This window comes from Miniopterus natalensis, chromosome 7, assembly GCF_054644295.1.
Source record: "Miniopterus natalensis isolate mMinNat1 chromosome 7, mMinNat1.hap1, whole genome shotgun sequence".
In the NCBI taxonomy this organism is placed as follows: Eukaryota; Metazoa; Chordata; class Mammalia; order Chiroptera; family Miniopteridae; genus Miniopterus; species Miniopterus natalensis.
This window is the reverse complement of record NC_142087.1, coordinates 1,559,857-1,631,945: the sequence shown is the minus strand read 5'-3', so window position 1 is coordinate 1,631,945 and position 72,089 is coordinate 1,559,857. Positions and strand designations below refer to the sequence as shown.

The 72,089-nt window shown below is 42.6% G+C and overlaps 2 protein-coding genes across 2 annotated transcripts; one reads left to right on the top strand and one right to left on the bottom strand.

The window, feature by feature from the left end:
- Nucleotides 1-11,141: 11,141 nt before the first annotated feature.
- CHCHD6 (coiled-coil-helix-coiled-coil-helix domain containing 6) lies at nucleotides 11,142-28,481 on the bottom strand. The gene is made up of 4 exons (XM_016197322.2): nucleotides 28,395-28,481; nucleotides 16,953-17,073; nucleotides 13,267-13,339; nucleotides 11,142-11,361 (listed from the first exon to the last, which is right to left on the bottom strand). Exons 1-4 carry the CDS (start codon nucleotides 28,479-28,481, stop codon nucleotides 11,142-11,144), a joined length of 501 nt encoding a protein of 166 aa, XP_016052808.2.
- A 7,972-nt stretch (nucleotides 28,482-36,453) lies between these two features.
- Nucleotides 36,454-69,253, top strand: TXNRD3 (thioredoxin reductase 3). The gene is made up of 16 exons (XM_087818679.1): nucleotides 36,454-36,837; nucleotides 42,835-42,895; nucleotides 43,914-44,023; nucleotides 45,273-45,377; nucleotides 45,614-45,686; nucleotides 47,144-47,263; nucleotides 51,267-51,409; nucleotides 52,809-52,924; nucleotides 53,904-54,129; nucleotides 55,290-55,382; nucleotides 57,936-58,012; nucleotides 58,582-58,738; nucleotides 62,592-62,699; nucleotides 66,261-66,356; nucleotides 68,463-68,597; nucleotides 68,803-69,253. The coding sequence occupies exons 1-16, from the start codon at nucleotides 36,799-36,801 to the stop codon at nucleotides 68,869-68,871; spliced, it is 1,728 nt and encodes a 575-aa protein (XP_087674805.1). The 5' UTR covers nucleotides 36,454-36,798; the 3' UTR covers nucleotides 68,872-69,253.
- Nucleotides 69,254-72,089: the final 2,836 nt, after the last annotated feature.

Below are 72,089 nucleotides of genomic sequence, written 5' to 3'. Positions count from 1 at the left end.
TGTTCTGGACATCTTCAGTTGGAGGTACCTAAAGGCACCAGGAGAGACGTGTCCAAGTAGCACCTAGAGACGCAAAGCCCTGAGCAGAGGTCCGGCCCAAGGCAGATGTAGGGGGCATCTTTGAGAGAACGATGCCACAGACAATAGTGGCTGATTTCCAACTGTCCCCTGACACCCATTCTTCCCTTCTTCCAGTGAACAGTGTTTCGGGGGCACCCAGCTAGACTACATTTCTTAAGCAACCTGTGGCTAGGTGTGGCCATGTGACTGCCTTCTGGAAATAAGCTATGGCCAGAAATAGCATCCAGGTCTCACCCTTAAACAACTGAGTGGGTGTAAGCCCGCTTGGCCTCTTCCCTTTCTCACAGTCTGGGAACCAAAAAAACTGGAGCAACCACCTTAAACCCACTGGTGCTGAGGCTGGCAGAGCCCCCACCTGCCCTGAACTACCCACCTACCTCTAGACTGTCACATGAAAGAGGAATAGATGTATCTAGGGGCCTCTTTGTTACAGCAGCTCAGTCTCTGCCCTAACTGATTCTAGGACCATGTGTGGACAGCACATCCATTTGAGTGGGTAGAGGCCAGAAGAGCAGAGATGGTTCATGCCCCTAGGTAACCCTTGTCAGCAAAAAGCATCCAGCTCCAGCCAGAAGTTCCATTCTTCCTCTAGGTCTTAGCTCACATGTCTGTTCTTCAGAGAAGACATTGCTGATCTCTATCTAAATTAAGTCCCTACCGTTTCTCTCTCTCTAAATACCTTGTTCTTTAACAGCATCCTACTTACCTTAGTTTATAATTCAATGGATGTTTACTTGTTTAATGTCTCTCTCTCCAACTGGGCCAGGACATGTCACTTCTGTGTACCGGCGATCGTGCCCTTTGGTAAACATGTGTTGAATGGATAAAGCACGCAGAATGGAAGGCACAGAGGTTGACAAAAGTGAGAGTTTAAAAACGGGGTAGCTCCTCAGTGTCAAATACCCCGTGGAGGAAACATGAAGAAGGAAAGTTGTCAGACTTATTGGAAAGAAGAAAGTGGTAGTTTCTGAAAACAAAGTATTAATGGAAGTGAAAGCCAAATTATAATAAGTTTGAGAAGTGAGGTTATGATTTTATCACTATAATTTCAAAACACTACAATAAAGGAAAGACCCAGGTTGCAACTAGAGAAGCTGCTGGAAAGTGTGCACTGGTTTCAGACAGGGAGGAGCTCAGTTTGGGGAGCGGGAAGGAAAGAGGGCAAGCTCTAAGGGCATAGGAAGGGCTAGATCCACACTGGCAGCGGATGAGGCACCTTTGAAGACAATGAGAAGAGGGTGGCGAGGCAAGGACAGAGAAAGCTGAGTTGGAGCTAAATAAGACAGTGGATGCGGTGAAAATACCACAGAAGCCAGCTGGAAAGGAGTGACAGGAGGGATGAGCCAGAAGCAGAGAGGAGGTCAGAACCCATGACCCAGGCCTGGTGTGTAACTTCCTCTTGTGGCCCTCAGGAGCCTAGGCCCAGTGCAGAAAAAGCCAATGGTGGGATTTACCCATGACTGAAATCTGGCAAAGTGGAAGTAGAGGAAGGACATCGGAATGAAGGGAAGGAGGGAAGGGAAAGAGGGGGCCGGCTGTAACTAGCTGTCAGTACAGTTCCTGCAAGGCAGGGAGGTGCCTGGGGCCAGGAGACACAAAAAGGGTGAAGATAAGGGTTCAGGGGAGTGAAAGAAAAGAGTTTCAAAGGAAGGTTTCTGATTTAAGATGTACCAACAGAAAACTTAGCTGTACTAGAAGGAAGACTGAGAAATATAATCAGCTTTAGACCTCACTAAGAAAATGTTTAATGACTTTTGTTGAGGACCTACTACAATGCAGACATTTCCCTAGATGCTAAAATACTAAGCCTATGGCCTGCATGCATTGTTGCTTCTCACTTACAGCTGGGGAAACTGAAGATGCACAAAGATATCCACACGGTAATCAGTAGAGAGACACAAGCACAAGTCTCTCTACAACACCTAGAGGACCACTGTTGACCATATCAAGGCCCAGATATTCTAAGTCATTCTTCTCCTGGGTTTTATAGACTCCAATCAGAAAAACTGGAGCCTCACTAGCAGCTTTAGAGGAGGAATAAGGAGATGAGATGAAGGGGAAAAAAAAAATGGCTCCAAAGCTTCAAACGTCTCCAAAGAGAAGCCAGTGGTCCCAGCAGCCCTACGCAGTTATAAAGGGTCTTCCCCGTGGACTGGGACCAGGATGAGAAACTTGGGGCAAGATAACCAAGACTGGGGTAAAGGTTCTCCTGGTCCCCCTGGGCCACCTTGAGACCCCACAGACCCCCCCCCCCAAAAAAGTCCAGCCAGGCCCTCCTGTCAGTGCCAGCAGAGCTCACACAGCAGTGACATAAATAAGAAGCCCTGAGGCGGCAAAGCCCGCTGCTCGCTGCTCGGGAGCAAAGATTAAGGAAGCACTGCAGAGAAGCAAGAAGGGGAAAGGGAAAAAAGGGAAGAAAGGAAACCTGCTGCAAACCCAGCTTCCTACAGTTAACAGTCTTACTCATTTCTCTTCAAAAACCTCTTCAGAAGAGGTTAAGTACACAATAGGCTATCGAAAGCACCAGCCCGCACGGCTGCTTGAAATTCCACACGTGCTCCCTGGCTATGTATTTCTATTAATGTCCAGTGTGTGTCAGCATGAAGATAAGGTGCCGACATCATGTCCGACTAGTCAACTAGAGAATGGGCCCCATGTTCCACATTGTCTGACACTCGGGAACCCCAAGAATAGAGGCTCTTCAGCAGAGCCTGCCCTGCGCTCACTGGCACACCTACTGTGGTGGCCAGCAAGGATGGAGGTGCAGAGGAGAAAGTCGGGGCCATAGCAGGGGAGACGGCGGGGGCTATGGGAAAAATCCACGTAGGGCTGTGTTGGGAAAGGGTACGAGACAGGGCAGAGTCAGCACAGTAACAGGAGAATAGGAATGGGTGACTGACTGCCCTGCAGCTGGGTGAGGCTAATGTGGGGGTGGAGGTGAAGGTGGGGGTGGGGAGGGTGAGCCAGTGAGCTCCTGAGAGCCCCTCCATGGAGACTCCTTCCTGGCGGCTAGTCCCAGTGGCATCAGAGCTCTGTTGGGTGTGAATCACACAAAAGCCTTGCACACAGAGCTGCTCTGCTGGGCTCTCCCCCTTAGCTGCTCCCCACCCCACCCCCCTCAGGCCCAGCAAAGAGCAAAGCACCAGAATCCTGCAGAGAAATCCTGCCGGACTCAGCAAAGCAAGGAGGGAGGAATTGTTGCCAAGAGTTGGGGTGTTCTGACTCCACTAAGAATGAGTGCAAGTGGGCTCTCCCCTCAGCCTCACAAGCCTAGGACTCATAAAAAACACTTCAATCTGGGCCTTGAGGAGAACACAGACCAGGATGCTGGAGACATCAGAGCAGCAGCACCTCCTCTCCCAGCTCAAATGGACCTTGGGAGTCAGGAGATAATCCCAGTAGAATCTGGATGGTCTGCTTCAGGATAAAGGAGCACAAGGTAGAGAGGGATGTGCTACTGGTACTGCTGATAATGACACCAGCTCAGGTGAAGGAAGCCAGGACTCAGTAACAGCCACCATGCCTGCCCTTCGTGTCTTGTCTCTTCTCCGCCATGGTAAAAAAAAAAACAACAGTCCTCTCTTCTATCTTTTGGATACGGATTAGTCACCTGTTCAGCTTCTCTTCCCCTGCATTTGGGGGGAGTTTGCACAATGCAAAGAAAATGAACTGGCTATCTTCCATTAGCCGGCCAGCATGCGCGATATTCTGCTTACATTATGTCACTGAAGCATCCTAACAACTCTAGATGTTTTCCATTTGACACGTGAGGAAACTGAAGCTTGCAGAGGTTAAGTAACATGTCCAGCATCACGGAGATAGTACTTGGGGAATCTGGGTCCAAATCTACAGGGCTCCTTCTGCACGGCCATGCTATAGAAGATGCTGCTCACTCCCTGACCAGTGTCCAGCCCCTTCTTCATTAATTACATAGCCCTAATTGTTGGGGGGGGGAATCAAGTGTCCAGCTAAAATTACTATCCTCTTTCAGCCAAAGGTTACCCTGTGACACAGTTCTGCTAGTGAGAGTCCCTGGGGAAGGTATCCCTCCTACATAAAACAATAAAACTTCACTAGGAAAAGGCTTTTGGCCCTTCTTTCTTCCAGACTAGAAATCTGCCATGATGCCTGGAGGCACAGTAACCATCCTGCAGCCCTGAGAAGAGCCGCACTGAGGATGGCGGGTCAGAAGGAAAGGAAGATGACAGTGGATCCCTCCTGATGCAATGGGCCACCACACCTGCCTCGGCTCTCTGCCCTGGACTTCTTGTTTTCCTATGATGAACAATCCCCACTGTTCCAGCCACAGCCACCTGGGCTGCCATTACAGCCAAAGCTGCTCCTGATTGGTACACATTTTGCTCTATCTGACAGCAATCATCTTGGCACCCAGACACGGGAGATGGGGACCTATCTCAGCCACTGAGTGGACAAAGAAGTAAAGGGAAAAATTTGAGACTTTTCTCCTGTCCCATTTATTGGAGTTTGCCAGCCAAATAATCCCTTTTCAATTCTTTACCATGCTAGTAGCCAGCAATGGCATCTATCCAAGAGGGCAAACACATTCTGCTTAACTGACAAATCTAAAACATTTTTTCACAAAAAGAAAGAGGCAGAATGATAGTTCCCCAAAGACTACATGAATAGAAAACACAAATAGACTTAAAATAAACCATGCCCTGCTAATATTCCCAGCCCTGCTAATATCCTAGGGGCACGCATGGAAGTCGGCAGGCACCAGCCAGATTTCACACAAGCAGGACAGAAAAGGAGAATATTTTGCTGCCAAGATCATTTAGGGCTATAGGGTCAGCCCCCTTGAACCATGGGCATGAAGAGAGTGGCAGGGCTGGCGAGCAACACTATTCCAAAGAAGAGGAATGGAATGGGTACAGAGCAGGCCCAAACAGCAGGCACTGCCTCAAATGGCCTGCACCCTTTCAGAGGCCAGGACGGCCAGCACACACTGTCTGACTCCAGCTATGAGGATGGCTCCAGTTCTGAGGTCAGGTTTCCCTACAATTTTAGGCTTACACACAGCTGCACAAGAGCTACTCAAAATACAAAAGCTCCAAACTCTCAGTAGGTCAGTCAAGTGCCACCTGCTGCTTGGATGCCTCTGGCAGCTGGCTCAGGTCACCCCCCTCTGCTGTTGGGTTTTTGCAAGGAAGTCTGTAGCTCAGATCCCTTGGAGCCCGTCAGGCACACAAAGGCCAAGAAGCCTGGCTGAGGTCAGCAGTTGAGTCCCTCAAGAGGCTTAAGAGAAAAAGCTTCTTTCATAGTTCTCTCCAGATCCCAGCCCTAGCTGTCAGCCTCTTTAGCTCATCCCTGGTGCTAACAGACATTTTGGTAGAAATGCGATCTGCTAATTAGAAACAATGACGCCAGGAATAGAACCGCAATCATCCATTTGCCTAACAAAGTTAACAGATAATGAGGATTTCCAGCTTCTGTCAGCACACAGCAGAGGTCACCTGAGCTAGCATGAGAGCCGGGGAGGGGAAAACGAAAGGCATCTGCAGATCTGTGAGGAGGCGAAGGGAAGGAGGCTGCACAGATCCTAATCAGCCCAGGCTGAGACACCTACTTGGAATTCCAGCTTACCTAGAAGAGTACTCAAGCACATCTTGCACTACCCCAAAGTGTTGGGATCTCCCTTCCCACCTCAGGGCCATTCTGGAACAGTCAGTTTCTGAAATCCCCATGTTTTAATCTGACAAGTCCACAGAGCAATAGTTTTCTTTAAAGAGGAGTCCACAAGTTTTCCACTTTCTACTAGGATTCAAACAGCTGGAGACCACTATTCAGTGGTGCTCCACTGAAAACATCCTGGTGACCCTGTCCAGACGAACCCTGGGCCCCTCTCAACCCCATCTCTCTACCCATCCCCTCACTCTAGTCCTGCTCCTCCTCACTACCAGGGAGACCACCACCTTCTGGGTGGCACATAAAACAGCTGACAGAAAGGCAGACTTATTTACCCCAAGGACATCATCACAGTGCACTTAATGAGGTGCACAAAAAACAAGAACTGAACAGGCTTTTCAGGGATAACCTTCGGGTCTGTTGGGCCGCCTGGGGGCCATGTCCCCATCACCAGAGAAGCAACTAGACTGCAGCCCCCTCCTGTGCTCCGGTGGCTTGTGAGTCCAACAGGCCTTATGAAGGTTTCTTTCGGTTTCTGCCACATGCCTCCAGCATTACAGGGGCTGCTGCTGCAAGGAACCGAGAGCCTGGGCTCTCACACAAGTCAGGTTATTGCTGGGAGTCTGATGGGTGCCATTTGGCATCCCCCATGTCCCATGACAATCACCACCTGGCCTCTGGCAACATTTTCTTATGCCCAGTCCCCTAAAATGCTGAGTCTAGCTCACCCAGACCTCTCCCAGGGCATATGGTACCAGCAGACAGCTGATTCTCTTTCCTAGCTATCCTCACCAAAGAAAAAAGTTCCTGCTTTCCTTTGAGGCTGAGAAGTCTGATAAAGGCATCCAGGTGGTCAGCAAACTGTGTCAGGGACAGGGCCATTAGTTACCTGATGAATGTTTCAAACAGCAGAGTCCCTGCCCAGGGAGCCACAGCATCAATGGGAACACTCCATATCCCTTAGTGGTCCAGATAGCAAAAGGGGCTGTGAGTCCCTCCCTCTGGTGTCCCTGGCTCCCACTGTTAGCCCAGTAGCTAGCTCTGGCCCTGTTGTGCCAGCACCACATAGGAGCTGTTAAAAACACAGATTCCAGGGTCAGGGCAACAAAGAATCTAACCCAGTTGTTTCCAGAGTGAGAACCAAGTGTGTATTTCTACCGAATTTCCAGTTGATTCTGACGCACAGTGGCTGAGACGCTGGGCAGAGATGGACAAAGAGCGAAGTGAAGTAGGTAAGACAGTTGGCAGCAGCAAAGCCACCATAGGGCCCTCATTCTACACCTGTAACACACATCTGGGAAGCCCCAAGGCCTCTACTCATAAAAAATGTGTTTCTGTGAGGCTCTACCTCTCTTTTCAGACAAATGGTCAGAGGCCTACATGGCTGTTCTGTTCTAAGAATCAGTTCACATCAACTCTGTGTCCTGGGTACACAAGTGGAGGTGAAGAAGAGAACAAATTATAACACTGCCAACAATGTGAAACCCTGTCTACCCCCATTCCACAAAGAAGGAAACAATGTAACGGAGTAAAAGGATCCCAGTAGCAGGCATTTGGATGCAGTGCTCTGTCTGCCTCACTGTCCCAGAATATCCTGTCCGCTTCCTCAAGCACCTGGGTGCCAGCAATTAGGTTACCTGCTCTCCTGGTCAATCCTCACAACCACCCACAAGACAGGCACCCCAATTCAGTCTTCACACACGAAGGGCCATCCCTGGACTTAGTGCCAGACTCAGGCTGTGAATGGATGTCATGTCCGGATTTTATGCCCTCCCTCTCCGCCAATTTGTATAAAATATATGAGAAAGAAAATCTAAGTTCTTTTTTTGGTGTGCAATTGGCTAAAAATATAGTTGAACCATTTTTCATGCAAGCCTATCTGTAGTTTCCTTTTCTCCAAGGCCAGATTACTTTAACTTTGACCTTAATAAATAAAAACCCAGGAGGCCTCACAATGCTCCTTCCAACTAATTATTCCACCTCTCTAAAATAATGAAATGTACACACCATTGCTCTTTGAGCAAATGTGGCTGCAGGGGCATAGAGATGGTCTGCTGCGTGGTATGTCCCTTTATACCTGGCTCTGGGAGATTCTACCTGTCCTGTAGATGGACTGACCCTATACGTTAGTTGCCATATGGGCCTAAACATTCAGAAAGGGAATGAGATAAGTCATTTTACTTTGCCCTTTTCATTTTCCCTGGGGGGTGAAGAGTGCTTCAAAGCAATGATAATAACAAGGAAGAGTACAATAAATTCGGTTATCAGAATCTTCTTTTTTAACTATACTGTATAAAAGACTTGGATGTGGGGAAGAACTGAATGAGCACCCTCCACGCACACCCCCGAGGAACAGGTGCACAGGGCCTGCTGGCACCTGAGAGCCAGGCAAGAGATGGAGAGAAGCCCTATGGTACTCTATTCTTTCTTATTTCTCTCTAGAATGTTTTGGACTCCAAAACATTGATTTGGACACCAAATTTCCTCCCCTAATTCAGAGAGAAGCACACCTCACACAGGCTCCATTGACATCCAGGGCCATCGCCCCAGTTATAACTGGGGCTTTACCAGTCGGCAAGTGGAAAGAATCAGGCATAAACATGCTCAAAAACAGTTCATCACTGATGCTCCAGAGGGGAAATCATAACACGTCTCATCAGAAGTAGGTTATAAAAATTATTACCTTTCCTTGTCATTAATTTTATGAACTCTTTCCAATAATGAGCTGAAACATTCCTTCATGCAGAAAGGGATTAAAAAATCAATATTGTAAAAGTCAGAGGCAAAGAGACAGGGCAGAAGCGCACATTAAATGTCAAACTGCACTCAGGCAACACAAAAGGAAACCCTTCAGGCAAGGCTGCAGGTTCACGGGTGCGGGGCTTGAGGACACTAATCAGAGGAGCCACCAAGAACAAGTGGGCAGCCAGCTCATTCAGCCAGCGACCATGCCTGGTCTGCCTCAGCGTGCAGCCTGGCCTCCTGGTGAGGAGGACATGCAGTGATCCCAACACCCTTAAGTGCCCTGCCTAGCAAGCTCCTTCAATCCTTGCATCTGGAAGACGCAGGTGAAGAAAGAAAATTCTCTGTGCTTCTGTTCAGGTTCTTCTCTCCATCTTTCTCCTCCTATTTAAATCCTACAAAGCACAGTTTTGAAATTATCTCCACGAAAAGCACATGCTAATAACTACACCAACCCACTATGGAAGTGATGGCTACAGCTTCACTCAGCATCTAGGTGAGTACCTCGTGCCCCTAATGACTTACAGAACAGGGCCTGGTACTAGCTTCCCTTCTCTGTTTGCACTGAGTTTTGAATGTGGTTGTAAGCCTTTAAAACTGGGCTCTGCATCTGCTATAGCACCAAAACAGAAACCAACACCAGCTAACTGAAACAAGGGAGAGTTGATAGCAGGTTACCAGCAGATGATCCAATCCTCAGGAAGGCCAGAGGACCAGACAGAAACCAAGGGCAGCCTCACAGGATGACAATCCTGGTCAGTCATGCAACAAAAAAACCCACCCTGGCCCCCTACCCTGGTCTCTTCACTCAGTCAAAACTGAAAGTCCCCGGAGAGAGGACCTGACTGGCTGCCCTTGGGCCAGTGCCCAGATCCTGCCTGTACCATGGCAGGGGGAAAGAAGAGACCTAGCTTCCATAGAGGAAGTTGGGCATTAGAGTTGCAATCCCAGCAAGATGATGCAACATCAGGAAACAAGTAAGTTCCCAAAAGAAAACAGGGCAACCAAAGGCATGAAGAAATGGATGCTGAAGTCAAAAAAATGGGAACGCCCACCAAAGTAGTTGCTAAACATCTTCAAAACGAAGGAGGTCGCTTGCTTCGCTATGCCCCAGGAACTCTGGTTCCGAAGCCCATACTCATCCAGAGATCTGGGGGCGGGAGTCAAGTAAGGATGTTATCTCCTTTACTACAAAGTCACCCTTTATTTAAAAAAACCTACTGAAGGTCATTTGTGTTGCTTCCCACTTATACAGGTTCTCTTGCAGGGACATTCTGAGAAAGCAGGGCCCAGCTTTCTCCTTTGCAGGTGGAGAAGGGAAGCTGTAATTAACACATTCACTGTAATTAACACATTCCAGGTGAGAATAGATACCACACCTGGAGGCTGCCATTTTCCATGCTAGATCACCGTCCTAGGTGGCCAACTTCCATTGCTCATGCCATATTGATTAACCCTTCATCTCCAGGACCAGGGTCCTTCTGACTTGGTTTTCAGACTGCCTGCAAAGGGGTGACAACCTGCCTGTCCCTCAGAGACTAACTGCAAGAGCCTCTAAAACTGTGTTCTCACTCCAGTTTCTCTCTACATTAATTGATTCTTCACCAGGATGCCACGGGGTTCTAAAAACATAAGTCAAATCGCATTGTTCCCATCCTTATGAATTGGGAATCCTCTGCAGTTTCAGAGTCACTGTGGGCTATATTGTGGGTTAACCACTCAAGGTATCCGAGGCCTTCCCTAATCTGTCTTCATACCTCACTCACTTCTCAGTGTCCTGTCAACTCCAGGATATCCACCTGTCTCAGCCCAGCTGCTCCCTCAGCCTGGGGGCTCCACATTGTTCAAGGCTGAGGTCAAATGCCATCTCTTCCACCAGCAGTTGGCACCACTGCCTTAGCATTCCTAAGCATATTACCTTTACCTCCATTTCACACTTAATGTAACCAATTTGGCCTTTTCCAAAGTGTTTGGTATAAGTCTATCTTCCCCACTAGACTGAAAATTTCCCAAGGGAAAGGACCCTACATTGTTCGTATTTCCCAGAGGGCCCAGTCCAACCAGAATTTCTTATGTGACTACTGCACACTTTGACATCTGTGCACTTACAGCAGAATGGCTCCTAACTAACAGTCTCCCATCAGTTAAATGTATAAATAACAATAACAGCAGCAATAGCACACATTCATGATGTGCCGGGGAGCACTAAGCTCTGCACAGTCACTGATCACCTCCACTGACCCCTTAGGCAATGCTGTGTATAAACATCCTAATCCTTGGCCAAGGCTCATGGACACCAGAGGATGTGCCCATGCTAACAAGGAGACAACTAGGATTCACACCTGGGCTGCCTATCTCTACAAACTTAACATCTCATTTACTACATGGCCCCAAGACTCAGTCCTCCCCCTTCACACCCTTCTGGCACACATACCACTGTAGCACTTACACCTGTCAAGTTTCAGAGCAGAACCAGGCCATCGAATGATCCAGCCCTTACACTATAGACCTGACATCCCCAGAGATAACACAGACCAGAGGTAGCAAAGTTTATCAGTACCAGAACGAGGATTACAAGAATTCAAGCTCCTGGTCCCTAAAAATACACCCTTTCCACAAAGATGACTAGGAGGACATCGGATGGGCAGCTTGAGCCCCGGGATTCAGAGAGATCAGGCCCCAGCCCGACCTCTGCTTCCCTGTGCTGCGAGAGCATGAAAGGCCAGCTCAGGAAGATATGCACTCACCAGCAGGGCTGACTTCTGCTTCTCCTCGTCAATGCTGCCCTCCCCTCCATGCAGGCATGCGCTCCAGGGTTCCTTGGTTGCCTCTCTTTCCCTCCTCAGCGCCTGAAACAGCTCATCCTGGATTATAGCCTGCTGCTGTTTATACCTGTGCCAGGAGAGACATGGGAGAAGCAGGTGCAGATATAATGACTTGGCAGAAGGTAGCCAAGAAAAAGTTTGTGCATTCACTTCAGCTGCGCAGGGGACTGGGACCTGTGGGCCAGTGGAACTCTGAGGGTGGCCAGAGAGAGTACTGTGAAAGCCCACACTGCCTGACCCTTTGGAGGTTAGGCATCAGTGACAGCCCCCAAGGCAAGGGGATTGTGATACTTTGTGACAGTGACACTTTCTCAGCCAGAACAATATAGATTAGAAACAGAAGGAAAGCTGACCACTGAGTGAGGAATCAGGCAGCCATATGCCAAATGAGAAATTCTTGGGGCAGGGTTTCAATCCCTCGCTAGTTACTCTTTAAAAAGTGGGTAGGAAGGGTAGGAAGCCCACCTTCCCTGCCTCCACTTGAGAGCTTGAAGGTTTTTAGATAGCAGCAGCCCTTTGTTTTGAACATGTAACTCTTCATTCTGAATCTGTTCCTAACCTTTTACTATTGCTGGGCTTTCTGCCCAGTAAAATAACACTAAAGAGAGAGAGAAAGCTACTAGTACTCAGATGTTGTTAGTAGTATTATTTATTATAATATAAAAAATGCACACAACTGAAATACCTTTTAACTTGACCTTGATTGTTAGACATTTGGTATAATCACACAATGGCATATTATATCATCATTAAAAAACACATTATTTGATTTGTCTATAGGTTGGATCTAAAAATTGAGAACTAATAAACTACTTTAAGCAATAAAAATGTTTATAAAGCATGTGTAACAAATGGAAAAAATTATAATACTAAGTGAAAACAGCAAAATAAAAAATTATATATGACTGAAAAAATAATCCCAAACTAGGGAAAAGAACACATTTTAAAGAAACACTCCAAAATACTAACAATGGTTGTCTAGAAATGATGAATCCATGGATGGCTTTTTTCATTTTATGTATTTTCTAAGTCTTTCATTAGCATGTATTACTTGGTCACTTTTTAACTGTCTAAAAGTATCCAAAAAGGGGGTTCAGGTTAGTTATTCTTGGAGAGGCCTCTTAGGATTAGTGAGGTGAGACTCTTAGGATATGGATCTTAATCCATCTATGGGACAGACCCACATGGCTGACCTACTGGAAGGAGAAAACCAACTGTGGCTGACACTGCGCCTCTTGAAACAAATTTACTTGGCCCCTCTGTCACAGAGGCCAGTGTCTTCAAGGGTGTTGAAGAAATTGATTGGTAACAACTAACTAGCATTCACTGAGAACTCTGGGTGCCAGGCACTGTGTGCTTTGAATGCATTAACATATTTAATCATGACAATACTCCAATGAAAGAGGTACAGGAATTACCTCCTCAGAGGCCTCAGAGAGAAACAGTGCTTTTCCACGGTCACATTACCCGTGAGTTGGAAAATCAAAATGCAAACCTGCACTCCAGGAGGGCCTTTGTGCCTTAACCACTGTTCTGCAAGCCTTGGGAGGGGAGCAGGTCCCAGTTCAGAGTACTGGCTCGTGCTGATGGGAAGTCGCCAGCATCCTGAAGCCTCGTCCATCTCACCAACTACAGTTAGAATTGTGAGGGCTCCACTTTCTCCTTCATATCTCTAAAAATATGCCTGCACATGCACACAGGCCCAGAAAGTCCAGACACTCAACTATTTAGTCCTGGCTTTTTCAAGTGAATTTTTGAAAACATTAGCAATCAACTCCCACATGCCCCTTTTGGTGTTTCTTCATCTTTAAACAAGGACCAGTACCACCTATATCATAGGGCAGTCGTGCAATCTAAATAATACAAAATATGTGAGTCAAACCCTAGAGCCTTCAGGCCAGGGAAAGGTCCCCAGTGAGGAAAGATCATTCAGCCAGTACAGAGCCAGGGGTGAGCAGGCACTCACACTTACCTGTTAGGGAGATCCTCTGCAATTCCCGAGGGCTGCTGGCCACCGCCGTACCCCGACCTGGGCAGTTTGGAGTCTGCAAAGGGACGAGAAGAAGAGGCCTGTCAGCAGCACCCCAGGATAAATGGTGGTCATCCAGGAAAGGAGCTCAGGAGTGCACTCCCAGGGATGGACAGTCCCCAGGGATGGACACATCCTTGATCCAACTATTCTGGAGAGTGACGGCCCAAAGGCCTTCCACTCCCTCATTCTGCACCAGGACCTCTTATTGCATGGGACTGGTGGCAAGCAGAACTATTTGAGTGCAGCGTTTCAAATCCATCCCTACTCACTCTACAATTACCTGGCCCCTAGGTCATCTACTAAACAGAGGCCAAGAACAGCTGAGGAACCACTTCACGCTTTATGTTGAAAGGACAGTCTCCAGGGTCTGGGTGTGACATGGGAGACAGGAGGGGAAAGGAGGTTCCTTAAATCTTGTTTCCCTTAGTACCCCATTCTACGAATTTCTAATCCTGAATGTGGCAAACACCCCCTATTAATGGTATTTTATATATCATTTTACCTGGATCACCTCTAGAATTATTGGGTTCTTTAAGTTGTCACAGTAGGTCTACCTTTTGATGGCCATGAACTTGGAGATTTCTGAGTATTTCCAACTCACTCTACTCTCGTCACTGCTTAGTGACTCTGAGGGTTTTGTTCTTCTCCCTCCCTCAGGCTTTATACTTCTCAAACCACCTCTCAGCCAAATTTCAACACTTTTCTGTGGCCTTGGCCAAGTGTCCTACACCTCCATCACAGGCTTTAAAAGCAGCAGTGAGTAGGACTGCACAAAATATTTTAGAAGAAGTAGGCTTTGTGAAAGAATATGTGGGGATTTGGCATTTCACTCCCAAGACCTTTTAAAGCATGCTGAACTCACAGGCTGGAGCACGCAACCCTTCAGAGTCATTTCCAAAAGTAACCATCCTATGATTCACACTTTCAGACTCTACAGAAGGATGGGTGCAGCCGAGCTCCAGCCTGCAAGGAGGGCACACCTAAGTGCTCCAGAGTAACATGACAGTTTCTCGAATGGAAATAAAAAATAGTATACTGCTGACCAGTTCTTATTTTGACATTAATGTTCCCCATTCTTACTTATTTGTTACGACAGCTTTACTGAGGTATAATTTATCCTATTTTTGCTTCTTATACAATTTTCCTTTTTTATCGCTACAAAAATATCAGTCCATTGTAGACAATGTAAACTAATCCACACTCCCACCTTCCATCCATGTACAAGCCTGACCTTTTCCCTGCCCCCATGGTAACTCTCATTACTTAATATGTGTCTTTGATCATTAAGAAAGTTGAGAATCTCATCACATGCATATGACCATTTGTGTACATTTTCTTTTAAGAATCTTTAAAATTTCTTTATATATTAAAACCACCAATACTCTGTCATATTTCCCCAGTTTATTATTCATACTTCATTTATTTTTTCTAAATTGTTTCTAATTTCTTATACTTACATTACTCACTTTTCTTCATAATTTAGGGTTTCTTTACTTGATGTAGTGCTTAGAAAATCTACTGATTGCACTTTTATGTACCATTGTAATTTTATGGCTTCAATTCTTATATTTAAATCTTGTATTGCCTCTGACATTTGTTTTGAGGTATGGTACAACATAAGGGTTTAATTTTAACTTCTTTTTCTAATTTGTTCTATCACTAAAATAAAAGCAAACACTGATTTTAAAAGTAGAAATATTTTAAAATTAGTCAACTTCAAGACAGTCCATTTATGCTGACTTGAAGCATTCAGAAACTCAAAACTCATACTCATCAATCATTTAAACAGCAAAATGCTTTGTTATAACTAAAACCAAATGACAAATGAGCCACAATTCTTGCTTCTTAAACTACTGAAACTTACCAAAACTGAAATGAGTGCTTCTTTTATTATCCAAAGCTAAAATTGATGTGTGCATAATATATTTTAGCAATTTTGTTTTTCTCATCACTTCCTCTCACCAGTTAATGCAGTTTATTAAAATGCCCTGGGTTAAGTTTGACCCACTTCAACTCATCAGTCGGCTAAAGAAATCATGGGAGCTAGCCCTTTTGATAAAGGACAGGGCATCTTGTGTGGATTTTGAGAACATCACTCAGCCCCTTCACTAATAGAATATTCATAAAGATCTTGGGGCAGATCCAAATCCAGGTACTGATTTGCCCTAAAGCTCAGGAAGCCCTGAGGTAGACAATACAGGGGCAGAGGTGTAGAAGGCCTGGCCTGCACCCTGGCCATGAGGATGAAGTCGGAGCTCTCTGGCCACTGTGCGGAGGTCTCCAGGACCTGGCTTCTGAGCACTGCCCTGACACCTCCCCTTTCCTTCTACTTTGTACTCCAGAGATAGCAAACAGTCTCTAGGTCCCCAAAGAGGCCAGGTTGTGTCATCTCTGGGCCTCTGCTGATGCTGTTCACCAAGCCTGAAACGCCTATCTATCACTGCTCTTTCAAAATCCAGTTCAAAAGTCAACTCCCGGGAGTCCTGCCCTAAAATAATGAGTCACTCGCTCCTCTGTGCTACCTTAGACTTTAAGCATGTTGCATAGTGTTGCAACATCACATGATGCATGTGACCCACAGGGTTATATGTATATCTGGCTCCTTAACTAGAGCTTTGGGTGTCTACCTGTCACTGTGTCCCAGTATGAAGCACACGTCCTGATCCCTGATTAGCTTTCAGAAAATGCTGAGTTCCTGCCTTCTATAATCTTACAACTTAATAGGGAGGATTAGCAGAAAAGACAACTCTAATGCAAGGCCACATACAATACAATGAACAGTTATCCACTGTAAGACAGAATTTATACTCCACAGTGCCATGGCTCCTCCAGTCAATCGGTAAAAAATAAAATACATCAGGTTACAAATGATAGCTAAGACCCAAATTCTCATAAACAAGTATTTATTGAGTAGAACAGCAATTGTCTCAAGACATTTTTGGTTTGTAATAGCTTTATATTTTTGTACCTTACACCTTCTGCTTAAACGTTTTGTTCCATAAAGTTTGCTGAAAGTAGTTATTTAGAGAAAAACACAAATTTCTTTATTTGTGATGGGCACCAAAGAGTAGGGAACAAATCAGCTTTGAGCCCTGCATGGATGCAAAAAGAACTCGTGGGAGGTACAGAGTGGAAGCCACTCTTAGAAGGAACAGGATGTGTAGGCCAGGTTAGAGTTGCTGAGGCTGACACCAAAGTCATCGACTCAATCCCCCCTAATTGTCCCATCTCACGTAAACCCCTACCATTCTTTGGACCACACCAACATTACTGATCATGCTTCGCTTATGAATCTTTAAAAGCAACTTCTTACAGGAGCTGTCAAACCAAGCCCTTTTGCCTTATTTTTTTACATAGAGAGAAACTGAAACAATAAGGCAAAACAGTTTGGCCCCACTCACAGAAGCTCTGACTAACCTGTGCTGCTGCTGTTATACCAGACAGCATCTGTAATGCACGGAAGCCACACTCCCCTCAAAAGTCATTATCAGAAAGGAGATGTTGACATCACCCAGAAACAAACTGGAGCCACATTAGCTGTCAAATATGTTCTGACAGGTGCATAGTTTGGCACTCCTTTCACACTCTACTCCAGCTTTCCACAGAATCACTACAACCTGCCGTACCTTTCTCCGGGCCTTTAGAGGTGCCAAATGTGGAAGATGGAGGAGCAGGAGGAAAAGTCAGCTGGCCCACTTTGCAAGGCTGGCTGGGATCCTTCATGCGGTTAACCACATTTTCAGAAAGCTAAGGGAAGAATTGAAGAATGGGAAAAAGTTATATCATAGAAACCTCTGGAAATGAACACTATCCTTTATCCATGCCCCAGACTGACCACTGACACCACTTCCTTAAGACCAATTCCAATAATATAATTCCATTTCAAAACCTCCTGTAATGGCCCAGCACCTACCAGATTAGTGCCAAACCACCGTCTAGATTCCAGACCCATCACAGCAGGTCCCTTGCCGGCTCTCTAGCTTCATCTCCTGCTGCTCCCTGCCCACACCCTGCACTCGGTGGAACCCAACTTCTCACTTTTCTCATTCCCTCTCAATTCATTACACTGCTCCTCTGCCAAGATCCACCAGCAGCCCCCCACCCCTGGTACACCTCTACCGGCCCAAATCTTACCTTTCCTTTAAGGGCATCTCAGTGTTCCCTCCTCTGTGAGATCTTCCCTGATAGTACCCAAGTGAAGCAGCATTTCTCGTCTTCCTTAACATTCCCATTACAACTCATGTGTGCCTCTTAAGGACGTACCACAAAATGCTACCTGCACCATCCTAATGGTTTGTAAATACCTTGAGGGCTGGGGCTTCCACTTACTCACCTCTGCGTACCCCTCAGTGCCACACATACTCATTTCACCTTAGTTCCCTCTAATGAAGACTGGATAACCAAACTTCCATTTATTTTAGAGGAAGTGAAATAGGCATGAGGGTGTCATAAAACAGTTTACTGAAATGAAATAACAAGCTAAGGATAAATCAAGAACAAAAACCCTTAAGCATTCACTTCAGTAAATATTTACTAAGTGCCTAATATGTGCAAAGCATCATAAAGCACAGTTGAGGGGAAAATGTAAAAATGACTTTAAAGAAAAAAAGCCACGATCAGTAACTCCACTTCCCAGTATCCAGCTGAGAAAAGTGCTCCCACATGTACACAGAAGTATTGGAATAGAAAAAAAGGAAAGAAAACAATATAAATATGCAACAATAGAGAACTGATTAAAGAAATGATGCTGTATACCTTCTATGAAATATTATGGAACCATTAAGAAAGAATGAAGTATGACATACAACTGTCACAAAAGGATATATGAGATATACTGCTGATTTTGCAAAGTCATAGAACACTTTGTATATCTCAATTTTGTAAAAAGAGATATACAATCATCAAAAATATGCAGGCATACAAATATAAATAGGTTAATACATGCATATGTATATTCACAAATGTGAAAATGCATTTGAATTTTCACTTATATGCATACACACAAAGATATGTATCTGTTCAGATGTTAAAGTCTAAAAGACCACATAAAAAACACAAAGTCCTGCAAGTAGGGACAGGAGCAGCTGGGGCAGGAATTTACTTTTGGCACTTCTGCATTTTAATTTTTTAGCATGAACAATTTTTTAGCAACTAAAAATAATAATAATAATAATAATAATAATAATAATAATAACAGAGTCCTTCTAGTATTTAAGATCCATGCAAATCAAATAGCTAATTAATAACACAGGACAAGAGAAGACCAAGCATATACAGCAGTGAAAGAAAATTGAGAATCTAGAAATAAACCTATTTATCTATGGTCAATTGACAAAGACGCCAAGACAATTTAATGGGGAAACAATAGTCTCTTCAACAAATGGTGCTGGTACAACTAGATTTACACATGTAAAAGAATGAAGTTGAACACCTACCTCATACCATATACAAACAGATCAGAGATCTAAATGTAGGAGCTAAAACAATGAAACTCTTATAAGAAAATATAGGGGTAAATCTTTTCTTTTACTTAGGGGTTAATCTTTATAATCTTGGCTTTGGTAGTGGATTTGTAGATATGATACCAAAAGCAGGAAAAATTAAAAAAAAAAAACAGATATACTGAACTTCAACAAAATTAAAGTTCTGTATACCAAACGACACAATCAAGCAAGTCACAAGATAACCAAAGGAATGGGAGAAAATATTTGAAATCATATATCTGACAAGGGATATGTATCTACAGTATATAAAGAATTCCCACAAATCAATAATGCAAAGAAAATAATCTGATTAAAAATGGACAAATGATCTGACTAAATATTTCTCCAAAGGAAATATACAAAAGATGCTCAATATCATTAGTTATTAGAAAAATGCAAATTCAAACTACAATGAGATACCATTTCACACCCGCTAGGATGGTAATAATCAAAGATAATAACAAGGGTTGACAAGGATGTGGGAAATCAGAAACCCACACATTGCTGATAACAACATAAAATAGCACAGCTGCTGTGGAAAACAGTCTGGAAGTTACTCAAAATGTTAAACATAGAGTTACCTAGCAATTCCACTCCTTGCTATCTACTCAAGAGAAATGAAAACACATGTCTACACAAAAATTTGTATATGAGTGTTCATATCCATAACAGCCAAAAAGTGGAAACCACCCAAATATTCATCAACTGATGAATGAATAAGTAAAATGTGACAAATCTATACAATAGAATATTTAGCCATAAAAAAGAAATAAGTACTGACACATGCTATAAAATGGATAAACCTGTAACCATTATGCTAGGTGAAATAAGCCAGACACAAAAGGCCACATACTATATGATTCTGCTTATTTGAGATGTCTAGAATAAGCAGATCTCCAGAGACAAAAAGTAATTAGTGGTTACCTTGGACTTGGGGAGATAGGGAGACTGGGGACTGATAACTAAAGGGTAAGAGGTTTTTTTCTGGGGGGTGGAGGGTGATAAAAATGTTCTAAAAACTATTGTGATGATGCTTGCACATATCTGACTATTCTAAAAACCACTGAATTGTACACTTTAAATGGGTGAATTGTACAGTATGTAAATCACCTCTCAATAAACCTGTTATAAAGAGAACAAAAAAAAAAAGTGAGCAGTCCAGACTGGATGTCACTTAGCAAAAGCAAGATATCCTAAGGAACGTACACCTGTGTGTGTTCCTGAGGGCAAGAGCAGGATTTGGACTGAAGAGAAGTGACAGTGTGGGGAGGGGGAGGGGAGGTAATCTTGCACAGTGCTGGGCTGGGCACATGGGAAAGACACACAGCCAGCCAGAGACTGGTATGCTACAGGCACACCGGTCTCTGGAAGGTGTGGATTGAAAAGGTGGACTTGGATGGAGCTGGTACCGACAGGAACTTCAAAGTCAGAGGACTCAAACAACTGTGGGCACTGCTGAAAGTTTCTGAGCCAGGAAAGAGCATAGGGGGTGTTTTTGGAAGGTGAATCAGCAGTGTCACAGGGAGCACACTGGAGTGGGGAGCGTGCCCTTAGTCACGAAGTGACAAGGGCCTGCGGCAGCAGCAGTAACATGCAGTAACAGGCTTTTTGTCTGGTGCTACCTCAGTGGTGAGGAACAAAGGAGAGCACAGAGTTAAAGAAAAAGAAGTTTTGATCTTAGGTTAATGGAAGAGCTTGAGGGAGAATGACAGAAAGGGGCAAATCAAGAAAAGAGAGGCCATTTTGAGAAAATAGCAAATTAGCTTGATTGTAGATATAAAATCTCAGGTTATAAAAGGTAAAGAACCCTTAAAATCCGCTGGCTCACTCTCTCCTTTTTACAGCATAACAACTAAAGCCTGTAATGAGTCAATGTTTTGGAAAGTCAAGAGTAAACTCTGCAGTACAGTCAAGTGCCCATTTCTTGCTCAAGTCAGCTACACAGAGGTTCAAGGTGGGACCCCTGATTGGGTGTGAGGCGACAGCAAGGCTGAGATGGGATGTTTTTCCAGGCAGGCAGGGACATGGAGCTGGCATTCAAGAGTAAATCTGCATGGAAAAAAGATTTGGGTGTCCCAAATCTTTTGTGTGCTAGAAGTGGCTTGCAAGACCTCATTTTTTAAAAATATATCTTTATTGATTTCAGAGAGAGGAAGGAAGAGGGAGAGAGATAGAAACATCAATGATGAGATCACTGATTGGCTGCCTCCTGCACACCCCCTACTGGGGGTTGAGCCCACAACCCCGGCATGTGCCCTGACTAGGTATCGAACAGGTGACCTCTTGGTTGATGGGTTGATGCTCAACCACCAAATCACACCAGCCTGGCACAAGAGGTAATTTTTAAATTTTCAGAAGTTTTGCAAGCTGGTTGACTTCATAACCAGCTTGAAACTGGCCACGGATATTTTTTTTGAGACCTGGTAATTTTTTTTAATTCAAATACAGTTGTTCTACAGCATAGCATAAATTAAAGATCAAACATATACATACATATCAGAGATTTAGCTTAAAAAGCCACAGAAATCAGCAAATGCTACAGATCAGGGCACTGTCTTGGGAGAAAAGCCAGGTGTTAAACACATACCAGCACACCAAGAGGCATCGCTCCCCTCCTCCCTACCTCATATCCCAGTGGACTCTCTGAGATGTACCAGCCTCTGAGACGTGGGAGGGAGGAGAGCACTGAGTGGTCCTGAAATCCATGTGGGTATGGGTGATCAATGTGTGATGTGCATGAAACAGGCAGTCCCCTTGGTAATGGTCATGCTGTAAAGGGTCATATGACCAGGAAGAACAGGTGCTGGCACACTTAGAAAGGAGGCCCTGGGGACCAGGGCAAGCAGCCTGGTCAAGGACAACGTAATTCTAACCCATTTTCCCTCAGCAAGTACTTGTTTGTTAAGTACCCACCGTGTGAGAGCAATGTTCTAGGAGCAGTAGGTGAAAGAAACAGCAATGGAAGAGACATGGTCCTTGCTTTCATGGAGCTTACATTCTAATGGGAGATGACACAATAAACAAGTAAACAATTTTACAAATAAGATTTTGACCATCCAACATAAGATAATCTAAAACAGTTATAAATCACACCATTATTTTTACATAGCCTGAAGACAAAAAACACCAATGAAATTACCATTCCACCTGTTTTATGACATCCCTATTTCAGAGATGTTAAAATGTGTCTTAAAAATCAGTGACGTATGGTAGTGATAAGTGCTAGGAAAGAATAAAATGCAATATTGCAGTTATGGAATGTATGCAGGAAGCCACAGGCATTGGGAAAGACCTCTTAGAGGAGATGACACCAATGTTAAGACTCCTGCCTCCACATTTACATCTTGAGATCCAGGAGAAAATGATCTAGTTCTAAGCAGAGGAGAGGATAAGTACAAAGTCTCTGAGAAGAACTGAAGCTGGCCACTGTCCAAGGGCCTGACAGAAGGCCACTGTGTAAGAAGGAGAATAGGACCAGATGATCAGGCCAGAGAGGCAGGCAAAGGCAAGACCATACGCCCTGGCAGATGAAAGTTAAAAGCTCATATTTGCTCCAAGGGCCAGAACAGCTACGGTGCGGTTCTACACAGGTGAGTCACAGGCTCTCATTTCCTAGTCCCAGTCCAGGTGTCCCAGTCTCAGCCATACTACTTGGTGAGTGACGGGTTAAGGAAAACATTGGCATGCTTCTTGTTGGCAGTAAGAGATTTGTAATATTTTTTAATGTTGCTACAAAATAGAGCAAGTAATATTTTTAATCAACAAATATACATATACACACAGTAGTCATGTGAGAATAAACACCATCTGGGCAGTGCTCCCTGTACCAACAGAACCAGAATGGAGGCCTCCAGAGCCAGACGGGTCTGGAACTCAGTGATGAGGCCCACTGGTCATTGTGCCCTCAGAGCTGGCTTGAAAAAATTAGATATCTCATGCAAAAAAAGATGGATTTAGATCAGGGTTCAACAAACTCTAGTGCTAGAGCCAAATCCAACCAAATACTTGATGTTGTAAAGAAAGTTTTAATGGAACATAACCACACCCATTCATTTGCATATTGCCTATGGTTGCTTTCAAACTACAACGGCAGAGTTGGGTAGTAATGATAAAGATCTTCTAGTCGGCAAAGCTAATGTATTTATTATCAGATTATTTACAGAGAAATTTTGCCTACCTCTGATTTAGAGCCTTACCTCCCAACAAATGCAAAAATTAATTCAAAATGGATTATAGACCTACATTAAAAAGTCAAAACTATAAAACTCTTGGAAGAAAACAAAGAGGAAATTTTCCATAAGCTTAGATTAGGCAAAGATTTACAAGATATGACACCAAAAGCACAATCAATAAAAGAAAAAAAAATGATAAATTAAACTTCATCAAAATTACAAATGTTTGCACTTCAAAGACACTACTAAGAAAATGAAAAGACAAGCCACATATTGGGAGAGAATATTTGCAAATCATAATATGATAAGGAACTAGTATCCAGCATAAAGAAATCCTGTAACTCACTAATAAAAAGACAAACAACCCAACTAAAAGTGGGCAAAAGACTTGAACACACACTTCACCAAAGAGAATATATAAATGGCAAATAAGCACATGAAAAGATACTCAACATGATTAATTATTAGGGAAATGCAAATTCAAACCACAATAAGATACCATTTCACACACACCAAAATTGCTATAATTAAAAAGACAAACAATAACAAGTTTTGCTGAGGATATGGAGAAATTGGAGCCCTTAGATATTGTTGGTGGGAACGATGTAAAATGATACAGTCACTTTAGGAAACAGTTTGACAGTTTCTAAAAGGTTAAACCTAACACTCATCAAATTCATAAACAGAATGTCCCAGCAATTCTACTCTTAGGTATCTACCCAAGAGAAATGAAAACATATGTTCACCAAAAAACTTGCACATAAATGTCCACAGTGGCATTATTCACAATAGTCAAGAACCAGAAACAATTCAAAGTCCTTCAACTGGTGACTGGATAAATGAAATGCAATACAGCCATACAGTGAGATACTATTCAGCAATAAAAAGGAAATACTGATACATGCTACAACATGAATGAACCAACACCAAAAACATTGTGCTAAGTGAAAGAAGCCAACAGTAAAAGATGTATGAGTGCATTTACATGGGATGTCCAGAAAAGATAAATGCATGGAGGCAGAAGGATTAATGGTGACCTGAGGCTGGAAGTGGGAGTGGGGAGTGATTGCAAATAGGCACAATGAATCTTTTTAGGTCTTGCAAATGTTCTAACATCCTATTGTGATGACAGTTGCTCAACTTTATTAATTTGCTAAAATATTATTGAAATGGTGAATTTTACATATAAAATACACCTCAATGAAGCTGTTTAAAAAAAAGAAAGAAAAATCACTATCATCAGCTACAATCTTTGCAAAGCCCTACTCCTGATTAGAGAAGTAGAAGTAGTTACTCCTGCAGTGTTGCCTCCAGGGTAACATGTAAACAGCTCTCTCTGGCATTCAGGGCCCTTTACGTGTCTGGCCTCATCACCTGGCCAATGTTCCCCAACATCCCAGTCTGTGTGGCTACCACGCACATAAGTGATGGAGTTGGAACGTCTGAGCTTCCAGCTCTACCACTAACTCACTGTGACCTTGGGTTACTTCACCGCCTTGAAACTGTTTCCTCACCTCTGAGAGAGGGATGATAATATCTCAGGTCAGCGTGGGCAATATCTGAGATACTGCTCCTAAAACACTCAGCAAAGAGTAAATATGTGCACTTCTCCTGGCTGGCTCAGGCACATCTTCCAAGTCACCTCCTCAGAGCAGCATTAACTATCACACCTTGAGCAGGTGGCCCCATTACTCTTTGCATCCTTTGTTTCCTTCATAGCACTTGCAGCTTTTTTATTCCTTTGCCTCTTTTTTCTCTCTTTCTTTTGGTCTGTCCTCCCTACTGGGCTGAGGTCTCCATGAAGGCAGGGACCTTATGCTTTGTCCCTTATTGTCTCTGCAAACCCAGGCCCGATGTCTGGCAAGTCACACATTCACAGCAAGCAGTTTACTGAGGTGATGAATAGGCAATAGCTATGGGTGCGATGCTCAGCATGTGGCGTCTCTGGTTTTGGCACGGTTGGGAACTGTTTCTTGTGTGCCTAACTACACCCTCCTTGATCTTCCCCTCAGTGGCCCAGACTCACCTCACAGGAGCAATAAATGATAGTAGAGGTGATATAGCCAGGAGGGTGCAATGAGCCTGGGGACACACCTGACACAGCAGGCTGGGGAAGTAACTAGGGAAGAGCCACCTAGCGGTTGGAAGGGAAATGGCTGAAGACAGGGAGGAGTCTGGATGTGGAGGAGCAGCCATTTCAGTTGAATCCCCAACATGGCTGCTCACCGGGGCAGAGAACAGGCAGTGGGCAGACACAGGGCATGGCTGCCACGTGTGCCTTCTTTTCTTATTGGAGGGTGGGGTTAAACATACTGGTTGAAATGCAATCTTTATGTATTTCACACATGCTTGCTCTGAAAATGAGTTGAATATAATTGCAGCACTTTGTATTAAATTTTTTACCTTCCAAGGAAATAGGGCTGGAACTCACCATGTAAATTTATGCAAGTAAGTGTGCAAACTAGCAAGGCCCTAGCATTTCATTTTAAGGGAACTAGAGCACTTTCCAGGCCCAGGCCCAGGCCCAGGGGGTTAAACACAAGTGGTCTTTATGAATATTTAACTTTCTCTGAAGGAGCAGGGGCAGATATTCCTTGGCATCTACCTCTATTAAATTAACTTCTTGTTGTGTTCATCCAATGATCTCTTCTACTGATTTTTACTCACCTGCCTAATAACAAAGTGGACTCCCCAACCCTCAAGTAACTTTGCGAACAAAAAAGTCATTACATACACCAAAACACTTCATTGCTGTCACCTCCTTTTCTCTGATCTCCAGGAACATAAGCAGGAGGGAGAGAGAAGGAAAGGGGGGGGAGGGGGAAGGGGGGGAGGGGCTGTAATAGCATGGGGTCATGCACCCCACAGTGTGACTCAGGGCAAGTCATTTATTCTCTCTAATGAGTTTGTCCAGCAGTCAACCTGTCACCAAAGCTCTCTTTCATTTTAACAACCTCCGGTAGAACAAAGTGAGGCACCAGCACCCTATCAGGACAGATGGAGGCTTTGTCACAGAATTTTCTTGCTGTTTTGCATCAGTGGTAGGGAAGGAGCTGGAGTACTGAGAAAAAGATCTGGATTAAAGTTCCAGAAGTTACTCAGGTAACACATTGGACAAATTCCTTAACCTCTCTAAGCCCAATTCTCCATCTTTAAAGAGAATTTATACTTTGCAGAATTGTCAAGAAAACTAGAAATAAAATGTACCTGCCTGATATCTAAAAAGTTGATGTTCCTCTGTCAACTCAAAGGAAATCACTTCCCAAGGGACTCCCCTGAACCTTAGAAACTCCCAGTGACCTATCTTTCCAACATTCCCCAAAGCAGGATACCAGGTGACAAAGGTGGGAGAGCACCCAAATGTAGCCAAGGATATCTTTCTCAATTTCAATTCAGGCTCCTGCCTCTCAACCTTCCAACCTCATTTTGCCTTTGCCATGAGTCAGGTCAAGATTAGATAACACCAGCAGGCACCAAATGTATTTACCAAGTACTATGACAGGCAAAGAGTAGAGGCCCCCACTCTATTATAAAAACACTCTCCTTTCTCTAACCACTTCAACACACAGTTGTGGGTGGGAAGGTACTTTAGATTAAGTGGTCAGGTAAGGATACTCGAATATTTTAACTATAACAAGAATGGTAAGAGCTTGATATACGAAAAGCTGGGGGTGAGGGTGGGGGTGGGAATAGGGCCTGGAAAGGAAACCTTAACCAGAACCTTGATGCAGCCAGCAGACTTAATAGGTAAGCACTGAAACAGACTAAAGCCAAGGGGCTGAAACAGAGACTGCTCTGCCTCACCTTGGCAATGGACGTTAATCTGGAGGGAAATGAAAGCATCCGGTACAATGGCAAGGTGGTTGGCAACACCATGTCTGAAAGCCACAGTTATAGTGTCCAGGTGAGTCGGGTTTTTGCATACGTCCCTATAGAGCTAAGTAAGACAGGACAAGTGGAAGCTGGACTATCAGGCAAACATTACCCAGCAATCATCATACAAGAACTCTTGGTATTGAAGGAACCAACCAGAAACCAGCTTCAGAAAAATGTTGGAAAGGGCACAATTTGAAAAAGACCTTCAACAGTCAACTGAATTGTGATTGCTATATGACTGTATTCAAAATTATGATTTGTAGGGAAATAGGGAAAACCAAGGATTTATTTCAAAATCATTAAAATCTAGATTTAGAATCTTAAAACCTCCTGTTTTCTCAGCAAGATACATTAATAGATTCATGCTTTACATTGTGATGTCAAATGAAGTAATTAGAAATTAATGTTTTTATTATCCTATATTGTTGCCTATGAAATTCAATTAGTAAAACATTTAGGTGTTTGCTAATGTACAATCATTATTACAACAGAACTAGAGGGCATTATATAATTTTAGGCACATATGCATATGGCTCTTATTAGCTGAAAACAAATAAATAAATTTTTTAAAAAATATTTTTAAAGCTGGGGGAGACAAACAGCAAATGCAGAGGTCCTGTGCTTGAAGCAAGCTGACATCTTGCTGGGACAAGGAGGTCCTGAGGCTAGTGAATGGGGGGGAGGGTTGTGAAACGTGGTCAGAGAGATCAGCAGCACAGCTTTGTAAAACAAGGTAAGGTCATTCCTTTTCATCTTAAATGCACTAGGCATTCATTAAAACCCTTCCTTAGGTCCTGGCCAGGCGGTTCAGTTGGGTGGAGCATCGTCCAGTACACCAGAAGGTTATGGGTTCGATTTCTGGTCAGGGCACATACCTAGCGTATGGGAGGCAACGGATCATGTTTTTTCGCACACCGACGTCTCCGTCTCTCTCTCTCTCTCCCTAAAAATCAAGCAACAAGTCCTCCCATGAGGATTTTAAAAAACACCAAAACAACAACAAAAAACCCTTGCTTGGGATTTTAAGGAGAAGGGTCTATTGTTTGAATTACAACTTTTAAAGTGCCCCTTTGGCTGCAGTGTTGAGAATCCGAGAGCCCCTAGTTAAAAGGCTGTTGCAGTTGTCCAGGGTCGGTAGCAGCATATCATGTACAGAGAACGAGACGCATGCACTTGGTGTGCGGTGGAACAGATCAGGTCAGTAACAAGTCAACTGGGGCTGGATGTGGCCTCACCATCTCGCTCGCTCTCCAATTATTTCCCCCTGATGCCGGCGTAGTGGTGAAGCCCGAAGGCGGCCACTCCCTGCACGGGGGACCCTGGGCATTGTCCCGAGCCTCACCTTCCCCGTTTACTGCGCAGGGGGAGAGATGCTCACCACCATGGAGTAGGCAGCGCTCCGGGAGCCAGGCGCGCCCACCCGCTCTCGGCCCGCACCTCCCCTGATGCCGGCCCGGCCTCCGCACCCTCAGGCGCCCTCCACGCCCGCCCTGCCCCGGCCGTGCTCGCTCCTTGCGCCTGCCGGCGGCCAGCTCACCCGGATGCCCTGCAGCACCCGGACCGGCTCCTCCTCGTCCATGCCGAAGGACACCCTACGGCTCTCGCAGCTCTCGGTTCCCCCCATGGCAGGAGGCGGGCAGGCAGGTGGTCACGCGGCCCGGCTTCCGAGCAACCGGGCAGACGCTGAACTGTCGCTTCCGGGACTGCACAAGCCAACAAAACCATGTTTTATTGGACGCTGCCGAAAGCTCAACCAATCATGTGGCGTGGGGCCGCAGGGCATTTTGGGGATTGTAGTCCCGCCGGTCGGGCTTGCCCTTCTGTATCCCCGTAGCTAGGGGAGGCGTGGTGTCGGGGGCGTGGAAAACGCGTGGAAAGTGAAGCGGCGGATACCTAAGCGCAGAGATTCTCCAATGGCACGCAAAGAAGCTGGGGAGAGATGGACAGTACTTGCTTTGGAAAGGTCACCCTTGAAGCGGAGCTGAGGGTGCTGTTCTCAGGCCCGGAGACCACCGAGGGGGCCGAACCAAACTTGTGAAGGTGAACTTGCGGTTCTCGGCTTGTTTCATTCAGGACACTGGTACTGAACACCAAGCAAGCATTGACCTAGCCGCGGGGAATACGACTGACAAGATGTGTCCTGCCTTCCTGCTTTTTACGTATAATGGAGGAAACAAATGAAAAGACAAGCAAGCATGCAAATAAACTTAATAACCACTGAGCTACATGCTATGAAAGAAGTTAATAAGAGGAGTCCTCCTATAATTTGAGAGGTCAGAGCAACCTCTCTGAGAAAGAAGCATCTGAATTGAGAACTAAGGCCTAGTAAGGAGTTAGCCAGGAAAAGATGGGGAAAGGACTTTGCTGGGGACCAACCAGTGCAAAGGCCCTGAGTCAGGAAAGACCTTGCCACATTCAAGAAAGAAAGAGGATCTAGCTGCATGAATGGGAAGAGAGAAGCAAGCAGAGGAGAGCCAGAGACAAGGAGGTCAGACCAGTAGGACCTTGTAGTCCAAGGTCAGAGTTTTATTCTTAGGTCCTAAGCATTTAGGAGACATTATCCAAGGAACATACACACCATACATTGCACGCAGTATGTTTGCTTCTCACACAGAGTCATGTGTGTAATGGAGGAACACAAATGATTGCTATTCACAGCCACAGCTGCCATGAATGAAGGCCCCCCTTGTTCGTCTGAATTGCTGAATGGCTTTGATTTGCCAAAGCGGGCCTGGAGTTAAGTTTGGAATCTAGAACTGGGGAACACTGGATGTCTACATGAAATAGCAAGAATAATTTGGAGCTCCTTTTGGAAACCAGGAAAGAAAGGAATGAGGAAGAGAGTAAATGAGAGACCAGTGGGGTACTCTGATATGAGAACAGCTTGAGTGAAGAAGCCAGTGAAAATTCCAGATGTGGGGCAGCCAGAGGATTTTTATGGACCAGGACATATGCTAGTTTTATTCAAAATACTTTGCTTTGAAAATCTCCATCTCTTCTGCCCTTCATTTCTTTCCTATAAGCAGAGCCTGAGTAGGGGATTCTGGGGCAAGTAGTTTATTTGGGGAGTGCCTTAGGAGACAGAATAAGCTAAGTAAAGATGTAGTCAAAGCTGAAGAGTAGCTTCAGTGTGATCCCACAGGATTCTCTGGAGCACAACTTATGGCCAGAAATAGTCTCACTGTGAGGCAGGGGAACCAGCCTTATCTCCCACATGGCAGTCATTGGCAGCCCAGGACAATTCCCCAGTGAAGAGGGAATCTGTGAGTTGCCAACACCCACAGCAGCTAGGGGATAGCCTCACTAACCAAAAAAATTCTGGGTGGGGCACTTGCGGCACACACTACATGCTCCCCATATTTTTCAAGGCCTCCTGAACACCCAAACATCTTCTATGACTAGGAAGGTGTTATCATCATAATTAGCTAGTTAAAGAAAGAAAAAGAAAGAAAGAGGATCTAGCTGCATGAATGGGAAGAGAGCAAAGGGGATGCCAGATGTTATAAGCATGGTCATGTGAGCAGCTTCACCGGGAAGCTACAGCTTCACACTCCCCAGGGAACCACCAGTCCATTCCCTGCAGATCACTGGGGGAAAGGATCGAACAAAGGGGGAGATGGGCACATGAACAGTAAAGTCAGGGTGACATAGGGAAGGTTCTTGACTGTCAGTCTAGTCTGGAAAAAAGGTCATTGGCTAGGAGGGTGGAACCACTGAAAGCGCTCAAAATCATAAAGAGTTCATTGATTAGTTTGAAGAATCTCCGTGTTAAAAATCCCAAAGAGTTCCCTTGCTCTTGTTCTCAGGCTTGATCCCTCTCGCTCTGTGCCCCACACTGGCCTGTGCCCTCACCTGTTCTCTCTCCATAGTCATATAGCCTTAAGCAGCCACATGGTCCATGGTCACACAAACCCCACACGCACTAAAGTCCAACTAGAAACACAAGCTAAACTAGCCAGATACTGGACTGGACTTTAATATGGACAAAAAATCTGGGCAGTGACCTTAATTCTGGTCCTACTGAAGCCAAGATTGGACTTCTTGCATGGTGGGATGGGCAGAGATGGGACCTTGGAGGGGAACCCGCTTAATTTTACATCATCAATAAATCTTTCCACGGGGGCCTCAGGAAATTCTTTTCCTCACAGCACCCCAAGAACTCCACTTCCATTGATAACAAAGGGGGGTTTTAAAACTTGAAAGAAGAGATAGATTTCACTTCTGGGCCAGATGATAAAATAATTAACACACAGCTAATTCAGAAAACATGGGTCAGAGCCACAGGTGACCGTGAGACTGTGTGCCCCCCCACCTAACCCCCCCCCACCTAACCCCCCCCACCTTACCCCCCCCCCCCACCCGCAAGACACACACACACTATCTGCAAAATCCTGGGAGAGAATTGGAAATCCACAAGATGTAGCATGGAGTTTACAATCACAGCAGCATAGCTAAGCCTCATGACGACCCAACAAGTTCTGTGTTCCTATTTCACAGACAAGAAAAATAAGCTGCAAACAGGTGAAGATAATATGACATAAATGCAAACAAAGTAGTATGAAGATCTAAATAGAGGCAGTGGCATAGGAAGGATGGGAAGGGAAATTTTACTTTTAGCACCTTCTCTGTGTCAGGCTAGATGACATAGACATACATGCTTTTCATGCAGTCAATCCATGACCAATTTATTTAGCCTTGGAAATCATCCTGAGAGTTATTAACCCATTCTAAAGCCCAGGAAACGGAGGCTTTGGGGAGATAAAGTGGGACAAGCCCACTAGTTGCTGGCCAGTAACCATTTGCTCCTTCCTTACAACAGAACCCCAATTTCCTTTGGTGCAACAATGTGCTTGGTTAGAAAATTTGCCTCTTAGGCTCCCACTGGCCAAACTTGGGACAATTTGAACATTATAACACTTTGACAATGTGAGTTTATGACAACTAACTTTTATTTTTAATATGCCTTTATTGATTTCAGAGAGAGGAAGGGAGAGGAAGAGAGAAACATAGAAACATCAGTGATGAGAGAGTCATTGACTGGCTGCCTCCTGCGTGTCCCCCTCTGCACCCCCCGCGGGGATCGAGCCCAACACCAGCACGTGCCCTGACCAGTAATCTAACCGAGAGATCTCCTGGATTGTAGGCCCATACTCAACTGTTGAGCCATGTGGGCCAGGCAACAATTACTTTTTTATAATCCAATGGTCCATGGGGAGAGTGGAAGAAAGAGAGAGAATAGAAAAAATGGGGAAACTTCTGTACAAAAGAATACCAGCAAATCAATGTGAGATTTTAAAATTGCCATTTGCAAGATGTAAGATGGCTGCAGTCTAAGGAAGTTTCATCTGCTTGCTCTCAGCACCAGACCAGACTTGTGGCTAAACTGCAGAACATTTGACTTGAAAAACCAGCTGAAAAATAGATGATCTGAAATACTGCGAGTGGGGAGCCCGGAGAGGGAACAGGAGAAGACGGGGAGCGGGGGAGCAAAAGAAACAAAATGTAAAGCTAAAGAAAAAAGACGGATTTGAAAAGAAAGGAGACTCACGGATAAACATATTCAGCATAGATACATCCAGAAAAGATGAAAAATAGATGCATACCCAATCACAGAGAGAGGGAGAAAGAGAGCTTGAGGGAGAGAGGGAAAATGAAGAAGGAAGGGGGAAGAGACCTTAAAGTAAAAGAAACCAGCAGCAAATGCAAAGGGAGCCCAGGGTATGGGAGAACATATTTGCCAATGATACATCTGATAAGGGGTTAATTTCCAAAATATGTAAAGAACTCATACAACTCAACAAAAGGAAGACAAACAATCCAGTTTAAAAATGGACAGAAGACCTGAATAGACACTTCTCCAAAGAGGACCTACAAATAGCCAAGAGACATATGAAAAACACACTCAGTGTCGCTAATCATCAGAGAGATGCAAATTAAAACTACAATGAGGTATCAACTCACACCTGCCAGAATGGCTGCCATGAATAAATCAGCAACAACAAGTGCTGGTGAGGGTGCAGAGAAAGGGGAACCCTAGTGCACTGCTGGTGGGAATGCAAACTGAGGCAGCCACTATGGAGAACAGTGTGGAGTTTCCTCAGAAAATTAAAAATGGAGCTGCCTATATAACTCTTTCCTTCCATTCTCCTTTCTCTTCCCCTTCCCAGCACCCCTTCCCGTTGCTCCAAAATAGTAATTCCTTTAAGCCTTGGTAGCCCCCATTAGGGAATTAGTTGTTGGATCCTTGAGAGGCAAAGGTAGATCAAGGTGTCTTCCTGGTTGGGGGGTGGAGGGTGGGGTGCAGGAGAAAGCCAGGAATGTGAAAATCCCTTCAAAGTGCCAAGAGTTGAGCCAAGAAAATAAGATCAGTTGACCAATCCAATATGCAGAAGTGGCCAAAAAAGGGAAACCCTATTTTGGGTGAAGAATAAGCTTGGACACAGGTGAATGTGGCGGGGAGGCAAGGAAGTTTTCCCCAGGTGTTTCCTTTGGGCGCTGTTCAGTGATCATGTCTGCCCTTGATGGGCCATTGGGGGACTGAGAGTGGATGGGGTTTTTTTGGGCCAGAGGTTCTTGGTGGGATGGATGAAATTTTCAGCCCCAGACCCATTCCTACAGGCCAGGTCCTGGAATCCCCCTTGTTGAACTCCCAAGTCTTCCCCTTTCTGCTTTTTCTAAGAATCAGGCTTTGTGTCTTGTGTTTCTCTGTGACTGGGATACAGAATAATCCTGATTTTATACACTTTGTAAATGGAGAAAACTTAAGATCTTCATCCAAGCCCAGCCTTGATATCTTTGCAACTTAGAATTTCAGTCTCATGAATGTTATAAACATGTCTGCCAGATCTAAGAAATTCGCCCCTATTCCCTGGCTGGCTGAGTTTTCTTCCCCGAGCCTATAGATATTCTTCATCACAATATGACAAAAGAGAGGTGCTTTGAGGTATTTTATAAGTTTTCTATCTACAGTTTTGTTGCCCATTACAGTCATCTGTCAGGTTCATAAAGCAGTAGTATGTACTCATTCCTGTTGGTTGATTTTATTTAGGCACTAATTCTCGTAGCTGTTAAAAAAGGGAGAAAGACAAAGGCACCAAGGAGAACACTCAAAATTCTCACTCATCACAGTTTAAGGATGAGAAGTACACATAATGCTGCAAGAGAAATAAAAATAGAAATAAAACCCATGAAGATTCTAGTAATCAACAATTACTATTTTCCCAAATTAGATACTGGAACTTGCAGAAACTAGTCACATCTTCAATAACTGTTACTATCCATCTTTAACCAGAAGGTGATGCTTCTATGGTTGAAGAATAAATACATTCTTGTAGGTGAAATGATTCCTGCAGGAACCAAATCAGAGAGGCCAATGTGCTGGCTCCAGCTTTATGAGGCCAGTCCCTGGAGGAGAAGAGATACAGCAGAGACTCTGAGACAGAGTCCTGGGTGATTCCTCCCATCACAGGAACACAGCCAGCTCTGTCACCTCCTGGTCACACCCCTGAGACAGCCATTCCAGTGAAATGGGATGGCTGCACTTAGATATTTCCCAGCTAGAAAACAGCTAAAGCTGCAGCAGAAAAAGTAAGGCCTCAAAGAAATCATCAATCTCGTTCCCTCTTTTCTATGAACACTTTCTACAACCAATGAGTATCACTCCAGCTCCTATGTGCTGAAAGGACACACATGCACTCAAAGAGAAAGTCAGGGTCTGAGATAGAAAGAGGGGCTGATACCAAAGAGATTACTGTGCAAATCACACCCCCAAAGTTCCCCATCCCACATCCTCCCCATGGTTGACTTTCTGCTGTTTCATTTCATTCCTACTACTCATGAGTGTCAACCATGCGCTAGCAAGCAGTCTGCACTGATGACACAGCGGTGAACACCTGGCATGCTCCCTGCCCTTGCAGAGCTTCCACTTTGTGGGGGAAGGTGCCAGACATTAATCAGAAAATCACATAAATGTAGCATTACAAACTGGTAACTTTAAAGGCTCTGAGAAGTCTGGGCTCGTAGAAGCATGTGCTCCCAAGTTGTCTGCAATGGGAAAGGCCAGCAGGTCCTGGACCTGGCTCTCAGAGGTCACCAGGCCCCCCCTACCCAGGCCTCTGGGAAGAGGGGCCATCACATGCTGGTGGCCTCTGGTTGTGGGCTGTGGAAGTGGTCCCAGACTGCCTCCAGAAGGCATCCTCTCCTTGCCTCCCAGCAGGCATCCTTCACGCCTCGCAGCCCCCTATCACTTTAACTCACCTCCCTCCAGTGTCTCCCTGCCTCTTCCACCCCACCCTCTGATTACTTCCATTCTGCATCCCCCTTGGCCACTTACTAAGATATGGGCTCCAGCAAGTCAGAGCTTCTCTGTAAAATGGGGGATAATCACAGTAGCTCAGAGAGAATTAGAGGCCTTACATTTATATAACTTAAGGAAACGCAAAAGACCGTAAGGCAACTCGTTCCCAGGTGATTTAAGGTCTCCATTCATAGGGGAGAAGCTGCATAATTTTAAGTTTGTGTTCCTTAGAGGGATTAGGCCATGCCTGCTGGTCCTGTGCTTGAGCCCCTCTCTAGCAGGATTTCATTCACTCGCTGCAGGGCATCCTTGTAGCACAGGGGGCTGTAAGTCATCATGATCAAGTTTAGCCCTGAGACCCTCCACCTACCCATCCACCCAAATAATGGATACAGGGTTCCTGTCTGGCGCAGATGATTTCAGGGTCTCTTTGTTAGAGAAGCCTCCAGAATTCTATGTACAGTGGTATCTTGGTTTTCCAACACCTCTGTTGACGAACATTTCGGTTTAGGAGCGCTGTAAACCCAGGGGTAAATGCTTCGGTTTCCAACACGCCTCGGGAGTGGAACATGCCACGTGGCTTCCGCTGAGGGCAAGATCCTGAGGCCTCGCTGTCGGCTGTGGATCCTTCGGTTTTCGAACCTTTCAGAACTCGAAAGGTCTTCTGGAACGGAGTACATTCGAAAACTGAGGCACCACCCTAATGGGCAGAGACTTAGAGGTAGGAATCTAGGAAACTCATTTAGAACTGCGTTGTGATAGGGAACGTATTTTTTAGTTTGCGGTATTTAAAAAATACCATTATTCACAATTTCCATAACATTCAGACATCCTTGTGGAGATTACAAGTTGTGGAAAGTCCTCCGCAGAGGGCACCTATGGGCAGGTGCAGAGGGCACCCGTGGGCGGCTCCAGGATGATGACAGGGATAATGAGGGTATGCAGTGCCCACCCATTTTTTATTTTTAATATTTTAATTTTTTAAATTGATTTTAAAGCGAGAGTGAGGCATGAATTGGGTGGGGGGAGAGAGACACGGACGCGAGATCGATAGGTTGCCTTCCGCACACCCCCTACCGGGCTGGATCGAACCTGCAACCCAGGTGCGCGCCTCTCCTTGACCCTTCGGTGTGGGAACCGACGCTCTGACCGCCGGCACGCACCGACCAGAGCCCCACCCCCTTTCGAGGGTGGGAGACGCCTGCGCAGCCGCCTGGTACGCATGCGCGCGGGGCAGAGCGCCGGGGGCGGGGCGGCGTCGGGGGCGGGGCCAGCAGCCGCGGGGGGATAGCGGCAGGTGCGGGGCTTGGGCGGTGTTTGCGGTTCCTTCTTCCAACCTCAGGCGGGGCGCTGCCGCCCGCGTACAGGTCTTTCTGAGCAGACCAGGCCCGGCCCGGCCGGGAGCGACGCCGAGGCCCTGGCGCAGCCGCCGCCGCCGCCACCGTCGCGGGGGCAGAAGTCGGTGGGGCCCGTTAAGGTGGGCGCCGTCCCCGACCGCCGCCTGGGCGGCGTCCATGGCGTGCCCGCGTCGTCACTGCCCGGGCGCCGGGCCCGCCTGTCGTCCCCCGGGACCAGCCGCTTGTCTCCCGAGGCCCGCGAAGAAGTACGGCGGCGTCTCCAGGGCCTCATCGAGGGCAACCGAGTGATGATCTTTAGCAAAAGCTACTGTCCGCACTGCTCGCGGGTAGGCGGGGCGGGCGCGGGGCGGGCTCCGGGGGGGCTGTGAGAGCCTGGGGGGGCGGGGTCTTTCCGCATCCCTGCTTATCCTTCCTCTCGTGTCCCTGGACCTCCGGCCGAGCGATGCCTCGTCCGACCTCAGACTCACCCCGCGAGGCCCAACAACTTCTCAGCGGGCTGGGACTCGGGACCCGTTTTCTGGGGTGTTACACGAGGCCAGGACAGGGACCTTTTCCTCGGCTCCTTTGGCTCCGCGGGGGAGGCGGCCGCCCGGCCCGCCCGCGGCGAGTAACCGCGCCCGCCTAGACTCCGCAGGCTTGTTCTGGGACCGCGGCTCGTGGGGTTAACCGCGCGTCCTCTCGCTCCTGGTTGTCAGCCTGATGCTGGCTTATTTGTCAAGTGTTTATCCGGAAGAATAAAATACATTTCTAAAGACGTTTGGCCTGATAAGAGTAGGGCCAGGAAAGGCCACGACTTGGGAGTGGTAGACTAGAGTTGGAGTCAGAGCCAGCTTCCTAACTGCGTGACCTTGACCAAGTTACAGAACTCCGCGGAGCCTTGGTTTCCACGTTTTGTAAAATGAACGTGAGGAATGGTGTGAGGATGGTACGAGGGGATGGGTAACTTCAGCAGTATTCCATATTACCTTAACTTGAAGGGGCTAACTGGGAATCCAGCCTTTTTGTGGACAGATTTGTTCTGAGTTTTAAAATAACCCACTTAGAAATGAACCTTTGGAAGATAAACCCATCGAATGATAGGACTTTTAATATTTTCAGTTGTACCTCACATTATCAGAAAGTTGCAATGGAATATGCAAATGCATAAATTATTGGGTAGGTTTCATGAAATTATAGGCTGTTTTTTTCAAATTTGTTTTCAAGTTTACATTGCCTTATATATTGTTTCAAAAAGTATGCATATCATGAAATACATCTTAACGAGTAAAGAAACTAGTACTCTGGAAGCCTCCTTGGATGTCTGTGTCTGATTACATTCTCCTCTCTCCACTCGGAGCGAACTACTATCCAAAATTTCTTGCTTTTCTTTGCAGTTTCACCAAATACACATATAATTCTGAAAATATTTTGTTCCTTTTGGCCCGTTTTGGTACTTTATGTAAGTAGAATCATACATATGTATTCTTTTGCTATTTTTTTCCCTCAACAGTTATGTTTTACAGACTCATGCATGTTAGTTTCTGTAGCTGTGGTTTGTTAATTTTCATTACTGTTAACATTCCCTAGAATAAATAATACTACAGTTTATTGATTGTTTCTACTTCTTTGCTCTTAAAAGCAATACAGCTATTCCTGTTCTTGCACATATCTCCCAGTGCATATGTAAGACTTATTTTACAGTAGATATATTGAAGTTGAATTGCTGAGCCATAGAGGATGCATGATTTCTACCTTAACTAGGTGGTGCCAAAACCGGTTTTTTAAGTAGTTATACCAATTTACTCTCCCACTGGCAGCCTGAAACAGTTCTCATTTGCTTCATGCTCTTGACAACAGTTGATATATTTAATTATTGCCATTCTGGCAATTATGAAATAGTACTTTGTTGTGGCTTTAATTTTACATTTCCTGATGAAGTTGAACATCTTTTCATGTGTTTATGGGTCATTTGAGTTTCCTCTTCTATGAAGCTTTCATTCCTTTTGCTTTTTTCTCTGTCAGGTGGTTTTATTTTTGTACTGATTTGTAGGTATACTTTATATGTTTTGGATATCAATCCTTTGGTTATATGTATTGGAAAATCTCCCAGATTTGTTTCTTCTTTTTACACTATGGGATCTTTTGGTAACTGAAGTTTGCAAGTTTAATGTAGTCAAATCTATTACTTTGTTCCTTTTATGGTTTGTGTTTTTTGTGTCTTATTTAAGAAACCTGTTTCTACTCTGAGGTCATAAAGATAATTCTCCTGTTTTAGTTCTTGAAAGTTTTACAGTGTGCCTTTCACACTCACCTTTATGTCACCTGGACTTGATGATGTGAGTAGGGACACAGTTTATTTTATTTATTTATGACTTATCAGTTGTCCCTTCTTCATTTATTGGTGAGTCCATGCTTTCCACCAAAAAGCACCAAGAGGTCAGAACTGTGCCTGTTTATTGCTGTGTCGCTGGGGCCTAGAATGTGGGCTGGGGTACGTTATATGGGTTGAATGAATAATTGGTCTTAGATCATTCTAGTCAAACCTTTGCTGATGCAGAAAATTATAGGACAGATATTTTTCATTCTGTGTATGTCAACACTTCCAGTAATGTGGACAATACTTTGAGTACCATTACATAATTGGATAGCTCTTATTATTAGATTTTTTTTTAAATGAGCAAAAATCTGTCTCCCTGAATCATTTACTCACTTTTGGAGGTGAGTGTTGCTCTAGTGTGCAGATGACAGATCTTTCAGTATTTTCCTTGCCTGGCTAAGCAGCCCACTTTCTTATGTGTTCATATCATCTGTCTTTATATGTTTGTGCAAAGTCAAGTAGAGAGGTTTGTTCCTTGATGTCATTTACTGTGTTACTGTGTGCTTAGTGTTGTGGGGACACAAAAGTGAATAAACCGTGGTTTTGCCTTCCAAGTACTAATGGTCTAATTGAGCTGTAATCCACCAGCTTTCATGTACAGAAAGAAATACCTGTGGAAAACAAGCGTAGTGGGAATGAGAGACAAAAACAATTGCTTCTGTGGGGGATCAGAAAAATTTAAGGAAATAATATTTAAGCTGATCCATGAGAGAGAAATTAGATGTCTGTAAGTAAAGAACAGCATCTAGTGAAGGAAGTAGTATATAGGCAGATAGGAGTTGATCTAATAAAAATAGTGGGGTTGAACTTAGGGTATATGAAAGGAAATCAGGATAGTAAATTGGAAAATGGTTGAAAGTTTAGTTTCAGAGTCATATTGAGGAGGTCTTAAAATGCTAAGCGTGGACTTAATAATGCATACTTTTGAGAAGAGGAGTGAAGGGTCTGACCTGTGATTTGAAATCTGGCAGTAGTATGAAAACTAGACTTCATATGGAGGCCGCTAGATTAGTCAGGAAGTTACCATTAGTCAGATACAAAATAATGGCCCAAACTAAACGGTGAAGAAAATGCCCCAATTTAAAAAAAACCCCCTCCCCACATGAATTTTAAGCCAATCTCTGATTCATACATTTGTGGGTTAAAAAATGTATACTTCCATTGGTCGCCTTTTTTACTATTTTAACCTTTTTTATAAAACTTTTTTTTTTAACATATTTTTTCATTGATTTTAGAGAGAGAGGAAGGGAGAGGGAGAAACATCAATTGTCTGCCTTTTGCAGCCTCCTACTGGGAATCAAGCCCACAACCCAGGCATGTGTCCTGACCGGGAATTGAACCTGTGACATCTTGGTGCATGGGACAAGGCTCAACCAACTGAGCCACACTGGGCTATTTTAACCATTTTAAAGTTCAGTAGCATTATTACATTTACATTGTTTTGCAACCATCACCACCATCTATCCACAGAACTTTTTCTCATCTTCTCCAACTGAAATTCTGTATCCATTAAACAATATTGTCCCCTTCCCCCTCCTCCAGGCCCTGGAAACCACCATTCTACTTTCTGTCTACATGAGTTTGACTACTCTAGTTACCACATATAAGTGGAATCATGCAATATTTGTCCTTCCTTGAAAGACTTATTTCACTGAGCCATAATGTCCTCAAGGTTCATCCATTTTGTAGCCAGGGCAGGAGGGATATCTTGGCTGTGGACGTCCCCTCTGAGGAGCGAGAGTTCCCAGCCCTACAGCAGGGCCCCATTCTAGGGTTCCAGTGCCGGGAAGAGAAGTCTTCGTAACTTCTGGCTGTAAGAACCAGTGGGTATTATGGCTACCTCAGGAATCCCAGGCCTTCCTCTCACTTGGACTCACTTGCTCTGAGCTCCAGTGTTGGGGCAGCAGCTCAAAAGGCACAGGAACATCTGGGAGGAACAGAATTGTCTGGATTTGGGGCAAGGGTTGGAGGGGCAGCTTTTTCCCTGATGGAAGTGCTGGCAGAGGGTGTTGTTCCTTTGCTGAGCTCTCCCTCTGAAGAGCCAACAGGTGGGGGCCATATCTGAGTCTCCATCAGCCTGCCTAATACTGCTTGCCCCACCCTAGTGATTCTCTGATATCTTGCCCCATCCAAGTTGTAAGTCCAACCCAAGATGTTTCCAGCTGCTTTTCTATACATAAGGCTTTATGATCAGAGCTCTGGGTGGGGCAATAGCCTATGATCTTTTTGGCTTACCTTGCCCAGCCTGAAACTTCACCCTGCAAGTGGGCTGAGGCAAGGGTGATCAGGTCCCCAGTATTTTCAGCCTCGGGTAAAGCCTTTGATCTCTAAGTGCAGACTGGGTAGAGGAAAGCGCCCCCATGTTTTTGGCCACCCTTGTCAGGAATGTAGCCTTTGCCACTTAGAGCCGTGAGGAGACTGAGAAATGCTGGTGGTCTGCCCCTTCTGGTGACTAGATTTCAGGGACTAGGGAACCTCATGTACTTGGCTGTTCACTCGAAGTGGAGCTTCTACCAAGCTGACCTAGGATAGAGGAGGGAGGGTGTAGGTTTCGACTTAAGTGCCTCAGACTCTCCCTGTTTTTATTGACAGCTATTAGATTTTCTTGAATACATGTTTCTTCATTTGTTGTGTGCCCTCAGGACAATTTCCAGAGACTTTAAATTGTTGTTTTTAAAATAATTTCACCAGTTGTGGGTGTTTTGTTAGGGAGTGAATCTGCCAGACTCCTTATGCCTCCATCCTGGGATCAGAACCTCTGGGCTTTATTTTGAGGGAGGACCTTAAAGAGTTTAAGTAATGGTGAAAAGTGGGCTTTGGAAGATCACTTTGGCTGCAATTTAGAGAACTGGAAAGGACAAGGCTGGATGCAGAGATAACTCCTAGGATGTTACTGAGAAATTGCTCAAATTAAGATAGCAACTGTTGGGAACTAGAAAGGTGAACTAGTTCAGCATAGAGAAGTGATAAAACTTAGTAATTAGTTGGATGGGTGAGGAGTTAGTGTAGGGTAGGAAGATGTTGCAAGAGAGGGACATTAAAATGACTCATAGTGCTTCGCACAGTTGTCAAGATGCAGGTTCTGATCCAGGGCTTGATTCTGCATGTCTAACAAGCTGCTAGGTGATGCCTGTGCTGCGGCTTTTTCTCTGTCCCCTATTTGAACAGCAAGGCCCAAGGGTTTCTTGTTCAGGCACTTGGCGAACAGTGGTGGTGTGAGTTGTCAATTTGTCTGCCTCTTTCCCCTACTAGAGGGCAGGGATTGTGTCTTATTCATTGTTATATCTTGACTACATAGTAGATACTTGATGGATAAATATTTGTTGAATGATACAAGATTGTTCAAAGGAAGCATAGAAAGAGGGAAATGTATGTGGGAGAAGATGAGTTTTATTTTGGGCATATTGCATGTGAGGTGCCTGGGGACATTCAGGTGAAGAAATATTTTTGCCTGTCTTGAGTAGAGAAGACGGATTAGGGCAAAAGTTACAGAGTTGGAAGACGAGGATACAAATGGAAAAAGAAGGGAAGAGATGGGCTGAGGTTATTCTGGGAAGATGGGGAGAGGAAGGGAATAAAAAAATAAGCCACCCTGACTGGGTGGCTCGGTTGGTTGGAGTATCAGTCCACACACCAAAAAGTGGAGGGTTCGATTCCTGGTCAGGGAACATACCTAGGTTGTGGGTTCAAATTCCCTGTTGGGGCACATATGGGAGGCAAACGATCAACGTTTCTCTCTTACATCGATATTTCTGTCCCTCCCCACCCCTCCCACTCTCTAAAAAACAAAACAAACAATAAAAACACATCCTCCAGTGAGGATTAAAAGCAACAACAAAAAGCCATAGGCCAAAGCTCATATTTCTGAAGAACATTTACTTTGGACATACTTTATTACTGTGTCCATATTTCATAACTCTATTGAATCTTTATGAGAGTGAAAACTTAAGTATAATTTTTGTTACAGGTTAAAGAACTTTTTTCTTCTTTGGGAGTTGAGTATAATATCTTGGAACTTGATAAAGTGGGTAAGTGGAATGATTAGTACATACTGTTGTTTCAATAAATGTCAACAAGATTGACTTCTTTTCATTTGCTTTGTTCAATTCAATTTACTCTTGTCTCTGGGTTAGGTGAGCTATTTTTGTCTACATTCAACTATATAGAAAATGAACCTCTATATGACAGATAATTTGTAGTTTTTTTATTTATATATTTTTGTTACTTGAGGAGAGGGAGTGGGAGGAAAATGTATAAGCTGCTAATCTTGAAGCACTTCACGCATTTGAGATGTATCTGATAACTTTCTAGCAAAATAGATTAAGCTGTAATAAATGAAAAGAATCTGCCCCTATTTCCTGATTTCATTACCTATGAGGTAGAACACATAATCTTTTAGCTTTACAATTTGAATTCTTCTCAAACATGCATTAATTGATCTAATACTAATTGAGCACTTTACACATACATGTGTTTTGCAGAGGGAGACAGAGTGATGAACAGAAAAATATTGATGTCTGCCTTGATGGGACTTCACCAACTCCTTCTAGCCAGGCACCTTAATAAGTGAAATGTTCTTAAATCTTTGAGACTTTTCTAAAGAGTATATCAAATAGTCTTAGGTAGTTGTGACCTGGTTTTATTGTTAGGGATAGAGGACAAATTTTGTGCTATGATCAAAAAGATTTTTCAAATATAATTGTAGAAAATATTTTGAGTTATTACCATTGAAACAGATTTTATCTTGATATTTGCTCTTTAAAGAGGATTCTCATCTATTTGCCTGGCATAACCATTGAATTATATATCAAAATCTAAATTAGAAAGGTTTATTTTAAAAGGAATCAGTAGATAGGTCTTTATTCTCTAAGGTTTCTCTTGAAAACCTGGATGTTTTGCCTCTTGAGTCATTATTTCATAAAGTTATATAACACGCTGACCTTGTATGGGTGTGTACGTGGCAGCATTTGAGTGTTGTAACACTTCATTTTGACTCAAAAAGGTTTGGAACCCTTTCAGTGTTTTTATATATTTTTTATTCTTTAGATGATGGGGCCAGTGTTCAAGAAGTGCTGTCAGAGATCACTAATCAGAGAACTGTGCCCAGTATTTTTGTGAATAAAGTACATATGGGTGGATATGACCAAACTTTCCAGGTAATAATGGTATTATGTGTTTTTAATGTTGCTTGTTCAAGTTTTGTTTTTAAAAATATTTAAAAGGGGATAAAATGGTTTTTAGGAGTCCATTAGTCTTTTGAAATTTGTAAGATGGGACGTGTATAGGATGGTTATCAGGTAACCTTGATTATTACTTTGATGGAAATTAACTTTTCTACCAACTCAAACTTCAGAAACTAAGAAGGAGAAGGTTTTGAGCGAGGTTGTCAGACCACCAGGTGGGCCATCCTGGAGACCTTGTTGTCTTTCCTGATGTGGAGAGAAACAAGGGCTATTCTCTCTTTCCGGTTTATTAAAATGAGGTCAGTGCTAACATTCTTGGCTAGGTTAAGTAGAATTCCTGTCAAGGCTGCTAACCATGGGAGCTTTGCAAAGATTTCTCTAAGGGCACCTAAATGTAAGGAGGCCAACGGAGTCTGTTTTAGAATGTGCGGAAAGCCTCCGCTGGCATCCATCCTTCAGTGGGCCACATGGCATCTATTGAGTCCTGTAGTTTCATAGCACTTCTGTTGTGCTTCCCAGGATGAGCTGGTTCCAGCATGGCGTTTCCAGAGCCAACATAATAAAATTGAGCAACTGACTTCATATAAGGAAAACTATTGCTAAATCGAATATTGAACCTCTAACCTCACCATCTAAGCTGCTTCTGATCACAGGGGGTGCCAGGTGAACAAGAGAATATAGTGCAGAGCCAGGCTTATGACCATTGCTGAAAGAAAAAGCAAAAATGTTTGTTTTATGTAGGAAATTATCAGTAAACTGCAAATTTTAGGTCAATTTATGAGAAACCATGAAAAATTTGAAGCGCATGTCCTGCTGAGGAAGCATAAGAATTATTTTCCAAATGAATCCTAGCACCAGTGAACAAAATATAGAGGATCTTGAAAAATGGTAGTTGGCTATTTTATTGCACTTGGGTATAATATTTCAAAGATTAGACCAAGGAAAAGGACCTCATCTGACAGATAGAAAGCCATGACCTCTGGGCCATTTGACACGTGCCTACCCCTCAGGAGATAAGGAACAAACATGTACTTTGGCTTATGTTCTAACTAGTTGGACCTTATTTGAATACCATTCAGATAAACTTACAATTCTAATTTACATGAATTATAGGTTGTTTGTAAGATTTTTATAAAAGAAATCCATGCTGATTAAACATAGGGTAAAAAGAACCAGTTTTAAAACAAGTCATACCATTTTCTCTCCTTTCATGAAACCATAGGCACATCAGAGTGGTTTGTTACAGAAGCTTCTTCAGAGAGATGCGGCATATGATTATGACCTCATAGTCATCGGTGGTGGTTCTGGTGGTCTTGCATGTGCTCAGGTATGAAAGAACTGAAACTTGAAGATAATTTCCCTGATGATTGCCATAAGAATTTCTTTTGATACTTAAAAAAAAGCCAATCTTGATGTTATAGCCTAAGCTTTTATTGTAATAGCTGGTTTAATAAAGAGAAAGACTATGTTATGACACAAACACAGCCTTTTTATTTAGGGAATAGAAAAATTGGGGGAGTGTCAGGAAATGACAAGGTCTTTTTATTTCTCTTTTTTCCCTAGGAAGCTGCCATTTTGGGAAAGAAAGTAATGGTGCTAGATTTTGTGGTCCCGTCACCTCAGGGTACATCCTGGGGTAAGATGTTTTTCTTTGTTGTTCTCTGCTCTTCACATACATTTTTGGCTTTGTTTAATCTCATTTAATCCTCACAACAATCTCAGGAGGTATAACTAGCCTGGCCCGTAGGTGAGGAAATGGTCTCAGTGAGGTGAAGTAACTGGCCTAAGACCATCTCATAGTTAACAACTGCTGATTTGGAAAGATAACATCAAAATAATTAGGGAAGATTTTGCAAAAGAAAATTCCATGACCTAGTATTCCAACACTTTTGCCATAATAATTTTTGCACGCACGCATTAATATTTTCACATAGTTGTGGTTGTACTGTGGACTGTGTCATGCTCACTTAAGTTTGCTGTAATATTTTTTTTGTTTCTGCATTGATTTCATAACTGACTTTCATGGCTACATGATGGTCAGTTGAATAGTGTACGTGTGATCATTCCAGTCAGTTTAATGAAGTGCACAGTGAGCTTCTAGGCCTGTGACTTTGTTATAGATGAGAGTGCTCACCTTCCCATTTCTTTTCACTGTAAAATAGAACACATAGAGTTTGTGCTGGATATTTTTTGTTTGTGCTTCAAATCCATTCATCATGGTCTCTACCATGCTCTATGTCACAGAAGGCTGATGAATTGGTATCCTTACCCTCTGGCTTCTGGCTGGGCTTGGCCAGTTGGGGTAATGGGAGGAGAGCAGAAGGAGGGAGGAGAATGGAGTTGGGGGGGGGGTCCTCATTTTCTTGGCTCCCTCCCTGCTGGTTGCTGCAAGCTGTGGCTCCGTCCCCTATGGAAGGCCACAGCCCCTCTTTGGTCTGTGGAACCTGCTTGGTGTGCTTACCCCTTCGTGAGGGGTTGATGATGAGCCTACTGTTAATAGTTTTTACTATTTTTCTGTCCCTCCTTGCTTTGCTTGCCCACACCCCAGTACTAATTTCTCTATAAACTTTCTCTAGTTACCCAGCTTGAGACTGTCATCTGTTTCCTACCAGAACCCTGACAAAATATGAAAAATATTTTTAAAAATTCCAAATTACTCAAAAAATTATAGCTAAGAATTTCATATTAGTAAAGCTAATTTACCTTGCAGTGGACCTACTATTGGCTCAGAGGAGTCAGAGTTACAAAGAGTAAAGTCTGGGAGCTGGAGTTCTGGCCATTGGTGTGGTATATAAGTAATCTAATACAGTTCTGATCCCTTTGTAGGTCACTCAAGTGAAAGTTTTGAACAGTGTCCCCAGAAAACTATTCAAATGCACATCCACATTTTTGCTCATCCTTGGGCCTCCTTCACAGACCTGTGATTAAAAAGTTTGGATTAATCATTTGCATATTATTGTGGGCTATGATGTTGACCCCACAACCATTTGAATTTGTCATTTCCACATTTTAATAACACTGACTCTGCACGTGTGTAAAACCACACACACACAGACACACATGAAGCATTAAAGCTATTCTTTTCTTTCTCAGGTCTTGGCGGTACTTGTGTAAATGTAGGTTGTGTTCCTAAGAAACTGATGCATCAAGCTGCCCTTTTGGGGCAGGCATTAAGTGACTCAAGGAAATTTGGCTGGGAGTATAATCAACAAGGTGAGTAATAGTATATAAAAATAAAGATTGGGAGAAAAGAAGAAAGAATGGATTTCTTAGAGAAAGAATTAATATTTGTTTTTTTCTTTTTTTTTCTTATAATATGTCTTTATTGATTTCAGAGAGAGGAAGGGAGAGGGAGAGAGAGAGAGAGAAACATTAATGATGAGTCATTGATTGGCTGCCTCCTGCACGCCCCCTACTGGGGGTCAAGCCTGCAATCTTGGCATGTATCCTGACCAGGAATTGAACCATGATCTCCTGGATCATAGGTCAGTGCTCAACCGCTGAGCCACACCGGGTGGACTATTTGTATTTCTGTAGCTGAGTTTAAAATTTGTTTAGCCCGGCCGGCGTGGCTCAGCGGTTGAGCGTCGACCGAGGATCCAGGCAATCGGGGTTCGATTCCCGGTCAGGGCACATGCCCAGGTTGCGGGCTCGATCCCCAGTTGGGGGCATGCAGGAGGCAGCCGATCAGTGACTCATCATTGATGTTTCTATCTCTCTCTCTCCCTCTCCCTTTCTCTCTCTGAAATCAATAAAGATATATTTAAAAAATAAATAAAACATACACTTTAAAATTTGTTTAATAAGTGTTCATTAGGAATCTCCTGTGTGTCAGTCACGGACAAAGAACTCAGAGAAGGTCAAGTAAACCTGGCTTGGCTCTCATGGGCCTTACTGCCTAGGAGGGCATTGTTGCAGCTATAGCCCATTCTAAACCCTTAGTAGAATGTGAGGGAGATATCCCTATTTTCAGATTTCTTTCAAGTATAAAGAAAATAGAATGGCAAGGGTCAATATTTAGATCTTTTCCCATTATTGTGATAACACTTTGTTTTATCATTGGTTATGTGTGTCTTTAGTTAATGAAAGATGGATAACAAATTCATCCAATAAGCACTTACTGGTTAGGCTTTGAGGATATAGATATGAGGAAAATACAACTCCTGCCCTTAAGCAGCACATAGTGTACTTGAAAAGGAGAGAGGCCATTCAGTGCACTATAATTTATGGTGCAGTTTTGAGCATCAGCTTGAGGGGCACTTAATGTAGCCTTTAGGGTTGGAGATGGGGTAGTGACCTGCATCTTGAGCTGCATCTTGAAGGTGACAGGGAAGTAGGACATTTAAGACAGGAAGCAGTTTGACCCAAAACTATGGAGATATGAGAAAACAGGAAGTATTGGGGGTGGGGTAGGTAAGTGATGGACTGGAATAAAGAATGGGGGAGGGATGTTGGTAGAAATGAGATTACAGAGGTAAGCAGGTCACAAAGGCTCTGAAATGCTTTTTTGAGGAATTAAAGTTTATCCCAAAGATAGCAAGAACTGTTGAGGAGTTTCAGCAGGAGAGGGGCATGAACCACAGTTTGGGTTCTGGATCCCTCTGATGGCATCAAGGAATTTAGAAAGCTAGAAGTGAGATGGGGAGCTATTGCATAACCCAGAGGAGAAATGATGAGGCCTGGACAAAGACAGTAAAGTCAACTGGAGAGAATGGGAGATGTATTTAGAGGATTTAAGGCATGAGATTCACAGGCTAGATGTGCAATTCTGATCTTGTATCATTAGAATAATGTGGAGTTAAAAAAAATTACAATAATTTGTCTCTTTCCCCAGAGATTTTTGACATGATGATACAGAAAAATAGTGTAAAAATAGAAAACTGTAGTCCATAGAGGTGCTAAAACTCTAGAAAAAGCATTAGCAAATCCTCTCTAGCATTCTACTAAAAGAATGCACTGCAACTTAATGAGGATTCATTCTGAGGATGCAAGAATGAGTCAACATTTAGGAAATCGTGGTAGAATACATAAAGTTCACATGTTGACCTGGATTTCAGCTGCAAGGGCATTTGATAAAAATCTCACATCCATTATTGCTTTTAAAAAAACCACACCTGTTAGTGAAATAAGCAAAGAAATGGACACTTCCTTTACATGATGAAGAAAAATCAGAAGCAGATATTTAATGGAGAAAATTTTGAGGCATTTACATTAAAGTCAAGAATAAGACACAGCTGCACACTTCCACTGCTAATATCCGCATTGTCCTGGTGCTTCTGCCAATGTACGAAATGGAAGAATAGATAAGAAAAAGTGCACACATTTAAAAAGAAGGAAGAATGAGATTTTGTAAATTTAAAATATGAATTGCATACAATATACCTAGAATGTACAAGATACTGAATTAAAAATATTAAAATTAGCAAGAGTTCAGTAAGTTGCTTGTTAATGTGCAAAAATCAATAGCTTTCTTACATATCAGCAATACTGTTAAATGGATAATGGAAAATTGCAACAAAAATGGTAGAATAATATGGAATAAATTTCATCAGAAATTTACAAAATATATAAGAAAAGAATGTACAAGCATAAAAAATATACTGTAATTTTGGAGGGGATCAATATTTCGAAGCCATTATCTCAAACTTAATTTGTAAATTCTATATAAGTCTGTGAAAATAGCAAAAGTTTTCTTTTTAGCGCTAACAGATTATTCTAAAGTTCTTACTGAAAAGTACGTAAGGATAGCTAATCTTTGAGAATGTGTAGAGAATGACTTTTCTCATTAGTATTTAAAATTATGATACAGTTACAGGACTATACAGATTAATAAAATAGTAGAGCAAGTGGTTCCAAAATGCCAGTTCATGGACTTGACATATTAAAATCTCCTGAGGGAACTTTTTAACTGTATGGGTTCTGAGATCTTGCTCCTGATTGCATAGGTTTGAGGTGGGTCCTAGAATCTGTACATTTTAACATGATTCCCAGGGGTCCTGATGTGCAGCCATGTGTGGGAACCTCTAATACAGAATGTCTTTTACAACAAGGATATGAAGTTGAACTTAACTGACAAAGTCCTTGGGATAAATGCTTCCTTAAGGGTTGGAAGAATAGCTTTTCCAATTCTTGAGGGAGTGAGGCAGAGTTATCTTAGGATATGAGGGTATGTGCCATTGTGGAAAGGGTCATCACTGCTGGGTCGTAACCTCCTGGGATCATGGGGTGGACGTCGGGTAATGTAGTAACCAGAATCACCCTCTGGATTGCAAAGTCCTATTTGACTTTGTTATACACTGGCATCCTAGAAAGGGTGATGTGACTTCTGGGACATAATCGTGTACATTGGCTAAGCCTTTCTGCACTGTGACTTCTTTCCCTTGCCTGCATTGTAATGTCCCATGTCCCTGGTGATTAGTGGTGGGGCCTTTCTTCATAGTGCTAGATGGGGTGAGTCTCCAAATATGATCAGAGGGTGAACCCTCAGTTGGCTGGGTTTGTCTTCAGGGATCTCATGTAGGTTGATGGGAGCCCCAGGCTGGCTTCTGTGTCTTATAAACATGGTGATGCATGGAGACGGCGTCTCCTTTGGGAACCAGCATCAGCAAGTAAGGTGAATGCCTGGAAATAAGATGCAGGGATGATGAGAAATCTAATTTCACAAACTCCCATCCCAACTTCAAAAAGAAGTGGGTAAACATTTTAATACAAATGGTTGCAACAGTGAAGACTAGCCTCATTTATTCATATCATAAAACCACCGCCAGGTGAACCAAATGGGAGTAGCCTAGCCTGTCTGGGGAGGTGAATATGCAGTGCTCGCTGACATGAGCTTTGCTTCCCTTCACATGCAGAAGGCCACGTGCAACAGGCCCGCAGTGTGAAAATGTCCTTGGTGCTCCCGAGTAGAGATGATCTTCTTGCCTCATAACTTTGCATGCATGGCCGTAAGAGAGCTAGTTTTTCCCATTCTGTCCTCCATGGACTTTTTTACAGCTTTATTGTTTTCAGAACTATGTTTTTTTGCATGTTTCGTAATATAAAAGAGGAAGAAGTATAGACCATAACTGGTATAAAAGAGGTTTAGGTTGCTAATTATCTTTTGTTCATTTTTTGATTTTTAAAGCAATATATCATGTGGCTGATGTGGTTGTGTATAATTTACCATTTACAGTAAGATTCACTCTATGACTTCACCCTGGTTACTTATTTTCAGTGAAGCACAACTGGGAGACCATGGCAGAAGCTATTCAAAACCACATTGGCTCTCTAAATTGGAGCTATGGGATGTCTTTGAGGGAGAAGGCTGTGGCCTATGTAAATTCCTACGGAGAATTTGTTGAACACCATAAAATAAAGGTACTCTTTGAATATTTTGTCTTGTTTATTGCTTTTCCTTTACTACTGCTTATACTTGCCTTGAACTAAAGTTCCATGTCCATGTTAAGGACTGTAGCTAATGCATGCTAGGTTGTGTGTGCACCTGTATTTCCTCCATTGTTAGTGCATTTCACATGCCTGGATGAATTAGAAATTGCCTTTTAAAGAACTCTTAAAGTTATTTGCCTTTTGATTTCATTGCCATCTTGCAAGAGAAAATGTTTAAACAGTAAAAAAATCAAAATTTTAGTAGTGTTAGTTATTTTTAAAAATGAAACCTTAATTAGAATGTTAGTATATATTATTCATAAAAGTATTAATAAAAATAACATAAGAATTAGTGTATTTTATAAATTTATTTTTGTAACGTTTCTGTATTATAAGGTCAGTGTGTAAGGAAAATGAGACCATTTTGATGAACACAAAACTTTCAATAATCAAATATCATCCTCAACACCTCATTTGTTTTTGTACTCTGCTTTTGTAGCACAGTGTGCAATGATCTGACAGGATTGGAGGGTATTTTGTAGTCATTTCTTGTTTCTAGAAAGGTGTGAGGTGGTCTTTTTACAGCTACCCCTTTAGAGCTGTACATGGGCTGATTTGAATTGCATCATTCACATGAAATACAAGCCAGTCAGTTTTAGTTCTCAAACCATCATGGGTGGTCTGGTTGGTTGAATAAGCCAAGCATTCCCAGCCAGACCTACCTCTCCTATGCTTCCTTATTTAGTGATACCAGTGTCTTTCCAGTTACTCCAGCACGAAACTTCAGGTTCCTCCCACTTCACCCTCACAGCTTGCGCTTGTTTGTCTGCTGCAGAGCCCTGTCTCCAGGCTGCCCTCTCTGTATCCCACGGAAACCACCCCCTTATTAAAGGCTTTCATAGCTTTTTGAATTTTTAAAATGTGAATTTATTTATGATTTACTAGTATAATTGAAAATAAGCAATGAACAACCTTTGTTAATACTCCATAGCCAACTTTTCCTCTGACACATAACCTCTCCTGTCACTTCTTGCCACTTGCTGTTCCCCAGACTCCAGCTGCTTTCAGGCCTGTGCATTTTTATGTACTGTTCTCCCTTTAGGTTTCCATTTTTCTAAAATTTTTTCACTTTTCTCACCTCCACTTAAAATGTTACCACCTGTGAAGCCATTCTTGCCTAGCTTTCCAGTCCCCTACTCCACTCCCTTCTGGTATTTTGGTTAATATTTTGTAAAGACTTCTATTTTCTGTGGTGGTGCTTATCACACTGAATTATTTTTGCTATTTCTGTTGATGGGAAGCTCCATAGAGGGTGGTAACTAGGTTGTCCATAGTGTCTGGTACTTTGTAGTGTTGATTGAAAAGTGAAGTTTACTTTTCTTTTTTCAAGGCAACCAATAGAAAAGGACAGGAGACTTATTATACTGCTGAAAAATTTGTCATAGCAACAGGTGAAAGGCCACGGTATTTAGGAATCCAAGGCGATAAAGAACACTGTATTACTAGGTAAGTTTAAATAGGCCACTTAACTGAATTGTATTGTGTTTGTGTTTCCAGTTTATTCCCTGCCTATTTCACAAAGATTTGAATTGATGAATAAAGGCACATATATACAATGGAAGAAGCTACATAGTTAACAGTGGAGCAAAGAGAAAATAAGGTTAGGTAAATAATACGGTCAAATTTACTCACAAAAATATGCTGTATGTTTCTAGGTTATTGCTCTGGGAATTTGCCTCAACTTCCGAAAGGCCAAAGAGAAGAAGCCAATACAATTAGCTTTAGGTCTTAGTGCCTAATATAATAACAAGTCAGCTGATCAGGAGAATTGTGGCTATTCCTAATACTAAGGTTTAATAGAGATCTCCCCTGGATGGTTATACAGAGGTCAGTGTATAATGTAGTTCAGTGACTTTTCAGCTTTTTTTTTTTTTTTTTAAATATATCTTTATTGATTTCAGAGAGAGGAAAGGAGAGGGAGAGAGAGACATAGAAACATCAATGATGAGAGAGTCATTGATCAAGCCCGCAACCCAGGCGTGTGCCCTAACCGGGAATTGAACCCCTATCGCCTGGATCCTAGGTTGACGCTCAACCGCAGAGCCACGCCTGGCCGGGCTCCAGCTTTTTTGACCAGATGCACATTAAGAAATAAATTTTTTGTTGTGCTGTTACTCAGGTGAACACACACACGTATCCAAAACAAACAAAATAATATTTTTCTTATCACATATAATGTAGTCTAATGTTTTCTCTTCTGTTTTTTAAAAAACTTTGCTTGTGATCCACTAATTTGATTTTGAAAAAATGAGGGCTACTTCTTTCTCCATAGGAGAAACTATTACAAACTCCTAAAGGCTGTTTCTTCTAGTGTTTCTTCATTCAAGCCCCAAATTGCAATTCAGCCCACAAAAGACCATTGAAACCTAAGTAACCCATTTCATTTTTATTGCCTAGTATTCTTTTTCTTATTTTTATTTTTCAGTGATGACCTTTTTTCTCTGCCTTACTGCCCTGGCAAAACATTAGTAGTCGGGGCATCCTATGTGGCTCTGGAATGTGCAGGATTTCTTGCTGGTATTGGCTTAGATGTCACAGTTATGGTGCGGTCAATCCTTCTTCGTGGCTTTGATCAAGAAATGGCAGAGAAAGTGGGTTCCTATATGGAACAACATGGTGTTAAGTTCTTAAGAAAATTTATACCTGTGATGGTGAGTCTGAATGACATTTGGAATTCCTTTTATTTTCTTTTTTCTCTCTTTAACTTTTTATTTTACCCCTCCTTCATTTTATTAAATAAATTGGCCTGCACTCAATAGGAAACCTTGAAGATAGTGTTCCCACCTGGAATTCACAAAACTAGCCCCCATTTGTCCCTGTCTTCTCCTCCTCTGATAATGGAGGTGCCCTTGCTCCTCTCAGCTTGGATTTCCTCTTCTCTCACTGTTTCCCTCACCTCTCAGCTTTTCAGGGACATCCCATCTTCAGCTGATTGTCTTCTTTTTTTCCTCTACAGGCCTCTCAGTGTCTCTCATCTTTTAACAGATGAGCTCTCCCTTCCCTCTCTGCCTTTCTGGCTAGGTCCCCATTTTTCTTTTTCCCTTTACAAGAAAACTTCTGTTCACGCTACTTCTCATTTCTTACCTTATTTCCCACTGCCTCAGACTCAGCTGCTTCCCTTTCTGCCACCCCTTTGAAACTGCTTGTCACGTTCTGTATCCCTGTTGTCAAAGCCAGTGGTTACATCTCTGCCCTTATCTTACTGGGCCCCTGGCAGCATTCGGTGAAGTTGACATTCTTTCCATTTGAAGCATACTCCTTTCTCTACTCCGGCCCCACATGTGGTCCTGTGGTTCCACATGTACTCAACTTGTAAATATCAGAACACCTGGTCCCTCTTCATTTCTCTGCCCTCTTTACCTGGGCAGTCTTCTTTAGACCCACACTTTAACTTAATGCTGGTGGCTCTCAGATTTATATATCCTGCTCAGGCATCTGTCCTGAACTCCATACTCATTTGTGCAACTGCCTACTGAATATCTCCACTTGAATTCCTCAATGCATTTCAAATTTAATGACAAAAATTAAACTCTTGATTTTCTACCTAAATGTATTCCCTTGCTAATCTTTCTGGCCTATCATTAAATGATACTACAGTCCACACAATGTAAGCCAACACCTTAGTAAGCATCCCTTCATTCTTCCTTTTATGCTACCTCCAACTAATACATTAACTTAGTTCTACCTCCAAATTGTATCTTGTGGCACACATATACACACATGTAAACACCTACACAGATGTGTACACCCTAGGACCCATTTATTTTCTGTCCCCTTTAGATCGAATCATTACATTGTTTATCCTCACTAGATTCAACAGTTGGAGAAAGGTTTACCTGGAAAGCTGAAAGTAGTGGCTAAATCCACGGAAGGACCAGAAACTATTGAAGGAGTGTATAACACAGTAAGTTTTTATTTTATAAGCAGTAAGTGGTTGAACACACTCATAAATTAGCACAGAAGAAGCTTATGGGAAAATTATACCAGGCTTAACTTTTTTGGATTCTTTGTAAGAGTATAGTAAATATGGAAGGTAGGTAGTTGGCCTGTTGACATTTTTTTTTTTAATCCTCGAGGATATTTTTTTTATTTTCAGAGAGAATATGGAAGGGAGAGAGTGAGAGAGAGGAACATCTATGTGAGAGACATATCGATTGGTTTCCTCCCGTGCATGCCCTGACCAAGGCCGGGGATCGAGCCTGCAACCAAGGTACATGCCCTTGACTAGAGTCAAACTCAAGATCCTTCAGTCCTTGAGCCAATCCTCTGACCACTGAGCCAAGCTGGCTAGGGTGGTCTGTTGACATTTGATAATGGTATATGAAGAATACCATGCTAAAATACATGTATATGTGTAACTATGCATAGAATAAAATCTGGAAGCGGATATATCTGACTGTTATTAGTATTTAGTTCAGGGGCATTAGATACCTTATACATTTCTGCATTTGAATAGTTTTGCAATAAACATTGAATCTTTTATAATAAAAATAATAAATATATTTTTATTTTTAAAAAACAAACAGTATGAAACATCCAAAAAATGTGAATAGTCCATGGACTGTTTTGGATGGCAACAATTCTAATTCAAATTGCTGATGTTTGGATATCAACATTTCTTTTGTAAACTGTAGTTTGTAGTTTTAACACAAACTATACATTTATGTTTTATATACTTTTATATACTTTTTTTAGTTAAAAAAAATGTAGAGAGTCAACAAAATAAAAAATATATTAGAAAATAAAAGGTCTTACTTGATAATTTATTCTTAGATTCTTTTGAATTTTCTTTGTACATATTCATATTTGTAAATAACAGTTTTGTTTCCTCTTTTCCACTCTCTTCCTCGTTACTTCTTTTTCATGCATAAGTACACTAGCTAGGACCTCCAGTACATTGTTAACCAGAAATGGCTATGGTGGCCATTCTTGTCTTGTTCTCAATATCAAAGGAAAGTTTTCTGTGTTTCATTATTTAAGAATGTTTTCTGCCTGATCAGTGTGGCTCAGTGGTTGAGCGTCAACCCATGAACCAGGAGGTCACAGTTTGATTCCTGGTCAGGGCACATGCCTGGGTTGTGGGCTCGATTCCAGGGAGTGTGCAGGAGGCAGCTGATCAATGATTCTCTCTCATCATTGATGTTTTTCTCTCTCTCCCTTTCCCTTCCTCTGTCTGAGATCAATAAAAAATATTAAAAAAAAAAAAAATGCTTTTTCCATATCTATTGGGATGATTAAGTTGTTTTCTTCTTTATTCTGTTAAAATGGTGAATTACATTGATTGTTTTTTGCATGTTAAACCAAATTTTTATTTTGGGGACAAACTGGTCCCAAATTTGGTCATGATCAGTTATCTTTTTTATATATTGTTATATTTGAATTTTGCATTTGTGTTCATGAGGATATTGACTTATAATTTTATTTAAATATTCTTGTTTGATTTTGGTACCAGATATTTATGCTGGCCTTATAAACAGGAGTTGGGAAGGCTCCCTTCTCTTTTTTCTGGAAGAGTTTGTGTACCACCAGTTTTATTTTTTACTTATGTGTTCATTAGACTTTACAAGTGAAGTCATCTGGATCTGGAGTTAATTAATGGGAAGTTTACAAATTGTGAATTCAGTTTCCTTAATGAGTATAGGATGTATTAGTCAACTAGGGCTGCCATAACAAAATACTACAGATAGGGTGGTTTAGGCAAAGGAAATTTAGTTTCTTACAGTTCTGGAGGCTGGAAGTCTGAGACCAAAGTGTTGGTAGAGTGGTTTCTTCTAGTCTTCTCTCCTTGGTTTGCAGGTGGTTGGTTGCCTTCTCTCTGTGTCTTCACGTAATTGCACCTCAGTCTGTGCTGTGTGTGCTAATAAGAACACTAGTCATATTGGATTAGGGCCTACCCTAATGGCCTCATTTTTCCTTAATTACCTCTTTAAAGGTCCTGTCTCCTAATCAGTCACATTTTGAGGTATTGGGGATTAGGACTTCAACACATGAATTGGGGGGCATAATTCAGCACATAACAAAGGGTTATTCAGATTTGTGTGTACGTTTGGTAAATTGTGTCTTCCAAGAAGTCTATTTTGGGCATGTACTATACTGTATGTTTGAAAGTTACTAAGAGAGTAGATCTTACAAATTCTTATCAAAACATAAAATTTGGAACTGTGTGGTGATGGATGTTAACTAGACTTACTGTGGTGATCATTGCACAATATATACAAATATCTAATGATTTTGTTATATATCTGAAGCTAGTATGTTATATATCAATTATACCTCAATTAAAAATGCATTTTGACCTCAAAAAAAAAAGGACTCTATTTTATCTAAGCTGTCAAATTTATTGGCATAGGGCATTCACAATAGGTTTTAGTATTTTAATGTCTGAAAGATCTATAGTGATGTTCCCACTCATTCCTGATATTGATAATTTGTGTTTTTGATCTCTCTCTAAATATAGGTTTTGTTAGCAATTGGTCGTGATTCCTCTACAAGGAAAATAGGCTTGGAGAAGATTGGTGTCAAAATCAATGAGAAGTATGTATATGTGGGATCATTTCTCTGTTGATGCACAAAGCAAAATGTTTCTACAGATCACCTCTTAAAATTCTCATTTAATTACTAAGGTGCAAAATTTTAATGCTTTAAATTTATATTATAGGAAGTACTGTCCCAGCTCTGTGTTATCAATTTTTTCATTAATCAATCAGTAACTATTGTGTGCCTTAAAGAGCTCATGCTTGATTTAAAAAAAAGGTGGAAATGTATTCACCTACTATCTGATTTAGAGTGAATTTTATGTCCTTGGTCAGGCAAGGAGAAAAATATCAAAGCTCTAAGTGCAATTCTCGGGGGAAATTTGGGAATATCCTCAATATCCAAAAAACAAGCATGGTTTCATCAACTAGCAAGGTGTTTTCTTTTGGAGCTACAGATACCTTTGTTATTGTAAGCTATTGGTCTTATAGGCAGGTAATGATGTCAGGTGCATGAGTTCTTAGAGGGAGGTCTTTTCTCTATGCACTTAGTTCTGTTAGAATAGTGTTAGTCATCCAGCAGTACAGAGTTAGTCATAATATATATTTTTTCCTTTCAAAATCTAATAGGACTGGCAAGATACCAGTAAATGACATGGAACAGACCAATGTGCCCTATGTTTACGCTGTTGGGGATGTTCTGGAAGGTAAACTTGAGCTCACTCCTGTCGCCATACAGGCAGGCAAGCTGTTGGCTCGAAGACTTTTTGGGGGTCGTTTAGAAAAGGTAAGTTTTTTACTGTTTTGTTTTTTGTTTTTAATATAATCTTTATTGATTATAGAAGGGAGAGGGAGAGAGAGAGTTGAAACATCAATGATGAGAGAATCATCATTGATTGGCTGCCTCCTGCACGCCCCAGACTGGGGATTGAGCCCACAACCTGGGCGTGTGCCCTGACCAGGAATAGAACGGAGATCTCCTGGATCCTAGGTCAGTGCTCAGTCACTGAGCCATGTCCGGCCGGGCCTTACTGTTGTTTTTGAGGTAATATGTAAATAAAAATTATGACTTTAAGAAAATCAATACAAATAAAGTGTGTGTGCTTGTTTTGCAAGTAAAGGGTTCTTCCCAAATAAATCATTTGCAGTTGATTTATTATTTACTAATGGTTTTCAAAAATATTTTTTTAATATCTGTATGTGTAAGGTGTTGTGCTGGGTAATATACAAAGGATTGGCACAGTTCCAGTGCCAAGGGGCTTACTAGGTTGATGGAGGTCATGAATAAGAGGAGAAGCAATTAATTCTTACTGAAGAGATCAGTAGAGGCCTCCCAGGTGGACAGTGGCACTGTCTCAGAGTAGGAGGGACACTCAGAGTGGATCAGGATGCTGGCCCTGGCTTCAGTGCCTGCTTAGTGTGTTAACCTGGACAAGCCATTTCACTTCTCTTCACCTCAGTTTCACCATCTGCAAAGCTGATGGTGTGAATCAGGTGATTTCTACAGTCTCCTCCACCTTTCATAGTCTTTGATTAAAGATCTGGGATGGGCTTTGTAGGATGAGCAATCTAAAATTGAGGAAGCAAAGGGCTCTTTTGATAAGTAGATAATTCAAAGAAAAGCCCAGAGCTCGGCAGTGCTTGGCTTTTTCAAGGACTGTGAGCAGTCTCAGGAGTCCCCAGCTGGGGTAGGCCATACTCTGCTACATCAGGAGCACTGTGGGCGTGCGGAGGTGTTGGTGGATGACGAGTGACTGAGGAGGTGGTTTTCCCAGGTGGGCGTCAGGAATGCTAACCATTCTGTTACACACAAAGAATTGTCTTAGCCACAATTCTTACAACATTTCGAGGTGGATGCAGGCAGAGCGATTGGTGATAGAGGAGTACAACTGGAAATGAGGCTGGAAAATTGATTTGGTACCAGGTCATCAGAAATCTGTGATGTGGCAGTAAAGAATCAGTAGGGCCTTCTCTAGGCAGTGGGAGCTGTTGAAGATCTTTATTTTCCCCAGCGTTTCATTTAGAAAGATGTCAAACCACAGAAAGAACAGTAGCAATCACCCATATTATCCTTTCACTCAGATTTCCCAGTTATTAACACTTTGCCATTTTTGTTCTCTCCTTTTCTGAAGATGTGTGTATGTGTGTGTATACAATGCATGCAAATTTTTGTATGCTGAGCTATTTGAAATAAGTGGCAGATATCAATGATGTTTTCCTCCTGAATACTTCAACACGTATCTCCTAAGAACAAGGATATTCATCCACATAACCACAGTTCCATTACTGTAGCTGAGAATTCAACAACAATGCAGTAATAATTCACATTTCCTCAGTTGTTCATTAGTACATATACATGTGTTTTGATTCACACAGTACATGCTCTTCTGTAGTCCTAAGTCTTTTAACCTGCTATGGCCCCCTGCCTTGATTCAGCTGTTTGTTTGCTTGTTTTACTTTTTATGACTGACTTTTGATGAATCCAGGCTACTTTTCTTATAGAATGTGTCTTGTAGAATGTCTCACATTCTGAATTTCTCTGATTGTTTTTGCATGATTAGGTTAAGGTGAAAAGTTTTGGGGCATCCCATATTCTTCATAAGGGATGCAGGTGCCTTGTAAGGTTGTGAATGAAGACCTTGTACACGTGTGGGGACATGGCACTGCTGATGTTAATGGGTGGGGCCAGGAATGCTAAATGTACAAAGAAGAATCATCCCATCCAAAGTGCAACAGCATTTCAAGATGTGTGGAAGCAGAATAGTTGCCTAATGCTTTAAGAAGTCAGTCGTGGTGGCTGTCAGGTAGAGAGATTAGAAGACACACCAGTGTGTGTGTGTAAAAAGAGAGGGTAAAGGTACAGGACTGAAAGGAAGGCTACAGGTAGGGCAAGATGAAGTCAAGTTCAAGTGGAGGAGATAGTATAAGATGTGGAAAGAGTGTTTTAGATGAAAGGGAGGAAAGTTGAGGAATTACCTGTTGATTTTTCTTCATTGATACGAAACAGGAGACAGAGGCATCTGTTGAGGATGAGGCTTCCACTATAAGCCATGGGATATGGGACCAGCTGCTGGTCAATTAATGGACTAATGGGCATTTGATGGCCTAAGAAGAGCCAGAAAACCAGGCAGTCCACGTGGTTATGTGATTTTCTCTATCCATGTTGGAAAAAAGAACACAAATGCTTCATGATTTGCCATTAGCAAATGTAAAATGGAATGAGAGCGTAATTTAAGTTAAAGACTCTAGGCTGATGCGTATGGTACACAAATCCCTCATTGATGGAAGTGTACCTGTGATGTTTTGATGTGTTTTTCTTTTTGGGTAAAATAGAAAGTCACTCAAACTAGGCAGACTGAAGGAGTTTCCATAAGGATGAAACAGATGAGTAAGTCACATTGCAGTGACTTAGAACAAGGACCGTGCTAGTGCTGGGCCTCACTGCAGATGGAGCAGGGCCGGGCATGGGTGTCACAGCTGCTCTGGGGCCCTGTACCTGGATGGGGGCTTCACAGGATGCCCTTTCATTAGCCTAACTTGGCCACAACTCTGTTTTTTCCTGTCACACGCCACCTGGAGTATCCTCTCTTGCTCCTGGTTCATTTTCCTAGAAAAGAAACAATTGATGAAGCCAACCTTTTTTTACATAGGTAACTGGCCAGCTTATAGATTACCTTTCTTTGGGTTAGATGTCACCCCTGACCCAATAAGCTGTAACTTGTTCTCTGGGGTTTGGGGGACATGTTGTGCTCTGGGCAGTGTCACCCCCTTGAGGGCTATGGATGGGCAGACACAGAGATGTTCATCCCTGGTTATACCCTCCATTCTTTCTCTGACCCTGTACACTGTTTTCTCACCACACACGCACTGTGATGATGCTTGTGCCAACATGTTCCAACTCTTCACATCGTCACAAACACACTGTCTTCTCTAGGCAGGGATGCCACTTGCCCTGGCGCTCGCTTTCCCATGGGCAGATGCATGGAGCTGCTGGAAGATTTTATGTAGGGTCCAGAGTCTGCAGTCTTCCTGTGCTGTATTTCAGTCAGATAAGGGCTCTGAGGGGTTCCTTGGTAACCATGGGACTCATGCAGTCCTGGTCCCCAAGTACATATGTGTACTTGACTGTCCCCTTGACTGTCCAGGGCAGTCACTCAGCCCTACACTATTGAGCTGCTGCTTTGCTCACCATCTCAGGACAGCATTAAATGAAAAGGCCAAGGGTGGTCTAAGCTTCAGGTGGAATAGTGTAATCCTCTGTCACCTGGTAGAGGTGCTTCAGAAAAGTAGGGTCCACATGGGAATGGAAGGAGAAAATTTTAGAAAGTGTCTGTAGGGGCCACAAAGTGCAGCACCTCCTCCTGTACTGAGTGGTTTGCAGACCAGAAGTCTGAGGATAGGGCACTGGGAGAGCTAGTCCTGGTCGTCAGTCACTGGCCAGCGTGTGGCCTCTGCCCTGTAGTCAGGCTCGCCCCATCCATCCCCTTTAGTGTAACTTAGAATTCCCTGAAGTGATGATGTGTCAGAATCAGTTACACTGAACTGGACTTACTTAGTTCCCTTTTATAAATGTATGCGATAGAGATTTTTGCTGTAAAAAAATGTGTCACAAAATAACATGTACTTTGTTTATCTTTCAGTGTGATTATGTTAATGTTCCAACTACAGTGTTTACTCCCCTGGAATATGGCTGCTGTGGATTATCTGAAGAGAAAGCTATTGAAATATATAAAAAAGAGAATTTAGAAGTAAGATTGTGTTTTGTTTACTTTTTAAGAATCTTTAGAATCAGCTGTCTTCTCAGTCATTTTTTTATATTGTCATTTTGCAAGTTGTTATAATGGTTATATTATAGGAAATCATCCTGTTTTAGGAAAATTAGATTAAATAATTTGAACCCTGTCTCTCTTGCAAACTAATAATAATATAGTTGGGGGAAGAGAGATGTATAAGGTATGCACTAGGACTTTTGAATTACAAGTAACAAATATCTACTTGATTAAGCTTACATAAGGAAGCACAAGTTATTATGAGATCTTTTGGGAATTCAGGAAGGTCTCAAGGCCTTAGGACGGGCTAAGAACCAGGAATTGGAAGACTGTCTCACTTTTTTCTTTTACTTGCTTGGGGTTTGTGTGTGCACATGCAGTTCATTCCTCTGTTCCTGCAAATAGACCTTATTTGCTCCTGGAATGCACATAGCAGCCAAAATATGGCCTTTCTTTTGTTCCCCAAGTTTATCTGATATTTCTGGTCTTAAGAGGAACTGATTGACTTACTGTTTCTTAGTCTTAGTTCTGAACTGGTCTGAGTTGGGTCAGCCATCTAGCCACTTCCATTTGGTATGATGGTAGCAAGACTCATGGAATGTCAACATGGCTCTGGGAACCTTCACTGTCGATGGACTCTAGGTGGGGAAGATGGGCAGGTCCCAAGGTTTTTGTGGGCTGTGGGCCATTCAGACTCTGACAGAGGTGTCCACACATTTTGTTCCCACCTCCCCTTCACCACTGTCCCTTTTAAATACAACCACCTTATAAATATTCTCTTACATTTTGGTGGGTGGCTTGAGTGTCTTTTTTCTGCACACCCTCCCAACATAGTAGGGATAGGGAGAGAAAAAAAGAGTTAGAGGATTATTACTACTTGAGGTTTTAAGCAATAGAGGTGAAATTTCAGTTCTCTCCCTCAAAGACAATTTCTTACTGGGAATTTCTTTAAACCATAGCACTGATATTTCCTAGTTAAATGGCCTAATGACTTTCTGAAACTCTTACTTACACTTCTGGTGTTGGGAAATGTATGATTAAAACTTTATAATGTTATTTTAGGTGGTTGCTTTCAGTGAGACATTTACATTATAAAGGACATTGTTCAGTGTTTATGATGATCTTGTGATAATGAGTCATCCTTTTTTTTTTTTTTAATATATCTTTTTTTTTTTTAAGCATATCTTTATTGATTTCAGAGAGAGGAAAGGAGAGGGGGAGAGAGAGAGAGAAACATCAATGATGAGAGAGTCATTGGTCGGCTGCCTCCTGCACGCCCCCTACTGGGGATCGAGCCCGCAACCCGGGCATGTGCCCTGACTGGGAATCGAACCCTGGTTGCCTGGATCCTAGGTCGACGCGCAACTGCTGAGCCACTCCTGGCCGGGCGACCCAACCTTTCTGCAATGGTGAATGTTCACTTGGGTGTTGGAAAATTGATGGTAACAATTATGGATTTAACACTTTGTTGTAAGACTTTTTTATATTAATGAGAATTAGGATAGACATGCAGGAAGAATGTAGAAGGCCATATCCTAGTTAAAAAAATACCTTTATAGGTAAAAAGTTTCCCAGGTTTGTGGGATTTCTTTAAGGTCTTCATCCTAAGGTTCATTGCAGCTCAACTCACATGCTTTATATATTTATTTATTTATTTCACTTGACAGAACTGAAAATTTGATGTATTAGTATTTTTTTTAATTCCTGTTAAAAAGAAATTGGAGGAAGTCTCTCAAAAATACATGTACGATATTTTTTAAGTGAGGAAATCAAGGTAAAAAGAGAATGTAGAAAAAATAAGATGATGTTAGAAAAAAAATTAATTTGTTGGTTCACAAAATCAATGCTATAAAGTCTTACAGTCCTGCTTTAGGATTATGCCGAAAATTGAATTTAACCCCTAAGCTTCCTACTACCTGTCTAGAAGAGGGAGAATTGAGAGATATTTCTTAATGTTCTTATAAAAGGGGCATTGAGGTATGGTGAATAATACCTTTAAAATACATCATTAGTAAATACAGTAATGGATTTTACAGGAGTGTTTATTAGATCCAGAACTGCAGTCCCATGACACAGTGCCACAGCACAGTATAATAAAAAAGCAATTCCTAAAGGGGCCAAAATAGGGCTGTGCTCTCTGTTGTCCTGACTTAATACAAAGTTTTAGAGTACAGGCAGACCTCAGAGATATTGAGGGTTTAGTTCCAGAACACTGCAAGAAAGAGAGTGTTGCAACAAAGTGAGTCACATGAATTTTTTTGGTTTCTCAGTGCATATAAAAGTTATGTTTATACTGTAGTTTATTAAGTGTGCAATAGTATTTGTATCTTAGGGAATAGGGAGGCCCAAGGAGAGGGAGAGATGGGGGAACACCCACTTAGTGGAGCAGTGAGAACACACACATTTATCAATTAAGTTTGCCATCTTATATGGGTGTGGTTCATGGCGCTCCAAAACAATTACAATAGTAACATCAAAGATCACTGTTCACACATCCACATCACCATAAAAAACATAATAATAATGAAAAAGTTCTAAATATTTCAAGAATTTCCAAAATGTAACACAGAGACCAAGGAGTAAATGCTGTTGGAAAAATGGCACTGATAGACTTGCTCTTCCCAGGGTTGCCACAAACCTTAAGTAAAATAATGCAATATGTGTGAAGCACAATGAAGCGAAGCACAGCAAAACGAGTGTGCCTGTACAGTTGAGCAAAATAATCTCGCTGCGGCTTCCTAGCATCACAAGATTGTGTCTTACCACTTGTAGCTAGCCTAGGGAAAGATCAAAATTCAAATTCTGAAGTACCGTTTCTACTAAAAGCATATCACTTTCGCACCATCATAAAGTCAGAAAATCGTAAGTTGAACCATTTTAACTCGGGGACCATCTGTAGTTTAGAATTCGTTTCTTTATCCTGGCACCAAACATTAATCTGTTGCCTTCTGTATGGAGAGATGAGGAGGAACAACATTGGGAAAATGTAGCTGCTGTGAGCAGGATGGAGGTCACATTGTGTTTTGCTCTGGGTCTTAGATGATTGTGCCAGATTGAGGAGCCTGAGTGGTATATTTGGGGTGCTGGGGTGAAGGCTTTAAAGTAGCATAGGTAATGTTCTTAGTATCTTTTAATGGGGTTGAACTGTTTTATCTCTTCTGCTTTTCCTAGATCTGGATTGAAAATGAACCTTGTAGGCAAGTTATGAACTTGTCACAGCAGGATCTAAGTATTTATCTTTTCAATTCACACACAGCCTAGTTCATTGCCTTGGATGGCAATACTCTATAAATGTTTGAAAACTGAATTTAGTTATTAGATTTTTTTTTTTTTGGCATAACAATAGAGCAAAACAAAGGTCAGCACACTTGTTCAGGTGGTATTTTAGGAGCTCTGGTTACATAAAGTTGGGATTGTGGAACTTTAAATTTCTGAAAGCTGTTATAGAGATTATCGTGTTTATATAATTAAAGAGTATACCAAGGAGTGATTTTCATATATACTAATCTCGGCCTCTTTCTCTCTCTCCTTGTCTTCCAGGTATATCATACTTTGTTCTGGCCTCTTGAGTGGACAGTAGCCGGCAGAGACAACAATACTTGTTATGCAAAGATAATTTGCAATAAATTGGACAATGTACGTAATATGATGGGAAGCTGAAATGCTGTAATTTTAAAATGTAGCTTTTATTCTAGTATTTGGGTTTTTACAGTCTCTTTAAAGGTAGTTTTCAAGGAAAGGCAATAAATCCTTCAAATTATTACCCAGGTAATGCTTTTGCAGGGGTTGAACAAGTGATAGATTGTAATTGAGGGTTACCAGTACCTTCTCAAAATAATCATTGAAAGTTGTCTCTTCCCAGACCTAACTCGGCAGTTTAGAGCTAGATCATCTGAAAATTTTGATCATCAACTAATAAAATGTAAGGTGTATGTCTGTGTGCGTTTTGTCAAGTGAATGTGTATCACAAACCTTTTTCAAGGAGATGCTTACACAAAGTGAAAACTGTAATTAATGAACTAATGCCTAATGAAGCCATTCATTAAAGAAGAATCAGTGGAGGGGACAGTCCACTGTTGGAGGCTTCTGCCTTCCCTGTTATTGAGGTGAGCATGAAACTGATAACAGATGCCCTGATTATTGGAGTTTAAAGCACAGTTTATTTAGGACTGGTTTTATAAAGAACACTGAGGGTAGAAGAAGGCAGTGTTAGCACTTGGGTGCCTCCCTTTTAAAGAGTTCATAACTTATCTGGGGAGATAAAACATAAAATTAGGTACATATGAACAGCAACAGCTAACATGTAAAGTTGACAGTAATCTGAGGTTACTGCCATGAAGTTGTGAGTGCCTTTCCAAAAGGAGCAGGCAGAGACTGCACGGAGGCCCCTAACGTGAGCAGGATCCCCATTTGCCCCCCACACATGTGCTCACTGTCATCAGTAGAGCTTATTAATTTCTTTTACTCCTGTCCAAATTTCTGTTTCTAGTGGACCATCCTACTATGTATTTTACTGTGGCTATGTGGTAAAAATTGTGCATTAGGTTTTCCCTCTCACAGAGCCTGCCTTCATTTTCATTTTTAAATGGGGGTTTTCATCAGATGTTTTTACTCTGTCTGGGTTGCCTGCCTTTTCCCAGTTTGCTGTATGTACAATGCACCGCCTCAGAGATTCCATTTCAGTCTCCTTTTGTGGGGCCCTGGGAACTCCACGTTTCACCCAGAGCCCCTGTGGCCAGTGACTGTCCTTGGAGAAACACTGCTCCCGGAGCTCTCCATTTCAGCACCCACCAGTTGATGTGGATGAGTTAGCTGCTTTGAACCATTGTTCTTTCTCTAGAATGTGAGGAGGCAAAAACTTCCGCCAGCTTCAAGATCTCTGATGCCCTTTCTCTCTATCTGTTGTACACTTTTACTATTGAAGATCAAAACAATAATAGAGTCTGATGAAAAAACACAGACAAAAGGACAGCCTAAATGCAGTGTACCTTGGAAAGACACTGAATCTTTTTAAAAAATATATTTTTATTGATTTTTTTAGAGAGAGAGAGAAACAACAATGTGAGAGTGAAACATGGATCGGCTGCCTCCTTCATGCCCCCTTCTGGGGATTGAGCCTGCAACCTGGGCATGTGCCCTAACTGAGAATTGAACTGGCAACCTTTCAGTGCATAGGACAGTTTCCAACCAACTGAGCCACACCGGCTGGGGCTATACTGTGAATCTTGCTTTCTATCTCAGTGGTCTGCTCATCACATGTGCCTTGCACCTACCAACATGTAATCCTGGGGAAATGCCCTGCCCACCAGCTACTCCTTGATCTTCCCTTAGTTATGTTGGGAGCCAGGCTACTTGCTTCCTGGACCAGGAATCACTGCAGTGCCAGTGAGACCTACTGCCTTAGAATTATTCCAGTGTTGGACTTTAATTCAGATTTGTATGTTGTTTAGCACTATCTCAACATAGTTCAAACATTTCTACCATACAAACTAATGAGCTTCATGTAGTGGGTAAGTTGCTTGTTTCTAGTAAATCTGAGTGCAGATTACTCTGGATGTGCATTTATTGGCTCATTTAACAGATTCGTACAGTGGCTCAGTTTCATGGTAATGTTCTATGCTGAGTTCAACATTGGTTCTTGTAGTAGATGCTGTCAGTCTGAACTGTGAACTTGCAATGATTAGATTCCTATTTAGTTCATTAACCTACTGGGCTTCCCTTTGTTTTGTTTCTCTATTAAAGAACCGGGTGATAGGATTTCACATTCTTGGGCCGAATGCCGGTGAGGTTACTCAAGGATTTGCAGCTGCAATGAAATGTGGGCTCACGAAGCAGCTACTTGATGGCACCATTGGAATTCACCCTACATGTGGTGAGGTACAGAAACGGGAGTTTTTTTAAGTTGACTTCAGTGGGTTTAGTTTGAAAAACTGTTATTGAAGCACATTGTCAAAGTTTTTCTATTAGTAACTACTATGCATATTTTAAAGGAGAATAGATGTAATGTTCAGAATGTGTTTTCTTAAAGCAGTACTGAAATATTTTTGGCTAAACACAAATTTATTTTCTTCCTTTCGAACAGGTATTCACTACTTTGGAAATAACAAAGTCATCGGGACTTGACTTCTCCCAGAAAGGCTGCTGAGGCTAGTCCCACTGCTATCTAGTCTCCCTTGTCTACTCCCATTTCTTTCAAAGATAACGCTCTCAGATCAAGTGCGTGGGGCCCAGTGCAGGGCTTTCTTCACAGCACGCAGATGAGAACATAGACAAGGAGACGGGCAGCAGCGGGTGTCTGCTCAGCAGTCTCAGCTGACTGGTAGAGGCGGTTACACTGCTTCCTTGACGTCTTAGCTCGGAACCTCCATGTGAAGTGAGCTAAGACCGATGCTCTTTCAAGTCAGAGCTGAGCTTTTAATCACATAACTAATCTAAATCAATTTTTCTGGTTGCAAGGGTTTTTATCTCCTTGCTTTTGTTGTTTCTATGAAAATATTTTCTCAGTTATGAAACTATAAAATGGTGATCTTCCAGTGGCGTGGAATTCACATGTGGTCATTGGTGAGTAGTGCCTGTGGAAATGCCCTCAAGTAGCTGGCTGCAGAGGACTGGGGCACATTAGTAGAAAGTTGCACACACTAAATAGAGTTTAGTAAGCTGTTTTCTCCTTTGAGTACATTTTTACCCACTGCTGGGAACATACCTCACGCTTCACTCTCTCCTGGTTTCCTGATGGTAACCACGTGGGAGCCATTTTCCCCTTAGTGTCTCTAGACTGAGCAGACTATCTCATGTCAGAGAGAGATGCTTGTAATTCTTTTTCATGTTATTAAGAGTAATATTAAAAAGTTTTCTGTACTGTATTTAACTTTAAAATGACTCAGTCTGCAATCTATTTAATTATAGTCAAATGAACAGGTGATATTAGGAAATTCCATTTGAATTTATACGCCTGTCAGCATCTAAAAGGCCCTTGCAGTGGGAGGCCTATCCCAGTCCTTGGAAAACCTTGTTTTCTTAAGGAACATAGCACACAGCAGCCTAACTCAAGGCTCTTTTAGATAGCACTTGCTCTCTTGAGCAGTGCGCTAGCCATTAACCCACTGCCGTAGGATTGAGTAGTTCTATGGTCAGAATTCTAAGAATATGTTTTAAGAGAAAAAAATCTAAGCCAATAAACAATTGGGAACTCCTTCTGTAGAGGGGACATTTTGCTGCCCTCTCTGGAGGCAGAGAGTGGAGTGGGAATAGGGACCCAAAGATTAACTGACATGGAATCCCATTATTGAGTTGCTTTTTTATTGGGTAAAGTAAAATATAAATATAACTGTCAAAAAAGTGAGGCAGGGTATGATAACTGCTATAACTGATGTGGAACATTGTAGTGGGAAAGGGGAAGATGTTATTTCCATTGGATGTGAGGTAGGGGTGGGATAATTGAACAGAGTTTACTGAAAACAGCTGGATTGCAACTGATCTTGAGGGATGACTAGGGTTTCAAAGATACGGAGAAGGCTCCGAATGATACTTTCAATAAATTCAGATAAAATACTAGATAAAATAATTTAAAAATTTTCTTCCTGAATTGCTGAGCCACATGCACATACACAATTAAATGTTTCCAGAACCCCAAATGAAATGAAACCAGGAAGCATAGAAGTCTTTAGTCTGCTTTGCATTGGGCATAGGACACTAACCTAGAGCCCAGCCTACCCAGGTCGACTTTCTAATAAGATCTGTGTGTAAAGCTGGGACCCCAGTGGGCTATTACCGCCAGTGGAAGGGTGATTAAAATGCACTTTGCTTCATAGAAAGAGGCAGCAAAGAAAGTTTTTAAAATACGTTTTTATTGATTTTGGAGAGAGGAAGAGAGGGAGAGAGACAAACATCAATGATGAGAGAGTAATTGATCGGCTGCCTCCTGCATGCCCCATACTGGGGATTGAGCCCACAACCCGGGCATGTGCCCTGACTGGGAATCGAACCGTGACCTCCTGGTTCATAGGTCGATGTTCAACCACTGAGCCATGCCGGCCACGTGCAGCAAAGAAATTTGCCGGTCTCCTCACTGGTGTGGGTGGGAGAAAATAATCCACACAAAGAATCTGTAACCACTATGCAGGTTATAGGCCATTGGAATGGCTGGTTATGTTCCCTTAGTAAGAAGGAGGGAAGACTTGGATACAAACTTGTCTGTAACTGGCTCCCCCAAACCCTTCTCCCTGCTCCCTGCCCCTCCTTACTTTACCTCTTTCTCTACCTTTCTCTCTTCTCTCCTGGAGTAAAGACGAGCTCTATAGAATGGTGCGAGATCCACTTTACCTGGAGGATACACCTTGTATAGATATAATAGTATAACAGATGCATATAGATCTACAAGAAAATACTAACATCCTCCATTATAGTACAGATTTTAATGTACCTCACTAATTTATTAGATCAAACACAAAAAATATCAGTAAAGATACAGTTTTGAATAGCACAATTTACAAACTCAGTTTAATGAACTTCTAAAGAAGACTATTTAACATAAATAGTTACTCATTGCAAGTGCACATGGAATATTTATGAAATTTTGCCAACTCAGCAAATTTCAAAAGACTGGTATCATATGGAGATTTTAGCTGTAGGACTAACACTAAGAACCCAGAGACCTTACAATCCATACAGTATGATGAAAGTGGAGTATGGAGTATTGTGAGGTGAGTGAGGGGTTAATGGGAGCTCAAGCTAGAAAGAGGAGGGTTAGAGCCAGGAACCAGTCACAAGAATCAGGGAATTGTGGAAAGATCCTGGACTTTGAAGAATAATAGACTTGCGAATGCCCAGTCCCATGACTTACTAGATGTATGAAAAAATAAATTGTTTAACTTTTTCTATTCATTTATTAAGTGTTGACAGTATTGGGTGTTTCACAGACTTATAACAATTGAATATTTATTAAGCTTCCAACTGTAATATAGCATATTGGTGTAGAGTATCTTGGCTTCCACTATGATGAGTAGGAGCCTTATTTAAGGAAAGCTCTTACAGACACACAACAGTATAGCCAATAGATAGATAAAGAGACCTATTGACAAATCTGTGCTTTGGCAGACATCACTATAATAGGCCGCCTCTGAGTTGAGCCCCAGGTTGGATTCTCCAACTATGGGTAGTCACATCCTTGTATAGTCCCCTCCTGTAATGTACCAAGGTTGGTCTGTGTGACCAGTACATGTGGCAGAAGTGATGGTTTCTCACTTTTAAGATTATTATCAAAGGACTGCAGCTGAAGTTTTGGTCACTCTCATGCACTCTCTTGGATCACATGTTCTGGGAGAAGAGAGCTGCCATATCATGAAGACTCTCAGGAATCCTATGGAGAGG

Excerpts from the sequence above, each read along its gene's own strand:
- CHCHD6 (XM_016197322.2), bottom strand. The coding sequence starts at position 28,481 with ATGGGGGGAACCGAGAGCTGCGAGAGCCGTAGGGTGTCCTTCGGCATG. Across the intron at positions 17,074-28,394 it reads GGGTGCTGCAGGGCATCCGG|CTTTCTGAAAATGTGGTTAA; the intron begins GTGAGCTGGCCG and ends TTCTTCCCTTAG. Across the intron at positions 11,362-13,266 it reads GCAGAGGATCTCCCTAACAG|GTATAAACAGCAGCAGGCTA; the intron begins GTAAGTGTGAGT and ends CTCCTGGCACAG.